Here is a 72,089-nt window from a genome sequence, read left to right as displayed (position 1 = left end):
AGTCCTTCTCTCTAGCCCAGCTCTATCTGGAAAAAGAGGGGAGCGGGAACTGGCACCAGAAGAAGAGCAAAGGAAAGGAGAAAATAAGAGTGTTAGAAAGGAAAGGGAAAAGTAAAAGTAAATGTGAAAAAGGAAAGAAGAAAGTAAAAAAGGAAATTAGAAAAAAAACAGGAAAGACAGACCGCAGTTCATGCATGGGGGCGGGGTTCATTCCATTGCCCAGCCCCTCTGGCCATGTAGGAGCAGAACTCAGGAAGGAAAAAGGAAGCAGAACGTAGGCTTAAGAAAAAGGCCGATCTGTTGACAGTAGCCCTTATAGAAGAAAAAATTAGCAATGTGAGAGGACGTGGACATGGACATAGACGTGGAAGAGGTCATGTTAGGGAGGAATTCAAGAACCAGACAAGGCTAGAAAGAAATCAACATGTGAGATGCAAAAAAGAAAGGACACTGGAAGGATGCATGTCCAGACGGTAATAAAGAGAGTAATAAAGGCTGTGGTATAAAGAAGTCACCAGCTAAAAGCTGTCGCACCTTAGAGGAACCAGATACTGATCTAATCGGGGCTGGCAGGGGCTGAAAGATATAAAAACTAGGACAGACCGAGCACCTTCTCATTAGGCTTCCAGGAGCCCATGGTCACATTAGAAGTTAAAGGAAGCAGACTTCTGCCGTATCTGGATTCGAATTTCTCACTGATGGCAAGCCGCTATATGAAGTTACAAAGGGGGAAGAAAAAGAGCCCCTCCTCTGGGAAACTGAAGAGGGGAAGGAGCCATGCCTTGTGAAAACTTGCTTATAAACTTTACAACATTACCCCATGACTGAAGCTATCGGTACGTGCTAGTGCTTGTTTGTACCTTTTCAGGGTGGGTTGAGGCTTTCCCCACGAGGACAGAAAAAGCATGAAAAGTGGCTAAAGTACTGCTAAAAGACATTATCCCCAGGTGTGGGCTGCCTCTAACTTTAAAGTCAGACAATGGGTCGGCATTGTAGCTGAAATAGTGCAAGATTTAACAAGACTATTAAAGATAAAATGGAAGTTACATACAGCCTATTGGTCGCAAAGTTTAGGAAAAGTGGAATGCATGAACGGACACTCAAGCAGCTACTGCAAATTACTGCCAGGAAATTCATCTAAGAAAGAATCAAGTTTTGCCTATGATCCTCCTCCAAGTCAGATGCACCCCCATCAAACAAACTGGGTATTTACTCTGTGAAATTTTTTTCAGTTGGCCACCCCTAAATCATAAGTCAAATTAAAGGTGATCTCCAGAAACTAGAGAAATTAACTTTAAGAAAACAAATGCAGGTTTTGGAAATAGCCATGCAAAGTGTTCATAATTTGGTACGTGAAAAAATGCCTATAAACCTGACATCCCTTTAAATCTGGTAACTCTGCTTAAGTTAAAAAGTAGAACCCAACTTCTCTAGAGCCCATGTGGGATGGGTCCCATATTATAATCTGATCCACTCCCACTGCTGTTAAAGTTGCAGGTGTTGTGCCTTGGATCCACCACAGTGGGCTGAAGCCAGCAGCTCAGGATGAGTGAACCAGCCAGCAGGACCCAAATCACCCAACCCGGCTGATCCTGAGACAAGACCAAGCTGCTGCTAAGAATGACAGCCCTGCTCTGGTCACTTCGGAGGCTGACCAGTCTATACCAGCTAAAGCTTGAGGAAACAACAAGCCCTGCTCTAGTCACACACCAGAAACTGACTAGCCTATGCATGGCTAAAGCTTGAGGACTCATCAAGCAAGTAAATGTAGTTAGAAATCTTAGGACTAGTAGTTTTTCTGTAATACCAACTGTTTTCCTACTGTTCTGTCACTATGTTCAACCTCCTGCCCCAGGTAAGGACCTCTTTTTCCTTGCTGGATATAAGTATGCTGTACATTGTTTTGCTGTGTCTCCCCCGCTTAGCCATACTAGAAGAAACACCTATAGAAATGTGTCCCCACTGTACACATACTACTTGATCAGGGAACAATATGACTAGAACCCTATTGTACTATACTTATTGTAAGTGTACAAGGACTCACTTAGAAACTTGTACTTATAATCAGAATCACCTATTCTGATTGAATAAGTACCTATTCTGATTGAATAGGTACTTATAAATTGAATCACCTATTCAATTTATGACCCAGAAAATGGCCAGCCTTATATATGCTATGACCCTAAGTCTTTACCTGGGGCTTGGTTTAAAATTCATACCTGGTCAAAGGAAGAAAGTCTTATAAGTCAAACCCAAGCCTCTCTTCCCTGGAGGAGAACTATATCCATATACTTTAATATTTGTCAATTAACATCCATAAACCCAACCTATCTCACCATCTCTGGTCCTACAGGGTACTATAGAAACTGCCAGTACAAAATTATATGTACACCCCCTGTTTGTCCCTCCAAGGCCCTAGCAATAGCTTGCTGGAACTGCACAGCGTAGTTCACTGACCAGTCATCACCAAGGCCAAAGCCAGTCTTGCTCATCAAAGTACCAGCAAAACTGGATTATAAAACAAGAACTTGCAATCCTGTAAAGCTTACTGTCTTAAAGCCAAATCTACCTATATGGACTACCAGTTACTCCATGGCATTACAAAGCTATGGTCAAAAAGCTAAAATAACTTTGTATATTATAAAAAGGACTCAAACCAAGCAGTCAGCCCAGCAGCAATTCCAAGTCTTTAAGTCATTCTTTAAACATATAAACCAGAAGTTACCACAGCCTCCTCCTTTAGCCAAAAACCTATTTGCTCAGCTGGCTAAAAACATTCCTGACAGCCTAGGCATTTCCTCGTGTTATGTTTATGAAAGGACTAACATGGAAAACCAATGGCCTTAGAAAGCAAAAAAGTTAATGTCTCAACATAACTTTAACTCTAACTGACTCTTTCCCCAAACTAACACCCATAAGTTTAAGTGTCTGGCTCTTAAAAACTTCTATTATCAGGAAATACTGTGTTGCTCATTGAGAAAAGGTGTTTACAAACCCAGTAGGAGAACTAACCTGCTTGGGACAGGAATATTATAATGAAACATCAGGAAAAACTTTATAGCGGGGCAGAAATGACTACAAAGCACTTCATCCAAATCCGTTCTCCCATTTCTCTTCTCTGAACCACACTTGGGGTCAGCTTGAATCTCCAAATACTTGGCAAGCACCCTCTGGTCTTTATTGAATCTGTGGATCATGAGCATATTGACAGTTGCCAGCTAAATGGACAGGGGCCTGTGTGCTTGGAACAATTAGGCAGTCTTTCTTCCTACTCCCACTGCAACAGGAAGAAACTTTAAAATAACCTGTTTGTAATAAAGTTAGAAGGAAAAACAGCTGGGCATGGTGGCTCACGCCTGTAATCCCAGCACTTTGGGAGGCCGAAGTGGTTGGATCACGAGGTCAGGAGATCCAGACCATCCTGGCTAACACGGTGAAACCCCGTCTGTACTAAAAATGCAAAAAATTAGCTGGACGTGGTGGTACGCACCTGCAGTCCCAGCTACTTGGGATGCTGAGGCAGGAGAATACCTTGAACCCGGGAGGCAGAGGTTGCAGTGAGCTGAGATCGTGACACTGCACTCCAGCCTGGGCAACAGAGCAAGACTCTGTATCTCAAAAAAAAAAAAAAAAGGAAAAAAAGAGAAAAAAAATGCAGACATAAAGAGAAATATAAAAATTGAACATTAAAAAAACACAGATTGGCCCCCTGAAAAAAATAATTCAATACTCTAGGCCAACTACCTGGGCACCAGATAGGTCATAGGAATACCGCACTCCTATTTACATGCTTAACCGCATCATAAAGTTTCAGGCAGTACTTAAAATAACCACGAATGAAACAGCAAATGCATTAGATTTACTAGCCCAGCAAACCACAAAAATAAAAAAACGCTATCTAGCAAAGCAAATTAGCTTTAGAGTACCTCCTAGCCCAGGAAGGAGGAATATATGAAAAGTTCAATCTAACTAATTGCTACCTGGAAATTGATGACAATGAAAAGACAATTATGGAAATAACTGCAAGAATAAGAAAATTAACCCATGTTCCAGCTCAAACTTGAAAAAAGTGGTCTCCATATTCTCTTTGGAGGCTGGTTTTCATTTTTGGAAGGATTCAAGACTTTAACAGGTGTGGTTTTAGCCATACTAGGAAGTTGCCTAATCCTCCCTTATCTCTTACCTCTCCTTGTTAGAAACATTCAATCAACTATAAAGACAATAGTAGCTAGGCAAACTACCACTCAGCTAATGGCTCTCCATAAATATCAAACTTTGTCTAAAAAAGAAAACTTACCTCTTCAGGCAGAACTAAATAATAATGATGCCTTCTATTAAACTTCTCTCATAAAAGGCATCAAATGGGGGAACTGAGGCAGAAATTTAAAAATAATAATAATACTGCATTTATTCACTCCAAGAAAAGTAAAAGCTAAGGTCCAGAATGTGGCAAGGCAAGGATTAAAGAGAAAAAGAAAAGAACAAATTTTCCTGTGCCTAACAGGCTCACTTCAAGGACAGAAAAAAGATAATGCAGTCCGAATAGCCACGGCCAAAGGAATGGCCTCCAGACAACCCCCTTTCCAGAGCAAGGCTGAAGGAAAAAAAAAAGAGAAAGATTCTTTTACTGTTACTCTTTTCCCCGGCTTGTTAAGCATTATTATGTTTTACAAAAGTCTGTATTTAGCCAGTTCTTGTTTTACTGTCAACGCAGCTACAAGGTCACTAGCTCTGCAGGGTCACAAGTTATGTTATGCTATAGATTATGCGACCCGTCACTGTATGATTAACTACTTTTGTTTTGCTTCTGTAAGACCGCTTATAAAAACCCTGCTCTGTCTTTGTTCAATGCTCAGGTTTTTGGATGTGAGTCCACTGAGCCGGTGCATACCTAAAATAAACAATCCTCCTGTTCTCCATATCAGTCTCTCCGGTCCTCAGTTTCCTGCAACAATGCCACAGAAGTTTCCGGCCAGAAAATTGATCCCCCACCAAAGATCCTGAAACAATTTTTGCTTAGGCACTGCATATTTTGGAAGGAAGATTCAACAGTATTAGAATGTCATTAGTTTACAAGTTGAGTTTGACTCCAGTATAGATGCTATCTGATTGTGTTCTGGAGATAGAAGTTTATTGCAAAGAATAAACAAAAAATCCTTGAAAATTAAGGAGAAAAATAGAGCAAGTTCTCATATCATATGTTTTCAGAACTTGGAAAGTAAAATTTTGTGGAATTGACTTATGAATAGTCTGAGACCAATGGAACACAAGTTTTGCAAAAAGAATAAAACATATAAAAATGTACTGCACAGTAAAAGCAGCCAGTGTGTAAGAGGAGGTGCAAGCTTGTTGTGTCTCACTGGAGACTGATGCTCACAAATACATAGCAAAGACCTTGTCTCTCAACGTGTTTGATTCAATGCAGATCTGGCATTTTCACATGTGTAGGAAGGTCATTTAATACTCTAGCAAGATTATCTTTGGCTATGGTCATGGATGAGCTCTTTCCTGACTCAAAATACATTGTAACCTATTCTTAGGGCTCACAGTGTGTTCCCTGTTGATTTGAGACGTTACTGCTGAGACCAAAAGTTTATAACCTGTTATTGATCCCCTTGCTGGGTTAGAAAACCTTGAGGACAGTGCCATATTGTTTCAGTAGTGTTTTCAGTTGGTGACTTTCCTAGTACAGATGTAGCTGAGGGACTCCTCCTTCCTGCCACAGGTGCAGAGCTGTTAAGAGTTTGAAAACAGTCCAGGGAGGGACCAACAGTGTAGGAACTCTGGGATGAGCTACTACAAAGTGGGGTACTCTTACCCTGTACCCCATTCTGACCCAGCCAAAATTCAGCACACTGATTTAAAATGTCAACTCACATAAAAAGTGTATACCCCCTTTACATTTATCGAATTTATTTATTTAAACAGTGTAGCTAGATTACTCATGAGAACTGGGATATTAGAAAAAGCCAGTTACCATTTCAGATTATTTCTTTGTTAATCATTTTTATGTCATATAATTATCAGATGTTCACCAATGTAAGAAACTTAAATATGTGGGTATTTTGACAATAACTCAGAAGACACACCTGTTTTCATTAAACCAATATTAAATTAGTGTTACTTATTTAAAAAGTATGTAAACAAAACTTATTCTGTTTTAGGCTGGGCTGATAGTTTTATATAATTCTTCTTGTCAAATCCTAACACCTTAAATCACTTATCAGACACAAATATTAAACTGTTTTACGAGTAAACCCAGAAAAAACATATGGTGACAATTCTGAAAATGTGTTCATTTTCATTTACTAATAATTTTTAAAGCAATTTATTTTTTGAAGATGTACTTAAGTCATTTGACTAAAAGGCATTTGGGTTAATTACTATATATTTTCTATGAGGGTCCATTTATTCTTAAGGAATTTCTGGCCAGCGACACCAGATTTTTGACACAACATAAAACATAATATAGTCACGTATACATAAACACATCCACATGTACAAAGATCTTAAAGCTTTAATTTTAGGATTTTAGTCATAACATAGTAATACAAACTCACTAGTTGGAGAATTGAATCAAAATTCTGTGGGTTTTGTTTTGTTGTCTTTTTGAGATGGAGTTTCACTCTTGTCACCCAGGCAAGAGTGCAATGGTGCGATCTCGGCTCACTACAACCTCTGCCTCCCGGGTTCAAGTGATTCTCCTGCTTCAGCCTCCCAAGTAGCTGAGACTACAGGCATGCACCACCATGCCCAGTTAATTTTTGTATTTTTAGTAGAGATGGGGTTTCACCATGTTGGTCAGGCTGGTCTCAAACTCCAGACATCAAGTGATCTGCCCAACTTGGCATCCCAAAGTGCTGGGATTAAAGGCGTGAGCCATCATGTCCAACCAAAATTCTGTTTTTTATGCTACATGATATTTGTACATATTGATGAAGGTATGTATGATATTTTGTTGCATGTATAGAATGGGCAATGAGCAACTCGGCATTTAGGATATTCATCACTATGATCATTTATTATTTCTATGTGTTGAGATCATTTCAAGTCCTCACCTCTAGCTGATTTGAAATGTACATTATTGAAAACTATACTCACTCTACTCTACTATCAAACATTAGAACTTATTACTTCCATTTGGCCGTGTTTGTACCCATTCTCCAATCTCTCTTCACCCCTATACATACACACATCTTTCCCAGCCTCTGGTGAATAGTAATATGCTCTAACTGGGATCTGTTCACATGGCTAAACTTTATTTGCTCCAATAGGTAATCTAATGAAGGCTATGGACTAAATTTTGTGTAAAGCAATATACATGACAGTTTTGTTTTTTAGAAGCCATTTTTATTTTTTCTTCCCTCCCCCCACCTTTTTTACTTTTAAATGACTTTAGCATTAAATTTCCAATTGTTTATATTTTAATGAGGACTGACTGAATTGTACTTTAAAAAATCTCCATATACCCTTGAATTAGTAACACATCTATCTTTTGTTTGATGGACTGGTTTGCTTGATTAGCAAACATAGGTATATTCCTTGGCTTTTTCCTTTTGGTCTCTATGTGGCAGAAAAAGCGAAAATTTTATGCTGGACAGAATTACCTTATATTATTGCTGTAACATCAAGATTTTGACCTGTTTGATCTGCCAATCTAAACTTTAAAAATAATTCTTTAGTTCTATTTTGTTTAGATCATTAATTGTCCAATTAAGTGTTTTATCCTTGTAAACAGTTGTTAGGCAAATTTTTATTTATAAAAGGTGTCTAGGTTGTTGGTTACCATGGAGCTGTTTTATAAAGCCATTAGTTTGAAAGCATTTTAGGCCTCCTTTTTAAAAAACCTTGGCTAGAATACCATAAGCAGTGAGTTTTATCTCAATAACAGTAGAAAAGCAAGCAGATACAGAGTAGGCAGGAAAAAAATAGAGAGAGAACCTAGAGTACTCCATACGTTAACTCTATAGTTGTGAGTTTTTAAAATAGTAACCATTTAAGCCCCAAATTTTTCCTGATGTAATTTTGCCTATTTATTTTAAGATGTCCAAAAGAAGGGTCATACTATGTAGCCATGAGGAGTCCAAAAAACCTAGCATATCTTAATGTTTGAGAATCCCATTCTGTTTCTTATTAATATCTAGAAAGCAAAGGAAATTCTATAAATCTTGTAAGAAAAAGCCAGGAGTTTAGACCAGTTTTTAGATAGTGGAAACTAACCTAGTGTCACTTTTTAGAAACAAGCAAGGGGGAAATGTCAAACAAATTCAAAGGAAATCAAGATAAAAACCTTCATATAAATTATAACCTTGCTGTATAAATCAAACAAAATATTAAACTATGTGTGCAAACCAGAAATAAATGCTTCACAAACAGAAGGTAAGTTCAGTAGAAACCAAGAGTACAGAATCCAGAAAGATATTTGTCTTCATAGCAGAAAGGACTTACCAGAAATGCCAAAAAAAGCTTTCATTATGCTAGGAGGGATATATGGTCTTTTATTAAAGGAGACTTATTCAAACAAGACCTCAACAATACCAAAAATCATGTATCAAATAATAGAGGCTTAAACTGAAAGAAGACTCACCAGGGCAGAAAGGGTGACGTATAGAAGCAGAGCACTAAAGGGTATAAAGTGAAGATTGCATGCATGCTCCAAGAATCACCAATTCCTTCCAATAGCAAACTTTTCAGGTCCCATTTATGACACCATATGTGTAAACCTAAACAACAAACAAAGAGTCTCTAAAGTAAAAAATATTTACTTGAGAATAAATCATTGTAATGAGAATGTAAATGTCATAGTAAACCATTTGCATATTAATAGAGGTAAAGAAGAACAAATTTTTTTAATGTGGAGGATTACATAATTGTTTTTGAATTAATTATCCTTGGCTACAAAGATCAGTAACAAGGGTGATGAGTCTGAGGTTAGACCAGCAGTTTCTGGGCCAGTGTCACTGCAGATGTCTTTTCCGTGTAAGGCTGCAATGGCCTTTGTGCAAGGTTGTGGTTTTTGAAGTATTTTCTGATAGTTTTTGTTATCAGACATATAAACATGACAGTCCTCTCGTGATGGCCTTCTTGGCTCTATTTGTCCAGGTTTTCTTAATCTTAGTGACACCATTTTGATTCTGATACCTTCCAGAGGGGTATGGTGTACACGAGAGCAATATGCCTTTTGTTTAATTTTGCTGTCAATGTTAAAGTTCTCTAATACAGAGTATATTAAGAATAAGAAGGAAATATAATTAACCAATATTTATATTTAAATTTAAAGATTATCCTGGCCTTTATCGGGAACCTAATAAGATCTGATTTATTTCAGCATGAGTGTGCATAAATTTTACATCAGATATAGTGTCTATGTGATGTGAATATTGTAAGATTGTTTGTTTTGTTAATTTGGTCATTTTAAAACCATATTAAATGAAAATAAAACATATGGGACGCTTTAGCTTTAATCCCCATCAGAGACATACAAACAAAAATATAAACAATGTAATCCATTCAAACTTAGCCATTAATATAAGTTGAATTTCATTCTACTAATAAAACAATAATTTACAATTCAAACTTTATTCATTAATTCAAAAAATTACAGAAGGAAAAATTACAATATTAGATCCTAGAATAAAATATTTGATGATTACACATGCAAAATAGCATAATTTAAAAATTCTTAGTAAAAAGGAAAAATTCTGCAAATATACTAATCAACAGAAAATATTAGAAGTATTTCAATAAAGGTAAAGTTAAAAGATGGAGTGGACTGGCCTCTGACAATTCACCACTGTGTGAGATGCCTGAGTAGGAACCCAAACAAGGAAGAAGAGGAAAAACAGGAAAGAAGCTGATTCAAAGAATCTGAATTGTAGTTATTCACAGATGACATGGATATAAACTAGAAAAGCAAGAAAATCTATTTTAACTTTCAGAACATGAACTGTTAGAATCACAACATCCAGAAAATTGGGTAAATGCATGGTCAACATACTACTCTTCAGTAGTAATAATGGATGAACAACAGGAATAACAACAGCATAACATAGATAATCAACATCTATCTTGATTATCAAATGTACCAAAATATACATTTACAAGACATGTCTAGGCCTGCGAAAATTCATAAAACTTTACTGAATGACACAAAAAGACATGTTTTAAGACAAATAAAATCGTTGGATCAAAAAAGGTAGTAAAATAAAGATCTTTATGACACAAATTCAGTGCACTTTAAACCAGAAATCAACATAAAAAGTCTGTTATGTATTAATCAAGAGAAAAAATTATATTAAAAGGAAACAAAATGGAGGGCTTGTCAAGTTTGATAGAAACTTATATGTATAATATGGTTTGGCTATGCCCCCACGCAAATCTCACCTTGCATTGTGATAATCCCCATGTGTCACGGGCAGGGCTAGCTGGAGATAATTAAATCATGGGAGTGGTTTCCCCCATACTGTTCTCATGGGAGTGAATAAGTCTCACGAGCTCTGACACTTTTATAAATGGGAGTTCCCTTGCAAAAGCTCTCTTGCCTGCCACCATGTAAGACATGACTTTGCTCCTCATTTGCCTTCAGCCATGATTGTGAGGCCTCCCCAGCCATGTGGAACTGTGAGTCAATTAAATCTCTTTCCCTGATAAATTACCCACTCTCAGATATGTCTTTATTAGCAGTGTGAGAACAGACTAATACTATGTATTATCTTAAACTTCAAAATGCATCAAATACAAAACATACACCAAACAATATGACCTTAATACTATTTAAAACAAAATAAACAATGACTCAAAAAATTGACCCAAAAATGAAAATTAACGTCACACATAGAACCCCAGGCTTACATATAGTCAAAGAAATAGGAATACAAAAGAAAATATGTTATTTTCACAACTTAAAAAAGAGTGTGTAATTATCCTGGTATGGAGGCACGTGCCTGTGGTTCAAGCTACTCAGGATGCTGAGGTGGGAGGATCACTTGAGCCCAAGAGATTGAGGCTACAGTGAACCATGCTCATATTGCTGTACTCCAGCCTGGGTGACAGAGTGAGATCCTGTCTCAAAAAACCAAAAAAAAAAAAAACCTAAAAGAATGTCATACTAAGTATAGGTTAAAGCAGAAGGGAAAGCACACATTTTTGGTGGGAGAGACTATCTTTACAGCTTTGTGAAAGGCATCTTGCCAGAATTTATCAAAACATTTGGCCCCACACTCACACTTCAAGTTGCCCAACCCAGAAAAAACCTGACATCTGCCATGAGGTTACCATGCCCACAGAATCCACCGTGACATTCTTTATAATAGTAAAAACTGTACATTGATTTTGCATCCTGAGACTTTGCTGAAGCTGCTTATCAGCTTAAGGAGATTTTGGCTGAGACAATGGGGTTTTCTAGATACACAATCATGTCATCTGCAAACAGGGACAATTTGACTTCCTCTTTTCCTAATTGAATACACTTTATTTCCTTCTCCTGCCTAATTGCCCGGGCCAGAACTTCCAACACTATGTTGAATAGGAGTGGTGAGAGAGGGCATCCCTGTCTTGTGCCAGTTTTCAAAGGGAATACTTCCAGTTTTTGCCCATTCAGTATGATATTGGCTGTGGGTTTGTCGTAGATAGCTCTTATTATTTTGAGATACATCCCATCAATACCTAATGTATTGAGAGTTTTTAGCATGAAGGTTGTTTAATTTTGTCAAAGGCCTTTTCTGCATCTATTGAGATAATCATGTGGTTTTTGTATTGGTTCTGTTTATATGCTGGATTACATTTATTCATTAGCATATACTGAACCAGCCTTGCATCCCAGGGATGAAGCCCACTTGATCATGGTGGATAAGCTTTTTGATGTGCTGCTGGATTCGATTTGCCAGTATTTTATTGAGGAAGAAAACCTAGGCATTACCATTCAGGACATAGGCATGGGCAACGACTTCATGTCTAAAACACCAAAAGCAATGGCAACAAAAGCCAAAATTGACAAATGGGATCTAATTAAACTAAAGAGCTTCTGCACAGCAAAAGAAACTACCATCAGAGTGAACAGGCAACCTACAAAATGGGAGAAAATTTTCACAACCTACTCATCTGACAAAGAGTTAATATCCAGAATCTACAATGAACTCAAACAAATTTACAAGAAAAAAACAAACAACCCCATCAAAAAGTGGGCGAAGGACATGAACAAACACTTCTCAAAAGAAGACATTTATGCAGCCAAAAAACACATGAAAAAATGCTCACCATCACTGGCCATCAGAGAAATGCAAATCAAAACCACAATGAGATATCATCTCACACCAGTTAGAATGGCCATCATTAAAAAGTCAGGAAACAACAGGTGCTGGAGAGGATGTGGAGAAATAGGAACACTTTTACACTGTTGGTGGGACTGCAAACTAGTTCAACCCTTGTAGAAGTCAGTGTGGCGATTCCTCAGGGATCTAGAACTAGAAATACCATTTGACCCAACCATCCCATTACTGGGTAGATACCCAAAGGAATATAAATCATGCTGCTATAAAGACACATGCACACGTATGTTTATTGTGGCATTATTCACAGTAGCAAAGACTTAGAACCAACCCAAATGTCCAACAATGATAGACTGGATTAAGAAAATGTGGCATATATACACCATGGAATACTATGCAGCCATAAAAAATGGTGAGTTCATGTCTTTGTAGGGACATGGATGAAATTGGAAATCATCATTCTCAGTAAACTATCACAAGGACAAAAAACCAAACACTGCATGTTCTCACTCATAGATGGGAACTGAACAATGAGAACACATGGACACAGGAAGGGGAACATCACACTCTGGGGACTGTTGTGGGGTGGGGGAAGGGGGGAGGGATAGCATTAGGAGATATACCTAATGCTAAATGACAAGTTAATGGGTGCAGCACACCAGCATGGCACATGTATACATATGTAACTAACCTGCACATTGTGCACATGTACCCTAAAACTTAAAATATAATTTTAATTAAAAAAAAAGAAAAAGAAAATGTGGCACATATACACCATGGAATACTATGCAGCCATAAAAAATTATGAGTTCATGTGCTTTGTAGGGACATGGATGAAATTGGAAATCATTATTCTCAGTAAACTATCGCAAGGACAAAAAACCAAACACTGCATATTCTCACTCATAGGTGGGAATTGAACAATGAGAACACATGGACACAGGAAGGGGAACATCACACTCTGCGGACTGTTGTGGGGTGGGGGGAGGGGGGAGGGATAGCATTAGGAGATATACCTAATGCTAAATGACAAGTTAATGGGTGCAGCACACCAGCATGGTACATGTATACATATGTAACTAACCTGCACATTGTGCACATGTACCCTAAAACTTAAAATATAATAATAATTAAAAAAAAAGAAAAAGAAAATGTGGCACATATACACCATGGAATACTATGCAGCCATAAAAAATGATGAGTTCATGTCCTTTGTAGGGACATGGATGAAATTGGAAATCATTATTCTCAGTAAACTATCGCAAGGACAAAAAACCAAACACTGCATGTTCTCACTCATAGGTGGGAATTGAACAATGAGAACACATGGACACAGGAAGGGGAACATCACACTCTGGGGACTGTTGTGGGGTGTGGGGAGGGGGGAGGGATAGCTTTAGGAGATATACCTAATGCTAAATGACGAGTTAATGGGTGCAGCACACCAGCATGGCACATGTATACATATGCAACTAAACTGCACATTGTGCACATGTACCCTAAAACTTAAAGTATAATAATAATAAAATTTTAAAAAAACACAGAAATGGGAGGAAAAAAAAAATAAAAAAATAAAAAATTGTATAGTACCCATATGTCCTAACTAAGAAAATATTCCAACACAGATCTTAAAAGCAAATATTTTAATGTATAGTACCATGATGACAGTGGCTCCCGGTGAAGACAATGATTGGTAGTGGAGGATGTGACATGGAAGGGTGTTTCACTCCTTAGTCTCAAAGCTGTGTCATTGTTAAGAATTTTACCACAAAATAAATGTAAATATTATTTACAAGAAAAATAATATTTTTTTTTACTCTTTTTTTATTATTATTATTATTATTATTATACTTTAAGTTTTATGGTACATGTGCGCAATGTGCAGGTAAGTTACATATGTATACATGTGCCATGCTAGTGCGCTGCACCCACCAACTCGTCATCTAGCATTAGGTATATCTCTCAATGCTATCCCTCCCCCCTCCCCACACCCCACAACAGTCCCCGAAGTGTGATGTTCCCCTTCCTGTGTCCATGTGTTCTCATTGTTCAATTCCCACCTATGAGTGAGAATATGCGGTGTTTGGTTTTTTTAGTTAGACTGGAGAAAAATAATATTTAATAACTAGAATTTGGCTTCAACCTCTGGATAGTTAAGAAAGTTGTCTGCTCCAAGGTCTCAGCAGAATTTTAAATTTCTTTAACCTAAAACAAAAGATGCATGAGAGTCACTCCATGAACAAGATTTCATTGAGATGGATGTGCTGTCAATGATTTAAACAACTTGCTACCATTAGATGTTTAGGTTGATTCAACTGTTTCAAAGCAATGATAGAAAAAAACACCCTTTATTATCTAAATGTAATGGAACGTTCATTTTTCACTAGTATCAGGTTTTGAATATTCTTTTCCATTGTATTTCTAAAATTATAATTACTAGTTTAAAGCCAAACTTACACTGATTCACTTGGTTTAGCTTCAAGTGCATTGCAGCATTAGGCAGACGACGTTCCTTTTCAAAAATCTTCTTTGTCCTGAATTTTCCAGCTCTTCTTGCTGTTAATACAGCACTGATGTGTGCAATTTCTTTAATCCTGGACCACGAAGAGCAGACAGTGCATCCAGATGTGGACCCTGAACAATCGCTGCAGCCCAACCCCACTGACCACACAGGACCCACTCCTTGTTGCCACCATAAGTCTGGGGTGGAGCACTGCCAAGGATGATCCCCCAAGCAGAAGCTCTTCACAGGTTTCATTTCACTGGGTGGCTGTGACATGGAGATGGGAGAGTGCTGAGGCCAGGCCCTCGGTAAACGTCAGCAAATGTGTGAGGCAGGACACTGCAGAGTCGGAGAAGATGAGCAAGTCCTAAACACGGCACTGCGGGATGGAGACAGACCCATGATTCTACAAGGAAAAGTGCCATTTCTGACTCTTCCTTCCTTTCTCTTCCTCCAGGATACTTTCTTAGGTATAATCAGTATTGACAAGTCAGTCCTGAATGCTGAGAATATTTATTTTAGGGCTTCAAATCAACACGCCCCTTCCTGTGCCAAAAGGGGAGGAACTCAGCATGTGGGAAGGATGGTCCTATGTTGTTTACTGGGACAGGAGAATTTGAGAACAAGAAACTCCAGCGTGAGACAACAGGAGCGCTGTTTCTATTGCTGTCCTCAGGACACCCTCCATCCTAGTGAAGCCCACACATTAGGTGCCTGCCTTGGGTATGTGGCTGAACTGACCCTCCCCTTCAGGTCACAAACCCGCGGGTCCTGCCAGCCCCTGGTGAGCATAGCATCACCAGGGGAGGCTAAGCAGAGCTTTTCCTTTCCAGTCTCTCTTCCATTACTGAGCCTTAACCCCAAACTACATTCTGCCTCCTTCTCCAAGCTCCCTTCCCAGAGCCAGTGCCCCCTCATCATTGCACAGTCAGTGAATGAGTAAGTAAATATGTGAATAAACAAATTTCCTTTGTGCACACGTAAGGAAGTCTAGGAATCAGGGTACAGGCAGGGTGGAATATGGAGAAAGTGTTCTGGATGACTTTGTATTAAATACATGAGTGTGGAAGTGTCAGCCACAGACATCCCATGCACAGATGGCTGTGCTTCTCCGGCAATGCACCTCTGTGCTGCTTTCTCTGCAGGACACACTCTCCCTGGTGAAGTCCACAGCAACATCCTTGAAGAACACTGGTTCCTGGACATATGGTGGGCATTCTTGTTCAGCCTGCAGCATCTCTGGCAATGTCCACAGGCAATGGTCAAGGACTATCTCCCTTTCCACTGGGAAAAGGCAGCTGTATATATTAAAAGCTCAAGGTCTGCTTGGGGTCCAGTCAAATATTCTCCAGGCTGACTTGGCATGTGCCTTTCAAATACATTCACAGAGATGCATACTCTCTAAATACATGATAAACTTTACCATGAGGACATGACACAAGGTGTGGTGTAAATATCCTGACCATTCTACAATGAGATGCTAAATGTGACTACTGACTGCTGATTCTAAAATACTTGAAAATCTATAAATAAACTCTGATCCCAGGTATTTTAATTAAATCTGTGAACTAACCACATGCAAGCAATCATGTCATGCATCTTATTAATTGTGACTATGGTCCAATGATTCCCCAATCTGAAACACACAATTCTCATCTGTGAAATTATTTAAGAATTCTTTTAGTGTGATTAAATGTTTTAGATGAACCAATAGAGAAAGTGCTTCTTTTTTTTTTTCTTTTTTTGAGATGGAGTCTCATTCTGTTGCCCAGGCTGAAGTGCAGTGGCATAACCTCAGCTCACTGCAACCTCCACCTCCTGGGTTCAAGCAGTTCTCCTGCCTCAGCCTCCTGAGTGCTGGGATTACGACCCCCAGCTAATTTTTGTATTTTTAGCAGAGATGGGGTTTCAGTATCCTGGCCAGGCTGGTCTTGAACTCCTGACCTCATGATCCACCCACCTCGGCCTCCCAAAGTGCTGGGATTACAGGTGTGAGCCACTGCACCTGGCCTAAAAGTGTTTCTTATATAACAAAATGCAATAAATAAATGCTACAGTATATTATTCATTAAAATATTATTGACCTTTCATGCAATGTTTGTCACTCTGCATAACTGATCAGACTTTATACAGAACCTGGGGTCAGGACTTGCTGCCTCTCTCATCTGACCACAGATCAGGTGTCATTACCAAATGTGAGGTCAGACAGGTTTAGCTTCACAAGCACGTGGTACCTGGGACAGCTGTGCTGAAGGATGGTCCTGGCCTGACCCTTCCTGTAGGATGAAGTCTCCCTTTCCCTCCTGTTTACTCTGGATCCTCACAACTTCCACTATGATTATCTGTCTTATAGCTTCCTCCTGTCTCTCTGCTCATAGAGTAATAGGAGCCTTTCAGAGAGTTCAGCTCTCTCCAGTCTTTCAAACATGGCCACAGTTTTCTAAAATTTACCTTCCTCAAGCTGTCCCCCTAAACGCACCAGAGATGCATGTGTGCATTCAGGGCAGAAAAGGCAGGTTCCTAGTCTCCTGCCAGCCACCAGGCCACACAGCAGGATACTCAGAGCTCACTCTGTAGTGATTATTGGGTGCCTCCTGCTGGAACTCCCACTAGAGCACTGAAATTCTCAATGTCCTGCTTTATCTGCTGTGTTGGCTGGGGCATGCCTTGGATCCATGAAAACATAAAGTGAAGAAAGTATTCTTCAATTCCGTGTCACTCTTTTCACTCATCACCAGTTATCGAATTTAATACCCAGCCAAGAAAACAGAGACCAAGAGAGACTGTGGAAAGCCTATGGTGTACTAAGACATCTATCCTATGGACTCAGCTTCTCACAGGGCATTTGGAAACTTCCAGTCAGTCTGTATCCCAAATAGGCACAAGAGGAACCACCTCAGTTGATTTGGAGACTGCAGGAGCACACACTACAAATAAATCTGAGCACAGAAGATTTGATGGAGAAGGTGGTAGGAGGTAGATGGTTTCCACAGGCAGAGCTACATCACTCAACTCCTATGAAAGGAGAAAAAGGGGAGAAGGAAAACTATGGAGACAAGACATCAGCAAGCCTTGAGGCTTAAATGGTAAACAGTCCTGATTCCATCATCTGTGCCCACTTCCCAGCAGGTCTGAGTGGAGTGAGCTAAGCTCATTGGCAAGAGAACTCAGCCCTGGAGACCTGGAGAGAAGTGGGCAGAGCTTTCCTCTACCTCTCTTTTATATGAATATAAGTGTTGTTTCTGCTCCCTTCCCCAAGATAAATTTATCTTCCAAAACTTAAAGCCATTTAAGGCTAAATATTTAATATGAAAAACCCTTAAAGATGGAGACAGGGGAGTCAGCTCCAGGAAAATCAGAAGGATATTTTGGGAAATAATCTTTAATTGAAGGAGGAGTGAAGCAAGATGGTGAAATAGGACCCTCCAGAAATCATCTCCTCCACAGAAAAATAAAATTGAACAACTAAGCACAGAAATACCTTCACAAGAGCTAAGGAAGCCAGGTGAGAGATCAGAGTACCTGATTTTAGCACAGCAATAAGAAAAGAGGCATTGAATAGGGAGGAAGGACAATAGTCCATTGCTAACCTCACCCTTTCCTCAACTCCAAGAAGTGCAGCTCAGGGACATGGCTCACTTGAGGAAGGAGAGTGATGACAGTGAAGGGCTTTGACTTGAAGGCCAGCGCTGGGCCTATCACAGTAAAATGCAGTGCCAGGGAGAACCCTACAGTACTGACCCCAGAGCAGGATCCATGAACAAAGTCCCTAGACTCCTCCCAGCACCTGGTGGAAAACTTCAGCCCCAACAGGACAGTCTCATGTTCTGGTTTGTATCACTTCTGGCCTTCTGCAGTGGCATTGGGCCATGAGTAAACTTGAGCAGCAGGTGAAGCATATCAGCACTGGCCTGGGAAATTCTCTAGGTTTTTTTTCTGGTCCCAATTTCCATGAGCTTTGGGCATTGCCCAGCTAAGTCTTGGTGGCCAAGGGACTACCCCCACCATTCCTCAGCAGCACAATGCAGAAAGGGACCCTATCCACTAAGGAAAAGGAGAGGAACATGAGCTCAAGGCTTTCCCTGGCAACCCAGTGCCAGGCTGGCCATGGTGAAATCCAACACTAGGCAAAACTCAGTGGCCTTGATTCCAGGCTGGTGCCTGTGGACAGAGCTACTGGACCTGCCACAGTGCCAGATAGAGACCCACAGCCTTGGTGAGACAGTCTTGTGTCCCAGCCCACATCACCACTAACACTCTGCAGCAGCCTTGAGACACAAACAAACCTCAGTGGCAGGCAGCTGTAGCAGTGTGGGCCTTGGGCATCACTCTGTGCTGTGCTGGTCTCCGGCTGTGGGCTTCGGGTGTGACCCAGCATTACAGCAGCTGTGGTAGCCATGAGACTGCCAATCTCATCCTTCCCCTACCCCAGGAAGCACAGAACAGACAGAGGCAGTGTCTGCTTAAAGGAAGGAGAGGGAAGCAGGTACATGTTGCCATGAAGCCCAGTGCTGGGCCCCACACTGGGCAGAGCACTAAAGTGCCTGATCCCAACCAGGGGACCATAAACAGAACCTCTGGACCTGCCCCAGTCCCATGGGGAAACTTGTAAAGCCAGTGGGTTGGAGTAGCCACTTCAAGCCCTCTTCTAGTCCTTTCAGGCCAGAACAACACAGCAACTTTGAACATGTGGCAAACCTAGGCTTAGAGCGCTCTCTAATGCTGAAAAGGAAGCAGTGACCATAGGAGAACACAGTAACCAACCTGCTTGGAATTCGTGAAAGAATAAGCATAAACAAAGCCAGACCACTGAGACTGTAATAAAAACCTAATCATGTAATGTGCTGATTTGATGCCCACAAGCATCAAATACATTCATAAAACCATGACTTGAAAAATAAAGCACCAGAGATTGACACTAAAGTGATGAAGATGTGTGGTTTTACAGTCAAAGACATTGAAACATGTTTTAAGAACTGGCTAGCCATATGTAGAAAGCTGAAACTGGATCCCTTCCTTACACCTTATACAAAAATCAATTCAAGATGGATTAAAGACTTAAATGTTAGACCTAAAACCATAAAAACCCTAGAAGAAAACCTAGGCAATACCATTCAGGACATAGGCATGGGCAAGGACTTCATGTCTAAAACACCAAAAGCAATGGCAACAAAAGCCAAAATTGACAAATGGGATCTAATTAAACTAAAGAGCTTCTGCACAGCAAAGGAAACTACCATCAGAGTGAACAGGCAACCTACAAACAGGAGCTGGTTTTTTGAAAGGATCAACAAAATTGATAGACCGCTAGCAAGATTAATAAAGAAAAAAAGAGAGAAGAATCAAATAGATGCAATAAAAAATGATAAAGGGGATATCACCACTGATCCCACAGAAATACAAACTACCATCAGAGAATATTACAAACACCTCTATGCAAATAAACTAGAAAATCTAGAAGAAATGGATAAATTCCTCAACACATACACCCTCCCAAGACTAAACCAGGAAGAAGTTGAATCTCTGAATAGACCAATAACAGGAGCTGAAATTGTGGCAATAATCAATAGCTTACCAACCAAAAAAAGTCCAGGTCCAGATGGATTCACAGCCGAATTCTACCAGAGGTACAAGGAGGAGCTGGTACCATTCCTTCTGAAACTATTCCAATCAATAGAAAAAGAGGGAATCCTCCCTAACTCATTTTATGAGGCCAGCATCATCCTGATACCAAAGCCTGGCAGAGACACAACCAAAAAAGAGAATTTTAGACCAATATCCTTGATGAACATTGATGCAAAAATCCTCAATAAAATACTGGCAAACAGAATCCAGCAGCACATCAAAAAGCTTATCCACCATGATCAAGTGGGCTTCATCCCTGGGATGCAAGGCTGGTTCAATATACGCAAATCAATAAATGTAATCCAGCATATAAACAGAACCAAAGACAAAAACCACATGATTATCTCAATAGATGCAGAAAAGGCCTTTGACAAAATTCAACAACCCTTCATGCTAAAAACTCTCAATAAATTAGGAATTGATGGGACGTATCTCAAAATAATAAGAGCTATTTATGACAAACCCACAGCCAATATCATACTGAATGGGCAAAAACTGGAAGCATTCCCTTTGAAAACTGGCACAAGACAGGGATGCCCTCTCTCACCGCTTCTATTCAACATAGTGTTGGAAGTTCTGGCCAGGGCAATTAGGCAGGAGAAGGAAATAAAGTATATTCAATTAGGAAAAGAGGAAATCAAATTGTCCCTGTTTGCAGATGATATGATAGTATATCTAGAAAACCCCATTGTCTCAGCCTAAAATCTCCTTAAGCTGATAAGCAACTTCAGCAAAGTCTCAGGATACAAAATCAATGTGCAAAAATCACAAGCATTCTTATACATCAATAACAGACAAACAGAGAGCAAAATCATGAGTGAACTCCCATTCACAATTGCTTCAAAGAGAATAAAATACCTAGGAATCCAACTTACAAGGGATGTGAAAGACCTCTTCAAGGAGAACTACAAACCACTGCTCAAGGAAATAAAAGAGGATACAAACAAATGGAAGAACATTCCATGCTCATGGGTAGGAAGAATCAATATCATGAAAATGGCCATCCTTCCCAAGGTAATTTACAGATTCAATGCCATCCCCATCAAGCTACCAATGACTTTCTTCACAGAATTGGAAAAAACTACTTTAAAGTTCATATGGAACCAAAAAAGAGCCCGCATCGCCAAGTCAATCCTAAGCCAAAAGAACAAAGCTGGAGGCATCACACTACCTGACTTCAAACTATACTACAAGGCTACAGTAACCAAAACAGAATGGTACTGGTACCAAAACAGAGATATAGATCAATGGAACAGAACAGAGCCGTCAGAAATAATGCCACATATCTACAAGTATCTGATCTTTGACAAACCTGACAAAAACAAGAAATGGGGAAAGGATTCCCTATTTAATAAATGGTGCTGGGAAAACTGGCTAGCCATATGTAGAAAGCTGAAACTGGATCCCTTCCTTACACCTTACACAAAAATCAATTCAAGATGGATTAAAGACTTAAATGTTAGACCTAAAACCATAAAAACCCTAGAAGAAAACCTAGGCATTACCATTCAGGACATAGGCATGGGCAAGGACTTCATGTCTAAAACACCAAAAGCAATGGCAACAAAAGCCAAAATTGACAAATGGGATCTAACTAAACTCAAGAGCTTCTGCACAGCAAAAGAAACTACCATCAGAGTGAACAGGCAACCTACAAAATGGGAGAAAATTTTCGCAACCTACTCATCTGACAAAGGGCTAATATCCAGAATCTACAATGAACTCCAACAAATTTACAAGAAAAAACAAACAACCCCATCAAAAAGTGGGTGAAGTACATGAACAGACACTTCTCAAAAGAAGACATTTATGCAGCCAAAAAACACATGAAAAAATGCTCACCATCACTGGCCATCAGAGAAATGCAAATCAAAACCACAATGAGATACCATCTCACACCAGTTAGAATGGCAATCATTAAAACGTCAGGAAACAACAGGTGCTGGAGAGGATGTGGAGAAATAGGAACACTTTTACACTGTTGGTGGGACTGTAAACTAGTTCAACCCTTGTGGAAGTCAGTGTGGCGATTCCTCAGGGATCTAGAACTAGAAATTCCATTCGAACCAGCCATCCCATTACTGGGTATATACCCAAAGGACTATAAATCATGCTGCTATAAAGACACATGCACACGTATGTTTATTGCGGCATTATTCACAATAGCAAAGACTTGGAACCAACCCAAATGTCCAACAATGATAGACTGGATTAAGAAAATGTGGCACATATACACCATGGAATACTATGCAGCCATAAAAAATGATGAGTTCACGTCCTTTGTAGGGACATGGATGAAATTGGAAATCATCATTCTCAGTAAACTATCGCAAGAACAAAAAACCAAACACCGCATATTCTCACTCATAGGTGGGAATTGAACAATGAGAACACATGGACACAGGAAGGGGAACATCACACTCTGGGGACTGTTGTGGGGTGGGGGGAGGGGGGAGGGATAGCATTGGGAGATATACCTAATGCTAGATGACGAGTTGGTGGGTGCAGCGCACCAGCATGGCACATGTATACATATGTAACTTACCTGCACATTGCGCACATGTACCATAAAACCTAAAGTATAATAATAATAATAATAATAATAATAATAAAAGAAAAAAAAAATGGGAGAAAATTTTCGCATCCTACTCATCTGACAAAGGGCTAATATCCAGAATCTACAATGAACTCCAACAAATTTACAAGAAAAAAACAAACAACCCCATCAAAAAGTGGGTGAAGGACATGAACAGACACTTCTCAAAAGAAGACATTTATGCAGCCAAAAAACACATGAAAAAATGCTCACCATCACTGGCCATCAGAGAAATGCAAATCAAAACCACAATGAGATACCATCTCACACCAGTTAGAATGGCAATCATTAAAAAGTCAGGAAACAACAGGTGCTGGAGAGGATGTGGAGAAATAGGAACACTTTTACACTGTTGGTGGGACTGTAAACTAGTTCAACCCTTGTGGAAGTCAGTGTGGTGATCCCTCAGGGATCTAGAACTAGAAATTCCATTTGACCCAGCCATCCCATTACTGGGTATATACCCAAAGGACTATAAATCATGCTGCTATAAAGACACATGCACACATATGTTTATTGCGGCATTATTCACAATAGCAAAGACTTGAAACCAACCCAAATGTCCAACAATGATAGACTGGATTAAGAAAATGTGGCACATATACACCATGGAATACTATGCAGCCATAAAAAATGATGAGTTCACGTCCTTTGTAGGGACATGGATGAAATTGGAAATCATCAGTCTCAGTAAACTATCGCAAGAACAAAAAACCAAACACCGCATATTCTCACTCATAGGTGGGAATTGAACAATGAGAACACATGGACACAGGAAGGGGAACATCACACTCTGGGGACTGTTGTGGGGTGGGGGGAGGGGGGAGGGATAGCACTGGGAGATACACCTAATGCTAGATGACGAGTTGGTGGGTGCAGTGCACCAGCATGGCACATGTATACATATGTAACTTACCTGCACGTTGCACACATGTACCATAGAGCCTAAAGTATAATAATAAGAAGAAGAAAAAAAAAAAAACTCCAAAGAATATCAGTAAAACACAGAGAAACAACTTGAGATTTTAAAAAGTATTTTTACAAGAAAATGTCATTGAAATTTTAATGTAGATTGCATTAAATATGTAGATCATTTTGGGCAGTTTTGACATATTAACAATATGGTCATCCAATCTATGAACATTAGAGTCTCTAAGAATATAAAGAAAAATAGCAATTTTTCATACTCTTACACAAAATAAACACAGAATACTTCTGTGATCAGATGTATGGGATTCTTTCCACACATCAGAAGCAAGGGATTCTGCAGTGGATTCTCCAGCAGACACCAGCAGGTGTCCTCCAATTCAGCTGAATTCAAACACTTCCTGGAGATAGCATCAGATCCACAGGTTAAGGTCTCCAGTCCACAACATGGCGCCCCACTTCAGATGCCAGTTACAAATCTGGACCTCTGCAAATTCTGACTGAGCAGCTCTACCTTGGAGTTACCATGACCATGACCTCAGGTTCAAATAATTTGCTATAGGGGGTCACAGAACTCAAGGGAATACGTTACTTATTACTGACTACAAGTAAACAGTTTACTGATTTACTTGTTTACCCATTAATTATAAAGAATATTACAAAAAATATAGATGAACAGACAAATGGAAGAGCTATACAGGGCAGGATATATGGGAAAGAGCACGGAGCTTCCATGCTCTCTCTGGGTGCACCACCCTCTAGAAATCTCCAAGTGATCCTATCATTAGCCATTGGTGATAGATTCAGTCCCTGTCCCCTCCAGGGAGGTCTGGTGTGGGGCCAAACATTCCAACCCTCTAATCACAGGGTAGGTTCCCCTGGCAACCACGACAATCCTGAGGCTATCCAGAAGCCCCCAACTAATAGTCATCTCATTAGTATACAAAAAAAAAATGCTTATCACTTTGTAGATTCCAAATATTTTAAGAACTCTAGCCTAAGACATAGGAACAAAGCAAAGTAGATATTTCTCAATATCACAGAAATATTTCTATTTATTTGTATCTTCTTTGATTTCTTGTAGCAATACCTTGTACTTTTCATTGTATAAATCTCTTGCCTTCTTGGTTACCATTTTTCTTAAGCATCTGTTCTTTTACATGCTATTATAAATGGGATTGTTTGCTTAATTTTCTTTTCTGATTGGTCATTGATAGTATATAAAAACACAACAGACTCTTTGTGCTGATTTTGTATACTACAACTTTGCTTAAATCATATATAGGTGGCACTCCATATCCTTGGGTTCTACATTCAAGGATTCAACAACCACAGATCAAAAATATTAACACAAAAAATGGATGGTTTCAGCTGTACTGAACATGTACACCTTTTTCTTCTCATTATTCCCTAAATAATACAATATAACAAATATTTACATAGTACTTGCATTGTATAAGGTATTAGAAATATTTGAGAAGATTTAAAATATGTAAGAGAATATGTATAGGTTATATGTAAATACTGTGACATTTTATATAAGGCAATTTTGGTTCCATAAACATTAATATGTGAGAGCAATCCTGGAACCAATCCCTCATGAAAACTGAAGGATGACTATATAGTTTAAAGTTTTAAAAATTAATCCTTAAGAAGTTTTCCATAGGGATTTTGTCATCAAAAAAATACATACTTTTGCTTCTCCCTGCCCAATGTGAAAGGCTTTTATATCTTGTTCTTGTGTAATTGTTCTGGCTAGAACTTGGAGTGATATGTCTAACAGAAGAGGTGAGAGTGAGTATCCTAGTCCTGTTCCTCATCTTAGAGCAAAAGCTTTCAGTCTTTTACTGTTGAGTATGTTAGCTGTGGGCTTTTCATATATGGCTTTAATTTGATGTAGTTTTATTCTATTCCTATTGTGTTTTTTGTTTGTTTGTTTGTTTGTTTTCTTTTGTTTGAGACACAGTCTCGTTCTGTTGCCTAGGCTGGAGTGCAGTGGCACAATCTTGGCTTACTGCAACCTCTGCCTCCTAGGTTCAAGCCATTCTCCTACCTCAGCCTCCCAAGTAGCCAGGATTACAGACATATACTACCACGCCCAGCTAATTTTTGTATTTTTAGTAGAGATGGGGTTTCACCATGTTGGCAAGTCTGATCTTGAACTCCTGACTTCAGGTGATCCACCCACCTTGGCCTCCTGAAGTGCTGGGATTACAGGCATAAGCCACTGTGTCCAGCCCGTGTTAAGTGTTTTTGATCAAGAATCAGTATTGAATTTTCTCAAATTCTGTTAGTATATGTTCAATTTCCAAATGGTTCCAATCATGGACTTTTGTTTTAGCTTTTTGTTGTTGGGAGGAAGGAAACAAGAAGAACCTTATTATCTTTATTTGCTGTTTTGTTTTCTGGTCACTGGTAATACTTTAAGGAAGGAAAGGTCCTCTCAACTGCAGTGTGTGAAATTTTCCTCCACAGATCTTCAAACGGGTATTATCAGTTAGAGGCCTCCTGTATGACAATAGATGCTCTGTGTGGTTTAATGACACAAGGCTTTATTCAGGTTTAAATGAACACCTTTACTGTGCTACAAGAACGCCACAAGGGTTGTCCCTGACAACCTGGGGGATCAGGTTTTTGCTGAGTTAGAAGCAGAGGCAGCAGAGGCAACAGAAGTACTTAAGGGTCCAGGTGAGTGTGGACCTCAAGATGCCAACTACTGACCCACTCTCTTTCTCTTCCTTTTGTCTTTTTCATGTGACTGTTCTTTCTGAAATGATCACTCAGTAGGCCCACAACTTGCATAGAATAAAACAATACAAATCCCCAACCCTAGACCTGTAGATCAAGGCCAAAACCCAGCATCAGTCACAGCTTCATTCCAAAATACACAGATAAGTCTCAGCCAAAAGACCCAAATCAGAATGACTTAAAGGGGGGCTCCAATCCCATACTCCTGCTCCTGAAGGCCAAGGAATTATGCAAACTGGTGACCTCCACTGGCTATCCTGAACTGAGGCCTGCTATGATTCAAAAATGCAACACAGAGCTGCAAGTAGCAGCTCCAGCTGCACACTGGCCATCAGGCTGTAGAGCAGGGTGACAGCCTAGAACAAGGCAGACACACATAGGGTATGGAGATCTACATCTAGAAATCCTGCCTGTACCACAAATTAAGGGAACCTGAAAGGATGTGGTTTGGATATTGACAGTTATGTCTATGTAGTACACACACACACTGAGCCTTATTACTCACATAGGTGAGGTCTCAGAGAGAGCACGGCAGGACCCCCCACCAGGTGCAGAATGGCTTGAGAGACCAAGGAAAATAGCATTAATAATCATTACGAATTTTGACACAAAAATACTCAAACACCAACAAACTTTATTGAGCAACATATTAAAAACATTATACAACATAACCAAGTGAGATTGACTCCTGAAATGTAAGTATAGTTCAACATCTGAAAATCAAAGTACTACATCACATTAACAAAATGACAGAAAAAGTACAATCACCTCAATTGATGCAGAAAAACATTTCACAAAATTTAGCACCCATTCATAAAAACCCACAATAAAGTATGAATAGAAGACAATGTCCTCAACCTTCTATAAGTCACATATGAAAAACCTAAAACAGCATTTTGATGGTAAAAAACTGAACTTTTAATATGTAAGATCAGAAAAGAAACAAGGATGTCTGCTCTGATCAGTAGTATTCAATGTCATAAGGGAGGTGTTGCCAGGAAAATCAGGCAAGAAAATGAAAACAAAGCATTCCAGATTTTTAAATGCATACATTCCACCCCCCAGATAAACATATAAATTCGCACTTTGTCACTGTACAGATGGGCAAACCCAGACTCACAAACTGACAGATACAATGGCTCAAAAATGACAGAAATCCCAGGCCTTCTCCAGGTTTCTCTGCTTCTTTACAAATAACCACCAGAATACAGGGTATATTTTTACATGTTTTCTTGTTCCTTGTCTTCTAGAATGTCCAGATAGAGGGAACAAAGATATTAGCAGAGCTTTTTTCACTACACCAATTGGAGAACCTGTTACACAGAGATGAACACTTATTGAATATCTGGACTTACATACACAGTTTTACACCAGCCTCATCAGAGACCCACATACACTTGATTTTCAAAGACTGAATTGTTCACACTCCCATCCCATGAGGTAGAGAGGTAGTCTTCTAGCCACAAAACCTCCCATGAAAGGTGGCTTTTCAGCCTGATGTGATAGGGAAAAATTTTTGAAGTACCTGAGCACACAGAATACAAAAATTGATTTTCTACAAAAGCACAAAATGGGAGTCCAAGGAAGCAAAAGGACCTGAAATAGATTGGGAAATGATGTTCTAGTCCCTCGACTGTTATAAATGGTTCCAGAAACATATCCCTCATGACTTGACCTTTCGTCGGTTTCCTTTTCCATTGAGAGCTCAGTGAGGGCAGCAGAGTGTATATCTCACAGCTCAGCCCCCATGCCCTCCACTGTGCTCTTCTCAGTAGCCATCACCTCCACTGCAGTCTCATTTACAGCAGACCTGGCTCCAGATGGCCTCATGAGGCCCTACCATATTCACTTAAGCCCTGCAAGGCTGCCACCTGACCCACATCTGACATATGGAGAGGATGGAGGGCTAGGAAACTCACACTACAGGTTTCTACATGAGTGAAAGATCACTTCTGAGACCCAGGCAAAGATGGGAAGTTGTTAGGCGATTTGCATAGTGACCTAGCTTCTCTTATTCCTGCCACTTCTCTTGCAGGATACTCTGACTTGCTATCCAATTAACACTGGGCAATGCCTTCAACAAACCAAAGGCCAACACTTACCCTCCCTGCACAATTTAGCAGAGGCAGACATTTTGGGTATTGTTAGGACGTAGTTTATTGGGAGTTCAGTATCCCTGGCATTTTGGGAGTGATGTGAACCAAGGCATCTCCACTGTTGCAGACTTTGTTTGACAATGCCGTTTTCCATAAACCACGGGTCTGGAGCTCTGCAGGGTGGGTCCTATTACAAAACCAAGTAAGTGGTGGTCTTAATGGGAAGACTACAAAACCAGCCCTTGAGAAGTAAATATGCAGGATGCATTGAGACAAGGGGCACAGCAGTGCTTACTTAAGTCACTGAATATCTCAGGGTGGAATATGCCAGAAAACATGGGGTAAGAAAGTTAGGGAAGGTAAGAAGTGTGAGTGTGTCCTATAGGTAAGTCATGGCAGGGAATAACTTTGTCAGTCCATGAGCAGTTTTGAGACTATTCTGTGATAATTGGTGCAAATATGGTGATTATGGGACAGTGAGTATTGTGTAGTCAAGGGGAATGTGTCCAATATTCAGGGTCTGCCACTGCTTCTTGAGCCCTGTGAAGAAGAGCCTAAGAGCCAACCAGGGTTGCCACAGGGAAACTTGCCAGTGAGAGATAGTTGCAAATTTTTAAACATATTTACCAGCAAGCATCCACAATGGAGGTTTGAGATGAGAAACTGCAAGCTAGAAATGACCTCAAGGAGGCCTTGGAAAGACATGATGCTGAAGCCCAGGAATCCGGATGTCCACAGGCAGATCCCTCTTGGTGAGAACTGTGGGATTCTCCTTTGTTTCAGAACCTCAGCATTCCCAAAGATGAATACTGATGTAGACTTAAAGGCAGCTTCTTGGGGCCCTCTCACTTGTTTGTGAGCTGAGGGTAGGTACTGCCCTAGATGGTATTTCCCAACTTCAAACTGGGTTCTAAGAAAGGATTGTTGGGGCTCAAGTCCTTCTGCTGTCCTTCAATTCTTCCTAAGAAGGTCCCCAAGGTGATAGAAAAGGGGTTGAACATGCAATTGAAGATGTTCCCATGTTGCTTACATTCAGTAAGTTGCTCTTGAGTGTGAATATTTTCGTGGTTTCAAAATGAACTGGGATGAATTTCCCACATTCTCTGCATTTATGGGGTTTCTCTGCAGTACACATACTCATGTGCTCAAATCATGTGAAATCCTTTCTACATTTCTTACATTCATAGAATTTCTCTCCACTCTCAGTTATTTCATATATTCATACCCTACAGAAGAGTTGAAGGTTTTCTCACATTTTTGAAGCTTTCACTACAGCAGGAGTCCATCTTTGAAATAAATTAGGTCAACTGAAAGCTCTATCACAATGTTCAGATTCATACAGCTTCTCACCACCATAAGCTCTTTCATCTTTCCAAAGAAACAGGCAACTGAGGGCTTTAAAGTAATGTTTATATTCAAACAGTTTCTCTCCAATATAAGTTCTTTTATGCGTCCTAAATAATTGGAACTAAAGGCTTTAAAACATTATTTATATGCTTAGACTTACTCTCCAGTAACTCCTTTCATGCCCTTGAAAGGGACTGGAAGAAATTAAGGCTTTACCGTATTGTTTACATTAAAAGGGCTTCATTCCAGTATGAGTTCTTTTATGCAATCGAAATTGACTGGAGTAACTGAAGACTTTACCACATTGTTTACTTTCATATGGTTTCTCTTCAGTGTGAGTTCTCTCATGTTCTTGAAGGGAACCTGAACAAGTAAAGTCTTTACAACATTGTTTGCATTCATATGATTTCTCTCCAGTGTGAGTTCTCTCATGTTCTTGAAGGGAACCTGAACAAGTAAAGTCTTCACAACATTGTTTACATTCATATGGTTTCTCTCCAGTGTGAGTTCTCTCATGTTCTTGAAGGAAACTTGAACAAGTAAAGGCTTTACCACATTGTTTACATTCACATGGTTTTTCTCCAGAGTGATGTCTTTCATTATATTTAAGAGATTTTGAGTAGCTGAAGGCTTCACCACACTGTTTACATTCATATGATGTCTTTCTAGTGTTAGTTTTCTCATGTTCTCAAAGGGAAACTGAACAAGTAAAGGCTTTATCACATCGTTTACATTCATATGGTTTTTCTCCAGAGTGACTTCTTTCATGATATTTAAGAGAATTTGCGCAACTGAAGGCTTTACAACATTGTTTACATTTATAAGGTTTTTCTCCAGTATGAGTCCTTTCATGCAATTGAATGTGATTGGAAGAAAGGAAGGCTTTATCACATTGTTTACATTTATAGGGTTTTTCTCCAGTGTGAGTTCTTTTATGTGATCAAAGAGAATTTGAACACCTGAAGGCTTTATCACATTGTTTACATTCATAGGGTTTCTCTCCAGTGTGAGTTCTATCAGGTACTTGCAAGTAATATAAAAAATGGAAGGCTTTACCACATTGATTACACTTATGGGGTTTCTCTCCAGTGTGACTACTTTCATGCATTCAAAACTTATTTGAACAACTGAAGGCTTTACCGCATTGTTTACATTTATAGGATTTCTCTCCAGTATAAGTCCCTTCATATCTTTGAAAATGTTTATAACACATAAAGGCTCTTCCACACTGTTTACATTTGTCGGGTTTCTGACCAGTGTGAGTTCTCTTATGAATTTGAAGTAAATTGTGATATTGAAAGGCTTCCCCACATGCTGTACATGCACAAGACTTCGCTACATGATGCATTCTTATGTGTGCCTGAAATGTTGCATAATAAAGGAAGACTTTCTTGCATTTCTTACACACATAGGATTTCTCACTAGTGTGAGTTCTTTCATGGTTTTGAAAGCAGTTGTGATTAACTGTAGGTTTTCCCACATTCTTTACATTTATATGGCCTCTTTGTATTCCTGATACTCCTTTGGTTTCTGTCTAGCATGATTTCTCACATGCCTATTAAGGGATGAATGATGCAAGAAGACTTTCTCATACATGATGCATTCATGTGGTTTTGCTCCAGTAACAGTTTTCTTATTCATATTAAGGTTTGTCATCCAGCTTGTGGTTTTTCCAAATTGATTACCATATTTAATTTCACAGAGTCTCTCAACCACATGACCTCCGTAAAAAGTGAGTGGCACATTATTAATAGCTTTTATTAATGACTTTATATTTATGAGTAAGTATTAGAATTGTATTTTAACCATTTTTTAAAAGTTTAGATTATTTGCCATCTCTGAATTGTTTGCAAATTAATATACATGATGATCTAGAAAAGAACTTAATTACAGCTATTATTGATATGGCCATATTTGCAGACATGGTTGCTATTTTTTTTTGAGACAGGGTCTCACTCTGTCATCCAGGCCAGAGTACAGTGGTACAATCATAGATCACTACAGCCTCAACCTCCTGAGCTTAAGCAATTATCCTGCCTCAGCCTCCCAAGTAGCTGGGACTACAGGTGCAAACCACCACATCTGTTTTTTTTTTTTAATTTTTCTTTTGTAGAGACTGAGTCTTGCTATGTTGACCAGGCTGGTTTCAAACTCCTGCCCTCAAGCAATCCTCCCATCTCAGCCTCCCCAAATGCTGGGATTACAGGTGTGAACCACCATGCCCAGCTGTGACATGGTTTCTTAATGTTTCAAAGTGATTTATTTTTCACACCCTGAACGTGTATGGCATTTTGAAGAAAACATTTTTGGTAAAAATTTTCTGGTAATGAATATATTTGAACCTTTGCTTATTGTTTTGCTTGCTTATTTTTGAAACTCTCTCATGGATCACTAATTATTTTAGTGAATGCAACTCACCTTAGTTTTCTTCCCTTGTTTTTATAGTTATCTTCAATGTCCTGGTCTTTCCTCTTTTCCCCTAAAATGTAGACCCAGAAACACCTTTATGAAGTATTAGGAATTACAAAAAATTATACCACTCTAGGTTCATAATTAACTGTGTCTCTGTCTGGTTTAATCACCAAAGAACTCCCTTTCCACATCTCAAATCTTGGAACACATCTGTGGAGCAAGGAACACTTGTTCACTACATAATTAAGTAGAGAAAAATGTTGTTCTTCTTACCTATACAAGCCAGGTTCTGGAGGATTTCCCGCATCACATCTCTGTAGAGTTTTTTCTGCGAAGAGTCTAGCAACACCCACTCCTCCAGGGTAAACTTCACAGCCACATCCTCAAAGGATACCGAGTCTTAAAACATACCACATATGTGCACAGCAGGATGGTTAGAAGGACAGTTCTGAGTATCCATACTCATTTCCTAGGTTCACATACAAATCTGAGGTCTCCAAACATTTAGTGTATGACTTGGTTGTTAGAATTCTGACTGTCCGTCCACACTCACTTCTTCATAAATTCCAAACTATCATGTTGATCACATCAAAATTACTGATATCTTTTCACTGTGATAACTTGAAACCTTATTCTTTTCTAAAGGTAGATTAGGACCATTTTGAAGAAATGAAACAAACGAAACAAATTGGAAGACCATCAACTCCTTGTGAGATAAACTCTTTTATTTTCTATCTTATCACACATGATATAACTCAGCATTTCATATAACACGGGGTCAAATATGGATGACTTTTTTTTTTGAGATGGAGTCTCGCTCTGTCTCCCAGGCTGGAGTGCAGTGGCATGATATTGGCTCACTGCAACCTCCACCTCCCAGATTCAAGTGATTCTCACACCTCAGCCTCACCAGTAGCTAGGATTACAGGCACACACCACCACACCCAGCTAAATTTTGTATTTTTAGTAGAGACTGGGTTTCACCATGTTGGCCAGGCTGATCTCGAACTCCTGACCTCAAATGATTTGCCCGCCTAGGCCTCCTGAGGTGCTGGGATTATAAGTGTGAGCCACCATGCACGCCCTGTCTGGATGACATTTTTTATAAATAAATACACCTTTAAGAACTGTAAGCTTGCTCTTCTATATCCATCAATAAACATGACAGGCCAAGAAGTTTGTGGGAAGCCAAATTGTAACAAGGAGCCACTGTCCACATAGTTTTGAAGGGCTTCTTACAAATACTCAAATCTACCTGGCTGAGTGAAAATATTCTTTGCAGAAGTATTTATTTGATTTTTTGTGTAATATTTATCATAATGTCAGTTTTTCCTTTTTCTCTGTATCCCATTTGATGGGCCCGGGAAGTTACTGACAAGTTGGACCTTAGTCATGAGGAAAAACATATGGCAATTTAGACCTTCACAAAATCCCTATATTCATGAAATGGTTCATTGCTCATACACTTGAGATCTCAAGGAAAGCAGAGGAGGCTCCCAAGCAGTTGCAAAATGGCTTAAGAGAGCAAGAAAAGGAGCCTTTCTGGGGATTTTTATTGAGCTTTTGGAGTGAAATAGTGTGGGAGTTCAAGCACAGAGGCAACGGATGATGTGACTGGATTTCTTGCCAGCAACAAATGAGGGTAACTCAGGCTTTATTCCTACTCAAGTAGATGTGGAGTACATGGTGAAAAAAAGGAATGAGATTTTAAAGCTGCTATTCATTAAACATCCACAAAATGAAGTCACAGACTTTTAACTCTGGTCAGAAAAGTAAGGAACCCAGAAGCTGTCCTTCACATTCAGGAAATAAAAGACAAACATAAAATCAATCATTCTTCTTACATTTATTAAAGAATTAAGGGACCAAGGACAAAGTTTTGTCTCCAAATTTTTTAGATAGGTAAAGCACCCATTTTGTAATATTCCTACGATATAATGTTCTTCCTGAGAAGGCCTGTCCTCAAGTGAATCTATTTCAACAAAGCCTAACCTACTAGATATTTTCCAAAGCTTTACATGACCTGGTTGGGGAGACTGACAAGCATGTGTGAAGGTGAGCAGCAGTTTTTTTGTCTTTCTGACAAAAAAAAATGGTGTTTTTTCCAACAGCACTTTCTCCAACTCTGATACCAACTAGATGTCTTAAAATTTAATTTAATTTAATTATAATACTAAGTACCCAGCATTAGCATCAGACTCTGCAGGTTAAAGGCTCAGTTCCACAAGATTTCCCCATGTCAGATGCCAGCCAGAAAATAGGGTGCCCATGCTACTCACTTCTGCCAATTACAAATCTGGAGGTTTCCTGCAATAGCTCTTATTTCAGCAATTCACTAGAACATCTCTCAGAACTAAAGACAGTGCTTTATTTTGTATCACCAGTTGATTACAAAGCATACTACTCAGGAACATCAAGATGGGAGAGGTGCCTTTGTCAAGTATGGGGAGAAGGTGGAATGACTCCATGTATTCCCTGGATATGCCACCCTTTTAGTACCTCCATGTGTTTACCAACCTCAGAGCCCCAAAATGGGCTTTTATGGAGGCTTCATTTCATAGACATTACTGATTAAGCCATTGGACACCAGTAATTAACTGAATCTCCAGCTGCTATTTTCTCCCTTAAGGTTGTGGGCTAAGGCTGAAAATTCAAGAGTATTACTCTGGTCACCAGTCCTCATCCTAAACTTTTCTAGGATCTCCAAGAGTAGCTACTTTACAACTAAAGTGAATCCTATCACTTGTATCACACATGAAATTCCAGGGGATTTAGAAACTCTGTGCTAAAAGCCACACACAAAGACTAAATGTCTTTCTTATTACACCTCATGACATCATAGCTCAGGGGCACAGGCTCATTAAAAGACTAAGATCAAGTCACAGGACTATAACATGTTTCTTCTCAATGCACACTTTACTGGTGTGTCATTAGGATTTCTGTTTAAAAATAGTTGGATATCATGAAAGAATATTGCACTGTTTCTTCCTGCACAATTTAGACTTTATTAAAGAAGTGTCTAGGAAACCCCAAAGATGAGAGGAGAGAGAAAAGCAAGGAAAGAAAGCAAGGAAAGAAAGTTTATCCCAGCACTTTGGGAGGCCGAAGCAGGCGGATCACGAGGTCAGGATATCAAGACCATCCTGGCTAACACGGTGAAACCCTGTCTCTACTAAAAATACAAAAAATTAGCCACACATGGTGGCACACACCTGTAGTCCCAGCTACTCCGGAGGCTGAGGTAGGAGAATGGTGTGAACCCGGGAGGCGGAGCTTGCAGTGAGCCGAGATGGCGCCACTGCACTCCAGCCTGGGCGACAGAGCGAGATTCCGTCTCAAAAAATAAAAAATAAAAAAAAAAGAAAGTTTATCCTCTGACATCTACAGCTACTGAAAATAGTAAACAGCCTAACCCCAGGAGGATAAACCTAAAATGATACAGCGAAGTCCTGTTTATCTCAGTTTCTTTTTCCCAGCATATTGTGCCCAGTTTTCCACAAAAACATCACAAGAAATACTAAAAAAATAAAATAAAAATTAAACACAGAAGAGGGCAAACGCCAGAACCATATTAAGATATAGAAGACAGGTTGAAATTATCAGATCAGAAATTTAAACCTAGTATAATTAACATGCTAAGGGTTCTCATAGAAAGAGTGAACAATACGAAAGAACATAAAGGTAGCTGAAGTAGAGAGATAAAAGTTATAAAAAGGAATCAAAGGACATTCAAGACCATAAAATACACTGCAACAAAGAAGAGGAATGCCCTAAGGGCATTACCAATCATTGGAAATGTCCAAAGAAAGAGTCAGTGATCTTGAAGAACTGTCAGTATAACCTTCCAAAACTGACATGGCAACAAAATAAAAGAACAAAATGACAAAACAGAATATCCAAGAACTCTTACAAAAGTATAGACAGTGTAACAAATACAATAGTAATAACTACAGAAGAAAGAGAAACAGTAGAAATAATTGAAGCAATAATGACTGAGAATTTCTCAAAATTAATGATAGACACCAAAGCACATATCAAAGAATCTCATAAAATGACAAGCAACATAACTGGCTCAAAATTCGCACCTTGGCATATCACATTCAAAGTGGGAAAAAAAATCAAAGAAAGACTAAGAAACAACCTTAAAAGAAGTTATGGGGGAGGGGACCAACACCTCAGTATAATGTGTATAAGAATTATATCAAGTCACACACAGTGGCTCATGACTGTAATCCCAGCACTTTGGGAGGCCAATGTGGTAGGACTGCTTGAGCCTAGGAGTTCAAGACAAACTAGGGCAACATAGTGAAACCCCATCCCTACAAAAAATTTTAAAAAATAGGCAGGCATGGTGGCATGTGTCTGTAGTCTCAGCTACTCAGGAAGCTGAGGTGGGAGGATGGCTTGAGCCTGGGAGGTTGAGGCTGAATTGAGCCATGACTGCACCACTGTACTCCAGCCTGGGTGACAGAGCAAGACCCAGTTTGGAAAAAAAAAAAAAAAAGAGGCTTACGTAAGACTCTTTTCAGAAACTATGCGAGCAATAAGGCATTAGAGTGAAATATTTAAAAAATTATAAGAAAGAAAAACCGAGGAATTCCGTATGAGGTTAAAAATACCCTTAAAAACCAAAGAATAAAGGTTTTCTAAGACAAAAAATAATAATAATTTGGCACCTGTGCACTTGCCTTGTGTACTTTTTTGTTCTTAGAAAAAAGAAAAATGATTTTTAAAAAAATAGAGCATTAGAGAAGAAACACATGAAGGTAAAATAGAATTTGTTTTTCATATTCTTCATCTGACAGATGAGAGCTCATTCAAAATATTGGCACCAGCAATGTATTTGGTGATTACAGCTTATGGATAAAAGATATGTATAACAGCAATGTTGCAATGTTACAAAGGAAGGGAGAAAGTAATTAGGAATACTTTTTTTTTTTTGTGATGGAGTCTTTCTCTGTCATCAAGCTGGAGTGCAGTGGTGTGATCTCGGCTCACTGCAACCTCCACCTCCGGGGTTCAAGCAATTCTCCTGCCTCAGCCTCCCCAGTAGCTGGGACTACAAGCACGTGCCACCACACCCAGCTAATTTTTGTATTTTTAGTAGAGACGAGGTTTAACCATGTTGGCCAGGATGGTCTCGATCTCTTGCCCTCTTGATCCACCCGCCTCAGCCTCCTAAAGTGCTGGGATTACAGGCGTGAGCCACCGCTCCAGGCCTGGGAATACTTTTTCATGAGGTACTTGCACTACCGGTGAATTAGCATAGTGTTACTCAAAAAAAAAGGATTTCGGTTTGTCGTAAATATATACTGCAAACTCAAAGACATTCACTAAAACTTGAAAAAAAAAACAACAAAATATAATAGACTAAGAGGAGAGAAAATGGTATCAAGTAAAACACTTAATAAAAGCAAAGAAGGTAGAAAAAGTAGAAGATGGGAAAGAAAGAAAAACAGCAAACAGAAAAAGTTTTAAAAAAAGGTTAAAGTACACAAGTTTACTGTACAAAAGTCAACTACTTTCCTATATACTCACACAAATATAATCAACGAATCCTTAATAAAGAACGAAAGGCAATTCAATAATGGCAAGTCTTTTCAACAGCTAGTGCTGAAAATAGTATAAAACCACATAAAAAAGTAGCCAACACATAGTGCTTACACATTTCACAAAAACTTAACTCAAAATAGATCATAGACGTAATGGTAAAATACAAAACTATAAAACTTCCAGAAGATAATATAGGAGGAAATCTATGTGACCTTGGGTTTGATGATGAATTTTTAGATAATTGTTAAGTTTCATGTCATTTTTTAAAAATGTTCTTGCTCCGTGAAAGATAGTGATAAGAGCCACAGACTTGGAGAAATTCTTTGCAGACCACTAATCTGATAAACACCTGGCATCCAAAATACCAAAATAACTATTAAAACTTAGCAACAAGAAGACAAACAACCCAATTAAACACGGGCAAATGATCAGAACAAGATCTAGTGCACTGGCTCATGCCTATAATCCCAGTGTTTTGTCAGTCTAAGGCAGGAAGATCACTTGAGGCCAGCCTTGGCAACATAGCAAGATACTGTCTTTACAGAAAATAATAAACAAATTAGCCGGGTGTGGTGGTGCATGTCTGTAGTCCTAGCTACTCAGGAGACTGCGGTGGGAGGATCGCTTGAGCCCAGGTCATCAAGTCTGCAGTGAGTTATGATTACACCACTGAACTCCAGCTTGGGCAACAGAGTGAGATCCTATGTCTAAAAACAAAAAGATTCAGAAGGCAAATGAAAAAATAATGGTCAATATCACATGCCATAAGATTGGAGAGTTGCAAATAAAACTGAACATCACTACGCACTTATAGAAAAGCTAAATTTTCCACCGGGCATGGTGGCTCATGCCTGTAATCCCAGCACTTTGGGAGGCTGAGGTGGGTGGATCACGAGGTCAGGAGATGGAGATGATCCTGGCTAACACGGTAAAACCCTGTCTGTACTAAAAATACAAAAAATTAGCTGGGCATGGTGGCGGGCGCCTGTAGTCCCAGCTACTCAACAGACTGAGGCAGGAGAATGGTGTGAACCCGGGAGATGGAGCTTGCAGTGAGCCGAGATCGTGCCAGTGCACTCCAACCCGGGCGACAGAGCGAGACTCTGTCTAAAAAAAAAAAAAAAAAAAAAAAAAAGAAATGCTAAATTTTCCAAACACAGAGAACACCAAATGAGGATGAAAATGCAAAACAATAGCAATCCTCATTCTCTGATGGTAGAAATGGAAAATTGTACATCTACTTTGGCCAGTGCTAAGGTAACTGCCTGATGTTGAGTCAGTTGTGCCCACTCTTGGATCTGGTCCCTTATCATGTCCCTCCCAATATAAGGATAAAATGCAGCAACTCTCATATGAGAGCTCCATGATGTACAAATATGGTGATGTCATCTGCAAAGTCTACAACTCCCCACTGTTGTTCACTTGGTAGCAAGGGGTCTAGGAGAGGGAAGACCTCCCTGAGCACTGTGGCATCTGGCAAAGGACTGAGAAAGGAAGTCATCGCCTCCTGCAGGGAAACCATGCTGGAGGCCAACACTGGACTTCATTATAATGTCAAAAGGAGACCTTGTGCAGGGTGCTGTTTCCAAAGCATAATGAGCAATTGAGTAGAGTCACATGCTCTGGTCCTAGAAGAGCTTCCACTTTTAGGAAAGCCCAGTACAAGGTGGCAACTGCAGTTCTAATGGCGTTTATTGTTGAGCTGAAGGCAGTTTCTTGCCTCAGATGCCTGTGGTAACTTCTGAACATCATGGGTAACTCTAGGAGGCATGAAGGAGGTTGCTAAGGCCTCTATAGAGGAGTCTGTGAGGTCACCGACAGGTGTGCCTGCTGTATGGCAATCAGAACAGAATCCACAGTCATTGTGCTAGGTGTGCCCATTCGAAAAGGGCCAATTTGCCAGTCACAGCATAAATAGGCTGAAATAAAATCTGTAGGGTAGGACTATGCTGCCTCCAGAACATAAATAAAAAACTCAAAGATATTGTGGGTGCCAATAGGAACAATAGCTATTTCTTCACAGGATGTCAGGCTGGGAGCAGCTCTCTGGTTATCAAGTAACTTCTAAGAATTTTAACTAGATGTCACTCTAGGCAAAGGCAAAGATTGAGTTAAGATCTTGCTTGCAGAGACTGTGTACAAAGGCAAGGCCTTTGAGGTTCCCTCAGGGCAACCAGATAGAAGCATATCATGTCCAAAGTAAAGGGAAACATCAGGTTAAACAAAGCTGGAAAGAAATTGATCAGAACAGACCTAGCCAAATCTGTGATAGCAAAGTATGTACCAATTGCTGATTATATGGATTCAGTTATTTCTATTATGTTAAGTAGTAGGTATAGGGCTTAATGGGTGCAACCATATCACTGATTTTACAGTAATCCAGTAATCCACTATGAAGATCCATTTATTCTTTTCAGGTTTAGGAACAGGACAAATTGGGCTACTAAAAGGAGATGTGCTGGAGATAATCACCTCTTCACTAAATAGGTCTTGTACAATGGGTTTCAATCTTCCTTTCTTTCTCTTTCTTGCTTTCTTGCTTTCTTCCCTTCTTGCTTTCTTGCTTTCTTGAGACAGGGTCTCACTCTGTCACCCAGGCTGGAGTGCAGTGGCATGATCATGGCTTACTGCAGCCACGAACTCCCAGGCTCAAATGATACTCCCACCTCAACCTCCTGAGTAGCTGAAACAACAGGCATCTGCCACCATGCCTGGCTAATTTTTAAATTTTGTGTACAGATGAGGTCTCACTATATTGCTAAGGCTGCCAACACTGTTTAGATTGGGACCAAGGCCCAGTAAAAGTCACAGGTTCACTCTAAAATACATAGATAAATACTAGCAAAGACATCAATTCACAGCCACTTTATGGTCTCCAATCTCATACTCCTGCTCCCAAATGCCAAGGTATTATAGAACTCAGTCTTGCTAGGAATGGCACAGCAATGCCATGGAGAGCAGCAGAGCTCAAAACACAAGCTCCCCAGCAAGTAAGAATATCAGCTGAGATGTGTGTGAGACGTCGGGCAGCAGAGCAGCTTAGCAGTCCAAAGAGAAGACAGACCCACAAGGCGGTGGTCAATGACTGGGCAACATGCAGATGGCACCAATAGTTATTGGCACCTGCAGATGTGTGGGTCTCATATCGACACTGATGGCAGGTTGAGAGGGTATGAAAAAGCTTATGCCCACATGATTGAAGTCTCAGGGAGGGCAGGACAGACCTCTCAAGCAGTCGTGAAATGGCTTGAGGGAGCAAGGAAAAAGGCCAGCCTGAGTATTTATTGTGGTTACTGGGTGGGGCCAGGGCAATGAGGCAGGGGCTTGTGTGTTTTGCATCTGCTGAAATTCTCTTGAGGGAGCCCACCCCAGGTGGGTTCCCATCTCCTTGTCCAGGTGCGGTGCATATTTAAATTGTCATCCGTCAGATATCAAAAAACGTGGAGTGTGACTACTCATTAAAAGATCAAACATGGCTAAGAAAAATATGTATTCACAATTGCTTGTTCTTATGTAAAGAAGCACAGTAAGGATGCTCAATGACTTATGTAAGCTAGCCATCTGGCTGAAGCCAGAGCACCAGAGCACTGGAGTGGACCAGGAGATGCTGGTAGTGATTCTTCTTAATATAGATTTTTCCTAGCTTATGATTTTTCTTTGAGATGGAGTCTTGCTCTGTTGCCAGGCTGGAGTGCAGTGGCACAATTTAGGCTCACTACAACCTCTACCTCCTGGGTTCAAGCGATTCCCCTGCCTCAGCCTCCCAAGTAGCTGGGACTACAGGTGCATGCCACCACACCTAGCTAATTTTTGTATTTTAGTAGAGACGAGATTTCACCATGTTGGCCAGGATGGTCTCAATCACCTGACCTCGTGATCCACCTGCCTTGGCCTCCCAAAGTGCTGGGATTACAAGCATGAGCCACAGAGCCCGGCCCTAGCTTATGATTTTTTAAAAAAACTTCTACATGCATCACTTATTTTAAATAGAAAAACATTTATATAAACCACATTTTACTTTCAGTGGTCTTTATTTTTAATTAAAAATCTTAAAATGCAACTTTTCTACACAAAAACTCATTCTGGGACTTGATCTTTTAAACACTAAGGGTTATGGAATTGCAAACCATAAAATCAATAAAAAAATTTCAAATTCCTAACTCAAATTACAAGGCGTATCACAGTTTGTTCTCCTATTATACCTATTTTCAGAAACGAGTAGCATATTATTAATATAATACATTGGGGGTTGGGGATCAACCCCTTTATGTGCTAGGATTTTCAAGGATATATATTTGCTTTTAGTAGCTTTCCTCATGACAGTTAAAATAGAAGTTCAATTACCTAATGAATAGTAGAGTTTTTAAAATTTCAAAATTTTCTAAGGCCTTTTTGCACATGCAAAAGTGATATTTTAAAATGTTTGTGTTTAGCCGGGTGTAGTAGTGTAGTCCCAGCTACTCAGTGTGCTGAGGCAGGAGGATTACCTGAGCCCAGAAAGTGAGGCTGCAGTGAGTGGTGATTACTCCACTCAACTCCAGCCTGGGTGATGGAGTGAGACTCTGTCTTTAAAAAAAGAAAGAAAGAAAGAAAGAAAAATGTATGTAAGAACTTAGATTCTCTAGTCTGACATCTTAAGTTTCTCTTCCTAAAAAGAACAAAAATTCTGTTTGTTCCAGGATTTCCTTGTCGTACTAACATTTCACAGTCAACTTACATTCCTTCCTCCTTCAGTAAATTAAACATCGTACACATTCATACAAGAAAATAACATCAAGTGCTAAAGGAAACTAGAATTAGGGGTGGCAATATTTGATCAAATAAACCAAAGGGAAGAAATACAAACATTCTAATCAGTCCAGATAAGGAACCTCTTTCCCCACAGTTGAAAGGGGAAAAGCCACATTCAGAAAGTGAAATACATCCTCAAGTTTGACAGCTGTGAGCTGGTGATGAGGGCTGGGGCAGCTGCAGAGCCAGGAAAGACCTCTGGGAGCTCTTGTACCCTGGCAGCAAAGAAATGATCCCTCCCAGGTTTCAGTTCTCACAAGTAAGAGAACTCTGGATTCACCTGAGGGTTCTGCCCCAAATGGATTCTCCAGTGCAGGAACCCCACCTCCTGATGACTCCCTGTAGGCACTTCACATCTTGGGGAGACCCTGTGCTGCAGGCACTGAGTGCCTAAAGAGGGCTCTGGGCCCGGTGGAGGTAGCCGGAAGCAGGGATGGGACAGGGCGTCCAGGATCCTGGCTGCCAGCCCACTCCCCACAAAGGAGACCAAGGGTCAAGCTGTGTCACTGGTGGCCTTGAACTGTAGACTCTGGAGTTGACCATGTGGCGGCTGTGGCTGCATGGCCACATTAAGTTCCAACCAGTCCCATACCCTGGAACACCCGGCCCCACCTACTCACCATTTTCCAGTTTTGGGGGTGTCCTAGAGTCCTCTCTATGGATCTCTCAGTACCTGCAGGTCACGATGCAACAACTGATGACTCAGAGCCACCTAGGGTCCTTAGCAGCAGGGAGACACAATGACGCCAGAGGCCAGAGTGAACTGTGACCTCCACACAGCCAGAGTGAACAGTGACCTCCACACTGCGCATGCAGAGTATGACCCCGTGTGTCTTTTCAGTGGAGGTGCTGGTTGGACAGTTCGCATGACCCTGCCTCCTTGACTTTGACCGACGGTGGGCCAGGAGGGAAAGTGGTTGAACTGTCCTGACTTCTGCCAAGGATTGTCCCTGCCAAGATGTTTGCACTTAAGCAGACTACGGTCCTAGCCCTGTCCCATTTTTTTAAGTGTCCTCTTTAATAGTGTTCACTACATGCACATTATGAAACCAATTTCCAGAACTGTTTTTAATTTGTGGGGTTTTGTTGCAAAGCTGAAACTATCTCATTGAACAACTCTCCATTCACCACTGCCTTCGGGATCTTGCAACCACCATTCCACTTTCTGAGTCCATGAATTTGACTGTGGGAACCTATGTGGGTATCATAAATTGTATCTCAGAAAATCTTGGAATTCTTCCCAATTTAGAAAAGGTCATTTGCACAGTGAAGCCCATCATGGGTATGCCTTATGAACAAAGTGCCATCTGTCCAAATACAGAGTGAGTTCCCAGTTGACACATTGTCAATAACTTTGATTTTTAGAAAGCAAATATCTACGTTATAATTGAGACAAACTACAGAGGGCATCATTTTGAGTACCATCCAGTTTAGCAGGAAGGAAGATTATGGTATCATAAAATAAATATTTTGGTTTTCGTCCAGGGTTCCTGGCTCACAGCTTCTAAAATTCTTGTGAGGCTCCTAAATCCCTCTTAATTCCGTAAGTGACTAGAACAATAAGATTATATTTTGTTAAAATATTTGAACCTATTTTCCTCTGTTGAAATAGCTCCAAAACAGCTCCAGAGTGATAAAGGTGAAAAATGCATTTTTGCTATTCATAATAAATCTCTTTTAACCACACTGTTTGTGTTAATTAGGTGATTTTTGAAAAGCTCCTAGGTAATCACAGAATGCTGGACTGGTTGCCGGGGAAATCAATCATATGATTAGAGGATTGAAACTTTCAGCCCCACCCCCACCTTCAGAAAGGGGATGGCAGAAGGTTGAGTTGATCACCAATGGCCAAGGATGTACACAATCATGGCTAAAAGATGAAGTCTCCGTAAAAACTCAAGAATATGACTACAAGACCTAATAAACAGGAGCACATCCATGTGTCAGGAGGGTGGCTCACCAAGACTCCCAGGGGATAGAAGCTCCTGAACTGAGAAATCTCTCAAACCTTGCCCTATGTATCGTTTAATGGGACTGTTCACTTGTATTTTTAAAAATATTCCTTGTAATGAATGGATAAAAATACGTTTGAGAAAGATGTGACCACAGGTATAGAGAAGAATTTGAAGTCAAATATTGATATGAAAAATAAATAGGGACAAAATTGTGCATTTCAATGAAAATGAATATGCAAATGTAGATAATGCATGTTCTAAGAATATATATTTTATCAACATTTACCCTTATACAGAAAGTGATTCTAAGCTGTACAATATCCATAGAAGAAATAAAGACATTTATCAAAGAGACCCTCAAGCAGAAGAAAAAGCACCAAGTTAATATTATCCAAAGAGAAATTCTATTAATGAACAAATTAATAAACCAATGCTAATTAAATAATTCAAGAACTATAAAAGAATCAAGTTTCCCAATAGATTTAGAAAGAGCACAGAAGGATGATATGAGAACATTATCCAGATTGAGCCATGGAGAATATCACAGACAAATAGGACATACTAAAATAAAAGTAAAATTTTAAAATATTAGAGATCATTGTTTCCACTCATTAAAATATTATACCATGATCAAGCACCTGTATGCCAGGAATGCAAGTGCAACTCAGCATTACAAAATATATTAATATAATAGAATTAATAGAATTAATGAAAAGGTCATATGCGTTTATAGATGTAAAAGAGACATTGGATTTCACAGAAAATTATATTTTTAAAAATTGAGTAAATACTGAATTTCTATAAAATGGTTCTAAAAACATAAAAATAGATTTGTACAAATCAAAAGTAATGACACGGCAAGTTTGCAAAAGAAGATTCAACAGTAAGAAGAGGGCAAAAATGCTTTAAAATTTTATAAATTGAGTTTCATCCCAATATACCTACAATCTAACTCTATTCTTCAGACAGATATTTTATTGCAAAGAGAATAAACAAATACAAATATTCATAAAAACTCTGAAAAGAAAAAGAGTGATTTTTTCTCTCATTTATTATGAAGACTTGAAAATTTTAAGTGTGGTGTTGACTCATGGGTAATCTGAGAGACCAATGGATACAAAGGTGAAAAACTATAATGAAACATATATGTAAATGTAATGTACAGTAAAAAGCAGCAGGGGTGAAAGAAGGGATGTGGGCTTCATGCTGTCTCACTGGAGACTGAAACCTACAAACATGCAGTGGAGGCTTTGCCTCTGAACAGGTTTGCCTCCTCCAGGTCTGGTGTTTCTACACGTGAAGAAAGGACATTTAACATTTGAACAAGAGCATCTTGTGCTGTGGTCTGATGGATGAGATTTCTGCTGGTTCCATACACACTGTAACCTGTTCCTGGGGCCTATGGTGTGTTCCTGGTGAGATGAGAAATCATTGCCATCAGCAAAGCTCTATCACCTCCAACAGACTGCCGTTCTCTGTTTGGAACAACCAGTCACAAGTGCCTCTGTTACTCTTTCAGTTGATGACTTGCCTGGTGCAGGACTGTCTGAAGGACTCCATCCCCTCAGAAGGAACTAGTGGTGTAGTTTTACTAATGCACCAAAATGTAGCAGTTTTATGTTGTTTGAGATAATACCTGGACTTTTTTGTTTTACATTTAAGATGGTAAAGGAGCACAGACACAAGGGTGAGGCTGGGGCGAAAGTTTAAGAAGTGAAAGAAGAAAGTTTTTTGCCAACAGAGATGGGGCCTTGAAAGGGTTGCCCACTATGAGGCCAGTTTTGGGGATTTTATGGACTGGAAAGGGGAAGAAATGTGCTTAGTTTGTGGGCTGTTTTGGAGAATGTGTGACTTAGCTTGGTCTGGGACCTTGCTTGGCCCAGGACCAATTAGGGGCTGAAGTGATGATTTATAGAGACCGGACTTACAGTTTAAAAAAAGCAAAAGGAAAGTGTCCACCAGAACTTGCTGGAGCCTACTGTGCCCATGCCTACAAAAGGAGAAGACACTTTTTGGGGGAAGCCCAATGACTATACAAAAGACAAAGGCATTTTTATGCCAGGCCTTGTTTTTTTTTGTTTGTTTGTTTTTATTTGAGTGAGTCAGATATTTTTGCAAGTTTTTATTTGAATGAGCCAGACTTTTTTTATTTGTGCACCTACAGGCATGTTTTTAGGCACAACTCCCATGCTAGTTCCCTTACTGGTGCTTGCAGCTTGATGTTTTTCCCAGGCTGCTTTTTATATTATGTGGGAATGAGGCACTGACCAGTGGGCCAGGGGCTCTTTGGGGACCCTTCCCTTGCTATCTACCTAAGGCAAGCTGACTAACTCCTTTCAGTCCCCTCTCAGGAGTGGAGACTTTAATTGCTGTTAGGGAGATTGGGCATTGATGTTTTTGGTTAATTTTGCTGGAAAGGGGTGTTGTGTGGGGAACAGCAGCTAGGGATTTTTGGGGAACTGGTTTAAGGGTTTTTGGAAGAAAGGTGCATTTATGCGTGGTTTTATTTGTATGGCTATTTGGAGCTTGGTAGCCTTTAGGTGAGAGGAAACAATCTGAACTATAGCATTGAGTATTTTTAAGCCCTAAACATTAACACAAGGCATATAAGTTTTTGGAAGAAAGGTGCGTTTGTGTGTGGTTTTATTTCTATTACTATTTGGAGCTTGATAGCCTCTAGGTAAGAGGAAACAATTTGGGTTATAGTATTGAGTATGTAAGGCCTAAACATTAACACAAGACATACAAGGAAAAGAGGTTTAGTAGAGGAGCTAACCAGGTTTATTAAGTCTTTTCATATTATTTAATTAGGCTATTTTAAAACTGGACAAAATAAAAATAAAATATATAGAAACCTTAATTCTAGTCTTTATCTGTGACACACATGCAAAAATATAAATATAATAGTATTTATTTAAATTTAGGCACTTAGCCATTCATACAAGTTAAAGGGCATTTATTATAGCAATAAAACAATGAATTAAGACTATTAAAGTTATTTAGTTTCTTTATTCAATTAAAAGATTAAACTAGAAAAAAATAGTCACATCAGACTCTCCTTGAATAAATCACTTGATGATTAATAATGATAAATAAGATAATAAACAAATAAAATAAAAAATTCTGACCAGGTGCAGTGGCACATGCTTGTAGTCCCAGCTACTCAGAAGAGTGAGGCAGGAGGATTACTTGAGCCTGGGAAGTAAAGACTGCAGTGAGCCATGATCCTGCCCATGAAGAGGCACTGCACCCTATCCTCAGAAGTACAGGGACGCTCTGTCTCCAAAAAAAATAAAAATAAAACAGTCTTATTAAGGAAGAAACATTTTGTGAATATAATCAACAGTTAACATCAGAAGCATTTCAGAAAAAAAAAAAAAAGGCTAAGACAGAAGCCTCGGGCCTCTCCCATACACACAGTGGGAGGCCTAAGCCTGGACCAGAAGAGGAAGGAGGAAGAAACAGAAAAGGACTTCAGTCTAGGAATTTGAACTGTAGTTGCCATAGGGGGCATGAGTGCAAACAGAAAAGTAGAAAAATTTCAACTTTTAGAATGAAAACTGTTAGACTAACATTCAGAAAATTTGGCAAATGTGTGTTCTATATATACACTACAATCAATCTTGAATCTTTAGTACTAATAATTGATAAAATACACAAATAGTAACAACAACAAAGAATGAATCAGCCTCTATTCAAATTAGAAATGTGCCATAAAATCAATTTAAAAGATATTTTTGAGCCCTGGGGTGTGATCATGAGTGCCCCACCAGGCTTCTAACACCCCAACAAGTTTCTCCTGCCTAGGATGAGCCAGCCCTGTGTAACACACCCCAAAACACACACAGAAGAATGGAATGTGTGAATGTGTGGCTGTCCAGGAGGAATCAGAGTGGCCGTGGCCTTGTCTAGCTTAGACCACCCTTTGCCATCTGGTGTTACATTAGGGTTCTTTCTGGCAAAATGCCTGAGCCCCAAGAAAACATCTGCATCGTTAGAAAAAAACCCTCTCTCTAGGATTTCCTGAGTCGAGGGCCTTGGACAGTTGAGAAAGAGCAGAAAAATGATCTGCCTCCTTTGAGTATCTTTGGCCATGTGAGCTGGATAGGGGGCTGTCTCTGGAATGTGGATGCCTGGTTACCAGGATTCCATACTCTGTTCAGAGCCTATTATCAAGGAAGCGAGTTTACTTCTCAGGGTTCACATTCCTGAGATTCCTCCTCACACAAGACCTCTCCAAAGCCCTCTGTGGGCTCCCAACAGTGCACACTCCCCCCACCAATGCCTTGTCCACACCTGAACATAGTCAGAGCAACACAGCCCACCCCACAGACCCTGAAAAAGGCCTGGGTGCAGCCAAGGCTCAGCCTTAAGGATACAGAGCTGGATTCCAGCTCCTCCAACTGTTTAGTTATGTGACCCTGGACAAGTCATTGTGCTTCTTAGGGCCTCCCAAGTTGGGGAAAGGAAAGTAGAATGTGTTTTCCAGGGGCTGGGGGAAAGGGGAAATGGGGAATTGTTAGTCCAGTGGGTCAGCGGGTATAGAGTTTCATTTGCAAGATGAAAGGAGCTCTGGAGATTGGCTGCACAGTAATGTGAATACACGCAATGCCACTCAACTCTATGCTTATGAATGGCTAAGATGACACATTTTTTTCTGGGGTTTCTGTTTATTCCTTGTTGGTTTAAAATGGCTAACCAGAATAAAAAATAAAAGAGCCTCTTTGTGGAGACTGGGGTCTCCCCTATTTAGAGGTTAGAACCCAGGTATCTCCTCTACCTAGCACCGTAGTGAGGTGGGCTAAGGAGTAACCCCCAAGGGACAGTTGGAGGGGCCAGGACCTTCCACTCCTTCTCTCTATTGCCAGTTTTTGGCATGTGATGAGAAATAGTGCTTTTTGGATTCTTCTCTCCTGGCCTTAAATTTTAAAATCAAGTAAACTGTGTAAGCTAGGGGAGGCTTAGATGTGCTAGCTGAAGAAGCCCATTCTAATCCTTCTCCCAGAAGGAGGGGATTATCCAATATTGTTTGAGCTAGCCAAGTTCTTTTCCTGATCTCCCCACACTACCACCAGTGTCTTGAAGTTTTGACTCCTTTCCTGGAGAAACTAAAGGCCAATGAGCCTAGAAAATTAACTGTCCTCTCCAAGTCCTTCCCTCTCCTTTTCAAGATCCCAGACTCACCTCTCCCCAGGATTCTTTCTTAATCACACTTAGCACCAACAGGGGATGCTATTTCCTTGGTTGGTAACTGGGACAAATGAGAGGAAACCATGGGGAAAAGGGAGACTTTGATGTCTCTCCTCTTTTCCTGCTGGTCTGAGGAGTGGGAAGAGTAAGATCCCTCCGTATTCACATACCTCCGTCATTTTCCCATCCCCGGATAGATATACAAGTTCTTTGATTTGTATTTTATATATATGTACACACGCACCAGGTAATGCAGAAGAGGAAAAAAATAGGATCTGTAACAATAATAAAAAATTATTTCAGGTTTAAAAATTATCTGGTTCCGGCTGGGCACGGTGGATCACTCCTATAATCCCAGCACTTTGGGAGGCTGAGGCAGGCGGATCACGAGGTCAGGAGTTGAAGACCAGCCTGGCCAACATGGTGAAACCCCGTCTGTACTAAAAATACAAAAATTAGCCGAACGTGGTGGCAGGCACCTGTAATCCCAGCTACTTGGGAGGCTGAGACAGGAGAATTGCTTGAAACCAGAAGGCGGAGGTTGCAGTGAGCTGTGATGGCACCACTGCATTCCAGCCTGACAGCCTGAACAACAAGAGCGAAACTCTGTCTCAAAAAAAAAAAAAGATCTGGTTCCCTCCAGGGCAAGCAATTGCACAAATATCCACTGAGTCTGGTCCAGGGATTAAGGGAGGGAAGATCTTAAAAGATAAAAGGGGGATTGCTACCCCAGTATCCTCATCCTCTTGGGAATCGGTGGTTTAAAAAATGCCCATGTGGGGAGGGGAGCCCCTTGAGGGAAGGAAGGTGGCCCCCTGGCCCAGAGGGGTTGGGAGGGGAGGCACTGAATGCTCTTGCAGAAATCTCGTAGGTGGTCCCACCAACCCCTGATATCTTCTTGACTCCTCCCCTCGTGGGTCTACTGAGAGGTGGCTGGCCTGGGCCAGGGGAAGATGATCCTGTGCTCTTTGGCTGCCCATTGGATTTGCTGTAGGCAGTCTTTAGCTTTACTTCATCTTTGGGTGTCAGTCATGTCTGCAAGGCTACCTCTTCGTCTCAGAAACATAAGGTGGGGCTTTTTGGCTGCTGTAAGACAAATATCGGCCCAGGTATGGGGCCACTGGGCCTGGTTCAGGGGACCGTAGTCCTCGGCACCTTAGCCCATCTGGCTTGCCAAAATGGGGGACAGTTTGGTGTCCCAGTGGAGTCTTGCCCAAAGGTGATCTCTTTGAATCATCTAAGGAGGAACTAGTACGAGGGGCATGGCCTGAGCCTGGTTTGACTGAATGGCTGAGTGCCCCAAGCCTGGTTTTTCTTCACGGCCTGGGAGTGGGGGTGACTGGCACGGCAGCTTCTCTTGTTCCTGGAGGAAACTGCAATGTGGCCTGACGTTGCTGTAATGGACTGGGGAAGGTGCTCGGTGTGTTGGGTCAGTTGGCACCAAATGTGGGTGCCTCTCAGCATCCTGTCGCAGGGCCAGGTTGGTTGACAGGAAGGAAAAGGTATAGCCTAAAGGTGGGTCTGGTTCAAGCCCTGCCTTCTCTGACTCAAAACCAGGGCTGTCTGAAGGTACGAGCAAGCTGTCGTAAGGTGGGTTTCCACTGCGTGTCTGGTTGGCCAAGCTCTTATAGGAAGTGGAGGTTATGCCCTCTCAACAAATGGACTGCAACTGGCCCAGCTCAAAGCCTGACCCCTGGGCCGACTTGAGGCTGGAGGACCATGAGCCACTGGATAGTGGATTGAAGTGAAAACATTTGCAACAGTAGAACAGAAGCTCTCTGGCTCCACACTGGGCTCTGAGCAGTAGCTGGGATGACCACTACTCTCTACAATTGAGGTTGGCTCCTTCAAGCCATCCCCACAACTCAACTTGGCACTGCAAGAATGTGGCAATGCAGCTGATGTACTGCTGCTACTGTTAGCTGGCCGATACTTGGACATGGTAGGTGCTAGGGAGCTGTCTGTGCCCAGTAAGCTGCTATCCTCATTAGTAGCTAGCCTGAGGTGTGGTGGCAGCCCCATGTGACAGCTCAGATCTGGCTTAGAAGGAGATGGAGGTTCAGCATCTGCAGATTTGCTCTCTGTTATTTCCAGGCTTCGCTTACACTTAGTTTTACTCAGCTCTCCCTAGAGGCCATTATCCATGATCTTCACAGCTGTCTGCCCATCTGAAAGCTTCTGGTTGAAGGAAGGGAGGCCTGACTACAATTATCTTCTCTTTCTTTGGTCCCCCCAAATACCTTGGTGCTGGAGAACTGCAGAGAACACAGCTAACATTGTTACAGCAGCCCTGGTGAAGGGGTTCACACCTCCCTGGAATTTACCCACAACCTGTTGGTTGGTTCTATGTACCCTATTCACCAGCACCATGTAAAATCCCTTGAGGCCAGCTACAAGGATGAAGAATAAGCCAGCCACACACATTACTGCCATTGTGACAGCCGTGCAGACCCCTGAGAGTTCCTCTGTGTGGTAGAGGAAATAACGGAGGCCAAAAGCAAACACACCCACAATGTGAGCTGCCAGGGAAAGGAGGAAGAGGAAGAAATAATGGTAGTTTCAGTGACCAATACAGTTGTACACCCAGGGAAGTGATGATCAAATTCCTCCACACGGTTGTCATGGACACTGCAGGGGAAGCATTGAGGGGGATGGTAGAAGTGGCAGGTGGCACACCATTTCATGTGTGCCTGGATGCCCTTGATCTCCACTGTTTTGTAAAAGGGAGCTGGGAAATCATCTTCCTTGTCCTTATCTTCCTCAGCTAGGGGGAAAATCCCTGGGTCCATGAAGGTGGCCATGCTGACGTTGGCCAGCACACAGAGAAGCAAAATTGCACTGTAGATGGGCACTGCAGGTGACACACAGAGGCTTAGTCCTGGACACATAAAGGCAAAGAAGAGTGTCATAGCTCCCACTAGGACCATAGTGGCTGCTGAGACCAGAACATACTTGTTGGGTTGGAATCTCTGCAGGCACATTGGAGCTCTGAAGGGAGATCTGCCCTGCCACATAGCCCAGGCCCTCACAGCAGCAGAACAGACAAGAAAATGGGATGACAGAAGAAACAGAGAGGAATGCAGAAGGAAACCAGGGACACAGAAAATTTCAAACGATCACCCTTGCCCCTCCCAGATAAAGCCAAAAAAGTTGACAGAACTCAAATGAAGGAAAGCACATGGGAGGAGGAAAGGAGATTCCAAATGATGGAAAACCATATCCGCAGAACAAGGCAAAAAGGGAAACTAGGAAACACAACTTGTACAGTTTAAAACATGGAGACAAGTAGTAGGCTGTACCCATGCAAATGGCTGCAGGTGGAGAACACAGACAGTCAGGAAGATCAAGGGACAGCTCTTGGATGCAGGCAGGTCTCTGAAAGAAGTGGAGAATATCAGGATTTGGCAGAAAACTTTAGGCAAGGAAAAATTCTTCTGCAGAGACTACACTCCCTTCTCAACAACACTCCACAAAATGTGAGCTGTGCCTAAAAGAGGTATGCCCTGTGTTTCTATGTCAATCCAAGAAGGAACCTGAGGTCCCTTCCAACTTTAGAGAGAAGCCGCATTTCCTGCAGTCTTTGTCTCTTTCAGGCAGGCTTCTCAATGCGGCCACCCCCGCACCCCAACTTTACCAGGGCTTAGAGTCTGGCAATGGTGATTTAATTCATTTTTCTCTTGATGGCTACAGCTGAACGACAGCTGTTATAATTGGAGTTGTAAATCCTTTTGTTTGAAGGGGGAAGGAAAACAGAGGGCAAGTTTCCCTGTCCTCAATCGCTTCTTGTTATTCCCAATAACAAGAAGCTCTGCTTCCTATCGGGTTCATGTAAAACTAAAGGGAACTTAAAATCCTTGAAGCCATATTCTTCCCAAGAAGCAGAATAAGATGAAGAAATCAATTCCACTTGACACTTTACATGATTACTGTGGATGAAAACAGTTTCCAAAGATGTCCTTATTTCCAGATTAGTCCATGTCCCTTATCTTTCTTCAATCTTGAGCCTTAGAGTTCAGCTGGGCTATGGAGCTTCACCCCCAGTGCGGTGCCCGTCCTCACCGCCATGGTTGTCACCGCCCAAGCAGCGCAGGCCTCAGCAAACTCCATGCTCGTCCCGCTGCCACACGCTCCTGCACGGCGAGGCTCCTCTTAGAGCCGTCCTACGGCGCTGAGTCTCAGCCCCGCCGCGTTCCCACGGCTCCCTGACCGGTTGCACCACATCTCCCTGGGCCAGGCTCTCTCATTCATGCGGCTCCCGCCGCAGCACCGGGTACTACTCACTCTCCCATTCACCCAGAGCCCCCAGATGGCACATTTCATGGGATGTGTTTTTTGTTTTGTTTTGTTTTACCACAATGAAAACATGTTTAAATGTGGTCAAATATACATCCCATAAAATGTATCATTTTAATCACTTTATGTAGTCAATTGACATCTGCTATTTATAGTATAATCTCTGAATTTAAAAGTAATAGAACTGACTTATAAACACTATAGAGGAGCACTTCCTCAAGTTATTTTGGAAGTGTGTTTACCAAGTTTTATGATCTGCTTCAGGGAAGAAAGGTGAGGGGAGGGTGAGAGTGACCTTACCACTTCTGCTGTGCTCTCAAATTCCAAGGGGCAATGTTTTGGGGTCACATGTCATGAACCCCATCAACACCAAAATGTTTACATTCGGTGCGATTCTGCACACCCTTGGGGTCACACACAGTCTACCAGGCCCCTCCAACAGATGTAGTAACAGCTTCAGTTGCTCAGAAATGTTTCTAACCCCCCACTACCCAAAAAACACTGACTCAAGAAGACAGCTGACTCCAGAACTCACACTAACTCAGAGTGCAAATGCAGTGAATGGTGAACAGGGTGTGCTGTTAGCTAACCTTCTCCCTACCTTTCATTCTTAATCACAGAAACTATTGTTACTCACAATTTCTATTCACTTTTTTCTTGGTCCCTTGAGAAGAGGAAGATATTCTGAATTGCTAACGGATTTATCACACTGTGTGTGACCCTCTTCAACAAACCCCAAAACTCCTTTACTCCAAGTCAAAGAGAGGGTGTTTCTTTGGTTTGTTTTTAATTGTGGTAAAATATACATCATATAGAATTTACCATTTTTCATCATATTCAAGCATACATTTTAGTGGCATTAGGTATATTCATATCACTGCCATGTTAATAAAACTGCCCCCACAGGGGCACATGCCACCATGCCCAGCTAATTTTTTAATTATTTATTTAATGGTAGAGACCAGAGTCCCACTATGTTGCCCAGCTTGATCTCAAACACCTGGACTTAAGTGACCCTCCTGCCCTGGCCACCCAAAGTGCTGGCATTACAGGCATTAGCTACCAAATCCAGCTGAAAATCCATAACAAACCACTTTGCATCAGTGCACTTCCTGTCCCCCTTTTTTGCCTTTACAAGCCTGCTTGTAACAAGGGTTTAAGAAAGCTCATATCCAAGGTTACATTAGGTCTGGGTTCCAGGGAGCTGTCCTCATTTTGGCTCAAGTAAACTCTTTACATCACATTTTGTTCCTCAGCCTCATTCCTTTGGGACAATAGGCAGTATATTAAGTCACTAGACCAGGCTACTGCCATGGGTGTGTGGTATCTGACCGAGGATTTCCCTGGGAAGCAGGTGGAAGAATGGACCATGAGGATACATGGTAAAAGCTTGCATGACAAGAGGGTGCTGGACCCATAATCCAGGGCTGAAGGGTCAAAACCACCCACTAAGCCTCAGTTACTTCTTCAGTCTTGCCTTTGAACTATGAACTCCAAGACACCAAATACCCTGTGTACTATCTTCCTTTGACTGGGCCACCCCCAGGAGAAAGACATAAGGTAAAATGTCAGCCTCCAAGTCAAAGATTCTCAAAGCGTTTGTTTTAGAAAGGTTTTCTTCATAGGGAGTGTAGGATACTGTTTTTGCTCCCAACAGGAGGGGTTTTAGACATCTTCCTGCAGTTTGGAAGCTGCAGCCTGGTGATGGGGGAGTAGAAGAAAGCCCTTTAATGGAGAGATGCCTGAGCCTCTGTCAGATGCTCCATCTTTACAACAGATTTCTGCATTTGAATGACATGACTGAGTCGAGTGCACCCGAATACATCAACCTGGCTAGTGGATTTAGGGACTAAGGCTAGGGCCTTCATCTTAGAGTAAACCAGGCCGCTGATCCACAGGAAATCTTGTATGAGTAACACTGAGTTAGTATCTTAGGCAAAGTGTTTACAATGGTAAGATATCTGAGTATGAGATTAGACTTGTCCTGGGACTGCCCTCTATACACTTTTCCTCATGGATCTTTCCCATAAGATTCTGAATGAGATAAAATCAGGGAAGTTTGGGTATGAGCATGGGCATGAGGATGGGGCAGGGACAATGGCAGACAGGACAACAGTCACTGTCTGGGGCTGAAGGTGGTGCACACTCAGACAAATAAGCTCTTCTAAGAACACTGTTACTATTAAGGTATCAGTTGCTATGATAACCGCAGCTGAGCTTGTCTCTACCCCTATTTCTTAGAAGGCCTGAGTCTGAGCTACTACACTTTTTCCACTGAATTATTGGCAAAGTGACTGAGTGGGCCGTCCTATTCTGTTCGATGACTTGTACAAACACCTCCATTTTGAGCATTCTACCTTGTCCAGATCCACAGTCCATTAATCCTACCATTTTCTCTCTTAAGAGAATAATCCAAGAACTCATCCCCACCCACCCAATCTCCCATACCCTTTTAATAAAGTGCTACAAAATTATATACTAAGTTTTGTAATCATTTCCCAGTCCCATAAATCAGCCAGTTCATTCTGACCCTCGTCGGGTGTTGCTCCTTCTTCCTCGGGGAAGGGGAGAAGATAACTCCGGTTATGATCATCACCCTATCCTCCATTCACACATAGGGTGTTTGGGTGGGAGTAGGCTAATGCCTCCATCTTTCTAGGTATCTTGCCTTTAGCAATATATTTATATTTCCTTATTGGTAAATTGGAGGTGATAAGTGTATGTTGTATCATATATATCTCTCCCTTATTATATAGTTAGTAAGGGGTGGAGTATTTGCTTTCTCTTTGCTGCTGACAAATACCAATGCTTCTCATAATGTATTATGACATCCTTTTCAATCATGGTCTTTAGTTAATATTGTGAGCTATTTTAATAATCCATTAAATCTTTCTATGTAGATTGATGCAGTTAGATTATAGAGTAAGTAAAAGTTAGATCATATGTCGATTTCTAGCATGTAACTGTGTTTCACAAACTGTAAAGTGGGATCCTTGACTAATTCTACAATTACTGGGGACCAAAAAGTGCCACCCAAATATGTAAACTGTTACAAGTATTTTTTGCATCTGGATATGGTGATGAGATTGCCAATCCTCATCCTATGTATCTACTATCGTACAAAAAAATATTGATTGCTATTTGATTTAGGCACAGCCTATGAGATCAATCTGTACAATTTGGTTAGTGTACATAGGTTTGTCTTTGTCATTAGATGATAAATTTTGTGGTATTTTTTTTTTACCAGTTTTGTGTGTGATTCATGGATTAATTAACTCTTAAAGTTCTTTAGTATTAATTTGTATATTGTGCTTTTTGAACTAACCGTTTGTGGCAATGATGCCCTGGCATCCTGAATGCTGATGAAGAGCAAACTGGTCTCTTGGATATATTTTATTTTTTATTTGCTAAGAGTCATTTACTATCTTAATTGTAATTTTGTGTGTCAACGCATCTACTTTATTATGAGAGTTGTTTGTTTGTTTGTTGTTGTTTTTGAGATGGAATCTCACTCTGTCCCCCAGGCTGCAGTGCAGTGGTGCAATCTTGGCTCACTGAAAACCTGCACCTCCCAGGTTCAAGCAATTCTCCTGCTTCAGCCTCCCAAGTAGCTGGGATTACAGTCATGCGCCACCACACCTAACTGATTTTTCATATTTTTTGGTAGAGACAGTTTCATCATGTTGGCCAGGCTGGTCCCGAACTCTTGGCCTCATGTGATCTGCCCACCTCAGCCTCCCAAAGTCCTGGGATTATAGGTATGAGCCACACCATGCCAAGCCTATTATGAAATTTGGATTCTGGATTTTCTTCCTTTTAGTGTGCATCTGTATAGGTGACATATGTCTTTAAATGGCATGAAGGCTGTTCTAATTCTTTCTATAGTTCTACAGACCATAAAAGTCTTCCATTCATGTTCCAATCATTAATTTTCTGCTTAGATGCCTATAGAGCTATCCCACTGACCACTACCCATGAGTCAGCATATACGTGTTTATCAGATTGCCTTTCTCCTGATGATTTTCTGATTGCTGACAGAACTGCCACAAGGTCCTTCAGCTGGCCTGACAGCTCCTGCCTTCCTGAGGGTGTATCCTGAGGCTGCAGAGGCTGATGCATCTGTAAACCAAGTGTTAGACACTTCAGGTGACTAGGAGGAACCCCCATTGCCCTGTTAGATACTGGATTTGTTCCTCCCTCAGTGATATCTCTGGAAGTCTACCACAGAAAGTTCTGAAATTCTTTCAGTGAAGAAGCTTCACCTGCCATCAGGTTTCCCATCTCTCCCTGAATGTACCATTCAATGTACCATGTAAGTGTTTTTGCATCAATAGCTGCACCTGCAATACTTTCAGGTGTTAACTGCACCAATGGCAATAGAAGTGTTGGAGTTCCTATTGTGATGCCTGCTTTGCCTGTAATAGGTTCCGTATGCCAAAGGGCTCATAAGCTACCCATTCCAATTTTTCTAAAGTAGAATATTTGTATGTAGAATAAGAGGTTTCTTTATAAATAATCCATTGGTATATCTTTACCATTAATTTTTGTCCAAAGTGACCAAGAGGCATAATCTTGTGTAGAACACCTCTAATCTATAATTATTGCCTCAGTACACTTTATAAGACTCTGAAATTGCCTAACAGTATCTTTAAGCTATTGAAAAGGTTGTGATTGTTCTGTTCCCATTGACATTGTGACAAATTCCTAGTTGTCCTATAAAGAAGTTGCAAAGCAATCTCTAAGTGTGGCATCTGTTGTCTCCAAAGAGTACAATATCCCAAAAGTACAATATCCCAAAAGTACAATTAAGGGACTGGGTGTGGTGGCTCACGATTCTAATCCCAGCACTCTAGGAGGCCAAGGCAGGAGGATCCCTTGAAGCCAGGTGTTCAACAACAGCCTGGGCAATGTGGAGAAACCTCTTCTCTATTAAAAAAAAAAGACAAACAAATACACAAAAAGTACAATTAATCTGAGATGTTCTTCTTTAGTAGTAGCTTCTGTTATTCCTAAAATCTTATTCATGATAGAGTGTGGTATCTTTCATCCCTCAAAGGACCATAATATTCCTAAAATTTTGACTGATGTCTCTGGACCTTGTACTTTCTCCAGTTCCAGACACATCAGTCAAATTTTTAGGAATATTATGGCCCTCTGAAGGATGAAAGATAAAAAATTTGATAAGTTTTAATTTGTCTTCTACCAATTGTTTTAATTTATGTTTATCAAGATAGTGTCATCAATACATCAATATACAAAATCACCTGAGGATTAAGTTTTAAATCACTGAAGTGATTTGTGAGCATACTGTGTTCAATTACAGGGCTATTTAGGGGTCCTTATGGTAAACTAGTGAATTGATACAATTTTCCTTGTCATGCAAATAAGTATCCTGTGAATCCGTAGAGTCGGTCAGATTTCCTAGCTGGCCAGATCAGGAAAGTGTATGGAGAAAATGCAGGTTCAGTCATTTTCTCCTCAAGTAATTCATTATTTTTTGTCTTATCTTAGTATGTCCTACCTTCAAAGGGGATTGTGGTATAAAAGTCACTTTGAATGATTTTGGTAAGGTTGTAGTGTCTATTGAAGTAAAATAACACTTAAATTTTATTTCTCCTAATTGGTCTGTCTTGAGTAAATGCATTATAAAAGAAATCCAGTCCATTCTCAATATGTTTTCTAGTACAGGTAGTAAGTCATTGTTATCTGTGATGGTGTTCTGTCGCATCTTTCAAATAGAAAGTGCAGTTATTTCTCCGTCTACCACAGAGCTGTCCAATCCCACAACCTTTATTTTATCCTTATTGTCACTGGATATAGGAGAGAAAGCAAATTTAAGTATAGAAAGCTGAGCACCGGCCGGGTGCAGTGGCTCACGCCTGTAATCCCAGCACTTTGGGAGGCTGAGGCGGGTAGATCATGAGGTCAGGAGATAAGAGACCATCCTGGTTAACACAGTGAAACCCCGTCTCTACTAAAAATACAAAAAAAATTAGCTGGGCGTGGTGGCGGGCACCTGTAGTGCCAGCTACTCAGGAGGCTGAGGCAGGAGAATGGCATGAACCCAGGAGGCGGAGCTTGCAGTGAACTGAGGTTGCCCCACTGCACTCCAGCCTGGGCGACAGAGTGAGACTCCATCTCAAAAAAAAAAAACAAAAAAAGATTAAAAAAAAGAAAAAAGAAAGCTGAGCACCAATATCTATAAGAAAGGTACAGAAATTAGTAGTATTATCTATATTGGTATCATTTTCTTTATTAATGACTAATATATAGAAGGATAATTATCCTCCTATTGGGCCTCTATATCGTGGAGACCATGACCACCCCATGATTGTCAGAACAGCTTGTATTATATCCTTTGTTTGGGTATATATTCTGTTTGTCTCTTTTGATACCTGGGTGTTTGAGTGTCTCGAATCATTTATTATTGTTGTGAGTTAGGTTGTTGTCTAAATGAATTATTTTGTGTAATCTGGTTATTGTTTTGTCTCCATTTCCTTTGTCTTGTAGGTGGTTCCAATTATTTTGCCTGTTTGGACTATAACCTTGAAAACTGTGTTGGTAGTTTTAAAATTCTGTCTGAGACCTTAAAAATATAATCTCTGTTGAAAATGTTTGAAATTTTGTCACCTGGTCCTCAGATCAGGATTGGACATTAATGACTTGTCTGAATCCCATCTCCTAATCTTAGCTTTGTTTTAGTATTTTGGACTTTTAGTTTTTAAGAAATTTTGAGTAAACTGTGCTACAAAAGACAACTGCTGCTTTTCTGAGTTGATTTTATTTAAAGTTTTAAATTGTTCTATTAACTCTCTTAGAGTTCTAACATGCATAATATTACCACATAGTGCAAATCTTTCAGCTGGTGGACTGCTTGCTAATACAGATTTTTAAAATATCATTTTTAATGAGAATTTCCCCAGGCGTTTTATAAAGTCCTGTCCCACCAGAAGGTAATAATGATGTTTCCATATTGTTGAGCCAGGGCCTAGAGATGGAGCCTCCAGGCGCATGCCAGTGCTGGGCAGAAACATTCAGCCCCAGAGGGATTGCCTTGTGTTCCAGCTTACACCACTGCTGACTTTCTACAGTGGCATCAGCCCAGGAATGAACCTCAGCGGCAGGCAGGCCCTGACAGTGTGGGCCTGGGGACTGTTCAAGGGCTGCCCTGGTCCTGGCAGCTGGGCTTTGAGTGTGACCCTGATTAGCTTCAGCTTTGGCGTCCAAGGCACTGCCTTCATCATTCTTCCCGCAAGCCTAGGCAGCACAGTGCAGAGTGGCTCCATCTGCTGGGGGAAGGAGAGAATTTTCCTTGAAACTCAGTGCGGGAACACAATGGTGAAACCAAACATGGCCAAAGTCTGATATCCCCTGGCCCCAGTCCGTTGCTCATAGAGCAGCTGGATCCACTGGAGCAACAGGTGGTGCCCCACAGCCCCAGTGGCTCAGTTTCAGGTGCCAATCCACATCACCACTGACCTTCTGAAGCCACAGCCTCAGGTAGGAATAGACCTCAGTAGCAGGCAACATGTAACAGTGTGGATCTTAACTGACCCCTAGGATGTGCTTGTTTCTGGGGCTATGGGCTTTGAGTTGACAGAGTGTTATGCTGGCTTTGGTGGCCACAGGCCTATTCCTCCCTCAACCTCAGGCAGCACAGCATGGGGAGAGACATTGTCTGCTTGAAAGAAGGAAAAAGAAGCAAGCAGAAGACACTGCTTTGGAGCCCAGTGCTGGGCCTGCCATGGTGAGGCACTGCACTGGTCACAACCCCGTGGTGCCTCTCAGGCTGGTGACCACTGACAAAACTTCTGGACTTTCTCTTGTCCCAGGGAGAAACTTGCAGAACCAATAGGAAGGACTATCATCTTTAGGACTTTCTCTGGTTCCACTGGGCCAGAAGGAAACAGAAGATGTGGTCAGGGGCAAACCTGGTCTCAGTGTCCTCTAATGCTGAAAAAGTGCAATATGCCAACTAGGGACCTGTGGCAAACCTTGGCTTAGGGCACCGGTGACCACAGACACATGGGACATCATAATCAGCCTGCTCAGGATCTCTAGGAGAATGAGTACAAAGAAAGTAGGAATGCAAAATTGAAATAAATACTGAATCCTTCAATGCACAGGCATTGTCATATGCCCACTAGGATCAAGAACATTTAGGAAACGATGACTTCAAGAAATCAAGAACATAAAGCACCAGAGACTGACTCCAAAGAAAAGAAGATGTGTAATCTCACAGAGAAGTCAAGATAGATGTTTTAAGGAAGCTCAATGAACTGCAAAAATCACAGATTGATAATTCATAAATTTATCAATGAAAGTTAAGAGAGATTGAAATAATTTAAAAATATAAATAAATCCTAAGCTAAAAAAACCCCACAATGGACCAAATGGAAAATGCAATAGGAGGCATCGACAACAGAATAAATCAAATAGAAAAGAGAATCAGTGAGCTCCAAGACAGGCTGCTTGAAAATATACCAAAACCAGACCAGGAAACAACCAAAAAAGAAAACTACAGGCTTCTTGATCAACATAGATGCAAAAATCCCCACAAAATGCTAGCAAACTAAATCTAACAGTGCATCAACAAGATTATTTACCAAGATCAAGTAGAATTCATCCCAGAGCTGCAAGGATGTTGTCACACTTGCAAATCAACAAATGTAATACATCACGTCAACAGAATAATGGATAAAAATCATATGATCATCTCAATAGATGCAGATAAAACAAATGATAAAATCCAACATTTCTTTATGAAAAAAAAACTCTCAAGAAATTAGTTATAGAAGGAAAGTACTTCAACATAATAAAGACCACATATAACAAACCCAAAGTGAACATTATACTGAACAGAAAAAAGGTGAAAACTTTCTCCATAAGATCTGGAACAAGGCAAGGATAGTCATGTTTAACCACTTTTATTCAACATAGCACTGTAAGATGTAGACAGAGCAATCGGGCAAGAAAAATAAATACAAACATCTATCATAATAAGGAAGAAGTCAAATCGTACTCATTTGCAAACATGGTGTTTAAAAACATGTTTTAAGGAAAAGAGGTTTATTTTGGCTCCTGGCTCTGTAAGCTGTACAGGTACCAGAGTCTGCTTCTAGTGAGGCCTCAGGAAGCTTATAATCATGGTGGAAGGCAAGGGGTGTCAGCATGTCACATGGCAAGAGAGGGAGCAAGAGAATGGGGAAGTCCCAGACTTTTAAACAACTAAAGCTTGAAAGAACTCACTCATCACCAAGGGGATGACACTAAACCAACCATTCATGAGGGATCTGGCCCCATGATCCATTCACCTCCCACCAGGCCCACCTCCAACACTGGAAGTCACATTTCCACATGAGATTTGGAGGGGACAAACATCCAAATCATATCAAAGGCACAGAGGAGCTGGGATGGCAGGCAGCCCACAGGCTAAGACCATGGCGCTTAATCCCAGGCCAGACCCCAAATGGCACACACACCTTGAGGCTTCTGGCAGTGTCTTCTGATGGGAACAGGAGGAGCTATATTCTTTCATTTTCATCCTTTTCATCTCCCTATATGTTCCAATTCTTCTGCAGTGAACAAGGCTTTTAAAAGGGGGAACTTCAAAGGGGTGGCAGCCGATGGCATGAAGTTGGCACCACCAACAGGAATATGGGGGCTGTCCAGCCCCAGGGCAGGGTCGGAGAGAACTGGAGTGCCCCTTAGGGAGTCAAACCTGAGCCTTCACCCACAGCTGTCCAGCCACTCCCTGGTGACCAGAGAGAATCTTTGCCACCTCACTCTGTGCCTGTGTCCAAGGCTACCTCCATGTTACTATCATGGTCCCACTAGCATCCTGACAGCACCCCCCACCCACCCCAGTTTACCAGGGACTGCAAATGAAATATAACACCAATGTATAGTGATCCACTGTGGGTGAGTGACCTTCCAGGGAAGCTGACCCACAGTGTAGCAGGACAAGCCACAGACAAAACCCCTCAGACACAGGGTTAAAGAAGGAAGAGGCTTTATTCGGCCAGGAGCATCAGCAGACTTGCTTCTCAAGAACCGAGCTCTCCAAAGAAAGAGTTCCTGGGCATTTTAAGGGCTTACAACTCTAAGGGGTCCACATGAAAGGGTCGTGATAGATTGGGATCTATGGATAGCACCTGTGGTTAGAGTGGGGGGTAAATCTTTAACCTCAGGAGAAATGGCCTCTCTCTCTCTCTCTTTCTCTCTCTCTCTCTCTCTCTCTCTCTCTCTCTCTCTCTCTCTCTCTCCATTCCCCCCTTTGAGAACCTCACTCACTAGTAAGAGTTCTCACTCTCATCTTCACTACCTAGGTCTTCCTGTGAGACAGATCGATAGTGATTCATGTAATACACTTGTGCTGAAGTCTTTTGATGAACTAAGGTGGCTGAGGGAACAGGCGGGCTGTGACTGATGCCCAGTAGGGGGTGGACACTGCTTTTTGAGTCTCTGAGTCAGCTCAAGAGTTCCCCAAGTCAATCGAGATGGAAGCTCGCTGGTGTCCTCTGCAGTGCATGACTACCACCTTTTGGGGCTTCCACTCTGCCTCTAATAATTGCAGGATCTCTTGCTGACACTATGTCCTTTCCCCCAGAGTTCAATAGGCCTTTTTCTTTATATAAGACCCCATGCACTTGGAGGGTTAAGAAGGCATACTGAGAATCAGTGTAAATATTTACAGTCTTACCTTCACTTAGCTCCAAGGCCTGAATTAAAGCAATGAACTCGACCTTCTGGGCTGAAGTGCCCTGGGGCAACAATTTGGCTTCAATGACAGTGTCCAGGGTTACCACTGCATATCCTGCACACCTCTCTCCTTGTGGGTTGATGAAGGAGATCCCGTCCACAAACAGCTCCCAGTCTGCTAATGTCCAAAGATGGTCTCTGAGGTTGGGCCTGCTAGAATAAACTGAGTCCAACACTTCTATGCAGTTATGTTCAACTGAGCTCTCTGATACGGGGAGTAGGGTGGCGGGGCTCAAGTTGTTGCCAACTTCAATGGTTATGCAAGGATTTTCACAAAGCAAGCTTTGGTACAAAGTCTAGCATTCGTTAGCCAGTGATGTCCTTTGGTATTCTTTAAAGTCACCACAGCATGGGGGGCCTTTATGTTCAGGTTTGACCCAAGAGTCAGCTTATCCACTTCTTGTGCTAGCAAGGCAGTTGCTGCCAAGGCCCTCAAACACAGAGGCCAACCTTTAGAAACCCTGTCTAGTTGTTTAGGGAGGTAGACCACCTGCCTCGGCCAGGGCCCCACAGTCTGGGTCAAAACTCCAACTGCCATCTTTTCTCTCTCTGACACATGTACCGTAAATGGCTTTGTCAGGTCAGACAGCCCCAGGGCTGGGGCCGACATGAGTTTCTCTTTTAACTCATGAAAAGCTCGTTGCTGTTGGGAACCCCATTTGAAAGGTTCCTTGTCACCCCCTTTTGTGACTCCATACGGGGGCCTGGCCAGTACTGCAAAGTTTGGGATCCATAACCTGCAGAACCCCACAGCTCCTAAGAATTCTCTCAGCTGCCTTCTGGTCTTAGGCTCCAGTAGGTTGCAAATGCCTGCTTTCTTTCTGATCCCAGGCTGCGCTCTCCCTGTCAGATAGTAAATCCCAGGTAATGTACCTGCTGTCTGCAGATCTGAGCTTTCTTCCTGGACACCTTATACCCACAGTCCACCAGGTGCCACAGCAGGGTATCCATTCCCTTGGCACACCTGACTGCTGTGGGGTGTCCCAGCAGGAGGTTGTCAACGTACTGGAGCGACACATAGCCTAGGTCTCTAATGGGAAACTTCTGGTGGTCTCGAGCCAGCACCTCCCCAAAGATGGTGGGGGAGTTCTTGAACCCTTGGGAAAGCCAGGTCCAAGTGTACTGAGTGGTGACACCTGACCCCAGGTCCTCCCACTGAAAGGTGAGCAGTTTCTGGCTCTCAGGAGCTATTCTGATGCTAAAGAAAGTGCCCTTCAGGTCTAGGCAGGTGAACCAGCTCTCCTCAGCTGGCAGCAACCACGACAACGTGTACAGGTTAGGTACCATTGGATGCAAAGTCACTATAGCTTGGTTGACCAAGTGCAAATCCTGTACCAGCCTATAGTCCTTGGTTCCTGGCTTGGCAACAAGCAGGAGGGGAGTGTTCCATGGAGACTGACAAGGGACTATAATTCCAAAGGCCCTCAGGTGCTTGAGATGGACCTGGATACCTTCAAGAGCTTCTCTGGGAACTGGCTACTGTTTTTGCCAGACAGGCTAGGCCCCAGGCTTAAATTCTATGAGTACGGGGGCCTGGTTGATTGCCAACCCTGGAGTGTTGTCTTCCACCCACCTTTGGACCACTTAGCCAGAGTTGGTCCTATCTCTTGGCCTGGCTCAGTTAAGAAGAGTTTCCATTCCTCCTCCCAAGGAACCATAAGGACCATGATGACTCCCGTTCCAGGTAGCTTTAGCTATAAAGAGCTGTGCTTTGTAAAAGAGATGGTGGCTATCAGCTTACTAAGTAAGTCCCTTCCTAGCAAAGTCAAGGGGCAGTCAGACATGTACAGAAACTGGTGAATCACTTCATGCCCCCTAACAGTGCAGGTCTGGGGCAAACAGAAAGCTTACTTTGCTGAAATCCCTGTGGCTCTGATTACATCAATAGTCTTTTTGGTTAAGGGGGCAACTGGAGTGGTTACTACTGAATGTTCAGCACCAGTATCAACAAGAAACTCAATGTCCTTGCCCCCGACTCTCATCCTGACCATGGGCTCTTTGGGGGCACATGAGCCCTGTCCCCCTCAGTCCAGTAACCTTTCTGCCAGATTGAACTAGGCCCCTTCATCCTTGTCTAAGGCTTCCTGCTCAGAGTCACCTTGTTTCCCTTTCAACTGGGGGCACTTGTCCTTCCAATGTCCTATTTCCTTACAGTCTCCCTCCTTTAACCCTTCCAGAAAGGCTTCCCTGTACCGGTTTAGACTTTGCATACCCTGTCTTTCATTTGGGTCCCACTGGGGGTCTGTTCCTGATAATTGGATCCTCACATACTCTTGGGGTTTTGGTAATCAGCTGGAACATGTTCTTCCAGCCACTTAGTTGCTGCTTGGAGCACTCTCTGCCTTTTCTCTGTGTTAAAGAGGTACATGAGCAACTGGTGGCAATCAGCCCAGGTGGGGTTGTGGGTCTGGATAATACTTTGGAGCAAATCAATTATAGCTTAAGGCTTTTAGGTATAGCATGGGGTATTGTTTATCCAATTGAGGAGATCAGCAGAGGCCAAGGGTTGGTACACCAAGGCATGCCTTTCCACCATATGCCCATCCTCGTCTACCCCAGTATACCGTTGCTCTCTCAGAGGCATTTTTATCCCAGTTCTAGGCCTCCAATGGGCTGCCAAGGGAGGGGTTTCTCCCGAGGTCTTGCATCCTTTCTTTTCCACTCTGGGTGGCCTAGGGTTATGTAGGCCTTGTGGAAGCTCAGGCACAGTGGGCTCAGGAGTGGGAGGCCTTCCTTTTTGGTGAAAGTGGGGGAACACTGGCACCTTTTCTTGCCGTGAATCCTCTGATGTTGGGTTGGACAGGACTTTAGGAGCTGACTCCCCTTGGCAGGTGGAGGGGGATTCTTCTTTGGCTATCTGTCTCTTTGCTATTAGTACTACTGCTGCCTGTCCTCTTAACCACTGTGGGGGGTCTAAAACCAGCTGTAACCAAGTGTCTATGTACAGAAACTGGTCTGGGTGTCCTGGCTTATGAGTTACCTTGTGCCTTACCTTTGAAACCTTTGAAAGGGACCTGTCTAGGCTTCCTTCAGATGGCCAACCCACTTCTAATGCCAGCCAGTCTATCTCACACAAAGTTCTAAGTTTTCCTGGGGTCATAGTAACTCCACAGTCTCCAATAAATCCTTTCTTGAAATTTTTCAACATAGTTCCTAGCAGAGTGGGCTTACTTTGTGTTCCACCCATCTTCCTCCTGAGACAAAACAATACTCACACCACAAGAAGGAAAGGGTTAAGGGGTCACTCACTCACCTCACTCATCTCAAACTCAAGCACTCACTCACCTTCACTTTCCTTTTTGTAAACAAGTCAAGCCAAATCAAAATCAATACTGAGACCAAAGTACCAATAAGGGCACATCGTGAGTGATCAGGCCATCCTTCCACTCAAATGGAGTGGGCAAGTTCCCAGGACCGGTCCTACTGGATTCCAGATGTCCAGACTCCAAGCGCTGGTTCCTTCCTGGTGTTCAGCCACTGCACTGATCCTCCACAGGGGCTTACTGTGCACTGCTCTGACAAAGGGTTCCACCGGGGCAAATGCCTACCTGGGAGCACTCTCAGGATCCGCATCACTCAAGCTGGCCTGAGTCCCCTGCAAGGATGCTCCACAGGGCAGGCCTAAGCCACCTAAGGAGCTGCCTCGACTGTCCATTAATCACTTTGCTTCCTGATCAGGGAACCAAGAAATATAGCAGGACTAGCCACAGACAAAACCCCTCAGACACCGGGTTAAAGAAGGAAGAGGCTTTATTCAACTGGAAGCATTGGCAGACTTGCGTCATAAGAACCAAGCTCTCCAAAGAAAGAGTTCTTGGCCCTTTTAAGGGCTTACAAATCTAACGGATCTACGTGAAAGGGTCATGATAGATTAAGATCTATAGATAGCACATGTGGTTAGAGTGGGGGGTTAATCTTTAACCTCAGGAGAAAAGGCCTCTCTCCTCAACAGGTGGCAGGGATCTCCCTCACTCCCATGCAGTTTTTTGATAAATCTAATCACATGACCCTTGTTCTATGAGAAGCACTGGGAAAGGTTGGGAAACAGTTAACCAGTCAGATGTGATGAGCATTTCAACTGCACTCACTCCACCCTGTCTTTAGGTGAGAAATCCCTAGGTTCTTTCACAGCCCATGCTCTGTTTTTATGCAGCCTGTCTACAGTGAACAGTAAAGTGTCCATTGTGGAAACAGATTTTTTTAAAGTTGGGTAATAGGTTATGCTCACACATTTCACATTGGTGCAACTAAAATATAATAATTTATCTTTTTCTGTTTCTATTACTTTTTGTTCATAGATATAAAAAAAGACTGGTGTACAGTGTCAGAAAATATTATTTGTATTTTGTCTTATGTACACTGTGAATAGTAGCAACTCCGGGCTGATAAAATAGCCCAATGACCTTACAAGGTACCAGTTAGTTTTTCTGTTTTCTCTCTGATTATGTGTGTACTTAGTCACTGTGCTCACACTTAATTTTTTAGAACCCCATGTTGGCTGCTTCACCAACAGGTATCAAACCACATTCCACACAGCAGCAAAGAGGAAATGTCAAGCCAAGAGGACATAGAACATTTGAATAGAAACCATTGCTTTTTAGTTCAGATTACATTCTCCCCAGGTGTTTTTTCTCTTTAAATCACGTTGATTGAAACTCTATTATGTGGCCACCCTATGCAGAGAAAATTCTCTGACTCATAGAAGAACACAAGAGAACATGCATGAGTATGGCTGTTGTTACTTGCACTGTTTCACAAGATCTGACAAAAAGGCCACCAGCTTCTGCACTGGAACAGGGTGTCATGATAAACCTGTCATATTCAGAACACTCATCACAGATGCACAAGAATATACATGCAGTCCAAGGGCAGTGCACTGGACAAGATAATTAAGTAAAATCGCTTTCTATTTTTAGATTTGTACAATTTGTTTATTATATTGTTATACTAAAGCTAAACATAGAAAGTGATTAGATTCATCATCTTGTTTAAGAACAAAAATAGCCCTTAAATGATTTTTTTTTTTTTTTGAAACAGAGTTTCATGCTTTTGTTGCCCAGGCTGGAATGCAGTGGTGCAATCTCAGCTCACTGCAATCTCTGCCTCCCAGGTTCAAGTGATTTTCCTGCCTCAGCCTCCCAAGTAGCTGGGATTACAGGCACCTGCCACCAAGCCTAGCTTTTTTTTTATTTTTAGTAGAGATGGGGTTTCACCATGTTGGCCAGGTTGGTAACAAACTCCCGCCCTCAGGTGATCCACCCGCCTCAGCCTCTCAAAATGCTGGGATTACAGGCATAAGCCACAGAGCCTTCACAAATAAGGTTTAAAAAACATTACTACAGATGCATAAATAACTTATTTAAATACAAATAACACATCTAAAAACACCAAAATGAAGCATGACAATTTTATGTAATAATTGAAAAGGCTTTTTATAATATAAAATAAAACATAAGTGCAACTTAGAATAGTAATAAAAACATATTTGTATGTTTGTTTGTTTGTTTTTGAAATGGAGCCTCACTCTGTCACTCAGGCTGGAGCGCAATGGCACAATCTCAGCTCACTGCAACATCTGGCTCCCGGGTTCAAGTGATTCTCATGCCTCAGCCTCCCTAGTAGCTGGGACTACTGGTGCGCACTGCCACACGCAGCTAATTTTTAGTAGAGATGGGGTTTCAACATATTGGCCAGGCTGGTCTCAAACTCCTGACCTCATGATCCGCCTGCCTCGGCCTCCCAAAGTGCTGGGATTACAGGTGTGAGCTACCGCGCTGGGCCTGCATGTTTTATTTTTTCACAAAGTTTAAACAGATACAATGTCAAAATTGATTACAGACTAAATAATAGATTATAATTTATTTTGTAAGGGAATAATTCAGTTTTAAAACATCTCCAAGAAATCAAAACTAACAAAAGAAAGTAATTTAAAATGCAAACAAATATTGCCTAAAAATAAAAGTTCTCAATTCGATTTATAGTTTGTGAACTGCATTTAGATATGGGTTGAGAAGTTTACAGAGATCATTTCACCTACTACTGAATAGGCAGTAAATATTTCCTTAACATATTTCTGAGGGTGTCAATTGAGAGAATTTCACAGCAGGTAAAATAAGAGAAGAAAACTGAAAAAGCTCCCAAGAGTAAGTGGAGGCAACACTATGACCCATTTCTTTCCATGAAATGGCAAAAACAGAAGTGCAGTACCCTGGGTAAGATTCTGCTAATGAAAGAAAGCACCCTGAGGAGGCTCACGTGGGTGTGAAGAGCATCATTTACATAAAAGGCTACAAAAAGGACATGGTGTGTACCAGAAGGTGTCGCTGTCCTTTCCTGCCCACCACCACTGGGCAGTGCAGTTATCTTGTTATCTTGTCCAGCCCAGCACCCTATCAGGTGAAGATTTTGTCCAGCCCACTGCCACTGGACTGTATGTAAGGCAATGTTTAGCCTGCTGCCACTGAACCTTTTCTGTACATAAGTTGGCTCTGCTCCAGCCTGCCACCTCTGAACTCTTACCTCTATATTTAAACTTCTGTTAAACCTCATATCTCTTTTGCTGGCTCTGAGACTCTTCTTTGGTTACTTGAACATGGTTCCTTCCCTATTGAAGTTAATAGGAGTTTGGCACAACGAGTAGCCTATGAACACAATAAAACTAAGATCAGGGAAGGGGAAATCCATGGGAGAAATCCCAGGCTGTCCATCCACTTTGTTGTTGAGCAAAATAGCCGCTATCCTTGAAGGATGGGCCCCACTGCATAAGTACAGGGACACCCTGACAATGCTGAAGGATCTGGAAGAGTTTTTTCAGGGTGGGTATTTGACTGAGCAAGTGTCAGATACTAGAGTGGAAGGAGCCGTGGTTGGCTGGCAACTTCCAACTGCGCTCTAAGCAGCCAGGGAGGCTCTGCTCACAGCACAGGCAAGGGTTCATCAGTTGCAGGATGAACTGTCATTAGAGAGAGATGCCAGACAAAATGGAGACCTTGGCTTGTTAGGTGGCCTGTTTGAAGGGTCAGCAAC

The 72,089-nt window shown here is 41.3% G+C and overlaps 1 pseudogene; it reads right to left on the bottom strand.

Moving 5' to 3' along the window:
* Nucleotides 1-30,337: 30,337 nt before the first annotated feature.
* On the bottom strand, nt 30,338-52,990 carry LOC100440120 (palmitoyltransferase ZDHHC5-like; annotated as a pseudogene).
* Between the last annotated feature and the right edge of the window lie 19,099 nt (nt 52,991-72,089).

The sequence above is a fragment of the Pongo abelii genome, chromosome 8, assembly GCF_028885655.2.
Source record: "Pongo abelii isolate AG06213 chromosome 8, NHGRI_mPonAbe1-v2.0_pri, whole genome shotgun sequence".
In the NCBI taxonomy this organism is placed as follows: domain Eukaryota; kingdom Metazoa; phylum Chordata; class Mammalia; order Primates; family Hominidae; genus Pongo; species Pongo abelii.
This window is presented reverse-complemented; position numbering and strand designations above follow the sequence as displayed.